Here is a 71,373-nt window from a genome sequence, read left to right as displayed (position 1 = left end):
TAACATATAAAACCATAAGATTTCCAAAACAGAGTATTGTGAGATGATCAATCGTGCATGGGTTGATATCTCTTTCGCCAGCTAGGTATACAAATATGATATGTATAAAAACAAACTACCCTCTTTTATTATGGAGTTTCTGACAAGTCCGAAATCAAGATATAATAGATATTTATGTAATTATCTAAGCTAACTAAATGTTATATCGAATAAAATTTAATTCAATAGAATACAAATACATATTCAAGAAACTTACGAGTACTTGGAAATAAATCAACATATATAGATATTAAAGAATGCTATTCGTACTTATCATATATTAAATATATATAATTTATTTATATTACATGCATATTAAAAATTATCTCACTCACCTGGAAAACAAAAGTAAAAGATAAACAAACGTAGAATTGAAGGTTACTGAAGATCATTAGGTGTAATGTTAACATAACTTATAACAAATATAAAAAATACTAAAAAACCGATGCATGCAAAAGTTAAAGACAATAACAAATAAAGAAAGAACATAGGAATTTTAATGTGCAAAATGAGCGGCATATGTGAACCCTTAGTTCAAAAGTTTTATTTTCTCTAAAATAATAATCTTTTAGGAGGTTTACAAAGTTTTAAATAGACCAAAAACCCTACCTCAATTAGAAAACAAAATAAAAAAACCAATTTTACAAAGAAAAGAAGCATGAAATCCGAAAATAGTAAGGAAAATCATAAAAACTGCCAAAATCAAGGCCTAGATGAGAGATTTTCAAAATCTAAAGATTTGACAGTCCAAGTAATGATTTCATGACTTCTTTAGGGAAAATGGCCTTCGGAACACTTGTAAAAATTTTAGCATAATCTAACGGTTAGATCAAAGGTTGTGATCTTTTTTAGCTGTTATTCTGGTTTGGTGCGACCAGATCTCCTTTTGGACTTAGACTTATCCAACTGGTCTACAAATGTATCTACTAGATTATCCATATAATTTTTTAGAGTAGATCTTTATCTAGTTGTTACAGATTCACATCTAACTTTCTAAAATCACATGTTAATACAAGCCCAACTACATCAAAAATGATTTCTTCCCATGTTATTGATATCAATTTTTTTTTTTTACTTTAGGGCATGTATGGAATTATAGTAGCGGTGACGATTCAAAATATTTTTTGTTTAAAAATACATTAAAATAAAGTTTTTTAGTTTTTTTAAAATTAAAATTTTTGAAAACCCAGTTTGTAGTGCATTTTCAAATACACCCTTAATCTATTTGTTGTCATTATTTTTTTTATGATTTAATTAAAATGCAAAATGACTTATTTCTTCTAGTCCGGTCAATTACTTTAGTCACAGGTTTTTTTTTTTTTTGTACATGTACATTTTTAAAAAATATATATATGAACACTGCCGCCTAGCGCGGTACACTGCTAGTCTTTCCTTAAACGTAAGGTTGGATTTACAAGCTCAAGAAGGAGACTGATATAAGACTCTTTGGAAGGTCCATGATTGGGAGATTGATATCAGTTTTCTTTTGTTGTGTTTTTTTTTTTTGAAGGATAAGTAAAAAAATTAAAAAATTGATTAAATTGATTAAATTATAAAAAATAACTAAAAAAATCAAATCGTAAAAAAAACTCGATTAAACCGATTAAAATTTTGAAAAAACCGACTGGTTTAGTTTGGTTTTATAAGCCTGAAACCGAAAAAATCAAATTGAACTGAATCCAAACTGAAAAAACAAACCAAAACCGAGCCAAACCATGTCAAACTAGTTTGAACCAGTTTTTATCTTAAAAAATCAAACCGAACTGAAATCGGTTGGTTTGAACTGATTTCAATTTTTTTCAAAAAAAATTTTAATTTGATTATTTTTTTTAATAAAAACCAAACTAAACTAAAAATAATCATGAACTTGTTTTTATTGCCAAATTGAACAAGACCAGCCCGAAAGTAGAAAAGTTGTTCGGTCATTGATCCCATTTTGTTATCGACTCCTTGTCGGTTTCACCGACACCATCAACAGTTTACTGGTCACTCACGTATTTAATGACCATCTCTTTTATCCCAAGTCATTGAAACACCCATCTCTCTCACACATACAAACACTCTCTCTCCCAATCATGGATCTGATCAAGCACACCCTTGTAGAAGTAAGAGGGCTAAAACTGCATGTGGCAGAGATTGGCACCGGTATTAGTCAAATACCAAATGTTTCCTCTCATATTGTAACTTAATTCTTCATGGCTGATCATGTTCATTTATTAACAGGTCCCAAGGTGGTGTTGTTCTTACATGGATTCCCTGAAATATGGTACACATGGAGGTACCAGATGAATGCTGTTGCAGCTGCTGGTTATAGAGCAATAGCTATTGATTTTAGGGGCTATGGGCTATCTGAACAGCCAGCTGAACCAGAGAAGGGGAACTTCATGGACCTTGTTGATGATGTTGTTGCCCTTCTTGATACACTTGGCATCAACAAGGTTATAATCAGAGTTTTTCTCTGGTTTTTAATGATGCGAACTTGGCATTTTTCTATTAACTGCATATTATAGGTCTCTTTTTGGCCTGTTTCCTAGGGAATCTTTTGTGGGGGTAATTGAGCAGAAATGCTTTTTTTTTAAAAAAAATTGCCTTGAGGATGATGCGCAAATTAACCATCATCTCAAATTCAGACCCCGCATGTTTATCTTGCCATGCTTATTAAAAATGGATTCTTCATTGTAAAGGTTTCTGTTAATTCTTTTTATTACTCACTTGATTGGTAATTTAGCACGAGTTATATGTGAAAATATCAAGAATAAATCAAGTTCAATAGCATCGCAGCAAATTTTAACATTAGAAAGGGCAAGTCCTGCAGACACACGCAGATATATATGAATAGAAAATGTGTTTTTCTCTAAATGTTGGATATCTGTTGCCGTTCATCATGAAGGCCTAGTAATTGCTCGCGAAGCGAAGTACTTGGAAGAAAAACAGAAAGTGAAAAAAAAAACCTCCTAAGAATCTCAATTAGCAACAAAGAGTCGAAAACCATAAAAAACTTCCAATTTTGATCTTATGTGCATATATACATAAATGTAATGCTTTGATGTTGGCACCAGGTTTTTCTTATTGGGAAGGATTTTGGATCTATAACAGCATATCTAGTCGCTGTTGTGCACCCTGAGAGGGTTTCAGGTCTTGTGTCCCTCGGTATTCCTTTCTTGCTACCAGGTCCTAATTGTATTCGAAATGATCTCATGCCATCAGGTTTCTACATAACAAGGTGGCAGGTACGATTCATTTATCTCCAGTATTCGATACTTGCCTTTCAGATCCTAGAGTGAGTTGTTGGTGATCATGATAAATACAACTTGCCGGTTTTCTCTAAATAAACACAGGAACCAGGTAGAGCTGAAGCAGATTTCGGACGCTTAGATGTCAAGACAGTGGTGAGAAACATATACATTCTCTTTTCTGGAACTGAACCACCAACAGCTAGAGATGACCAGGAAATCATGGACTTGGTTGACCCATCTACTCCTCTGCCACCGTGGTTCTCCGAAGAAGATCTTGCAGCTTATGCATCATTATACGAGAAGTCTGGATTTCGTTTTGCATTACAGGTTCCTTACAGGTAACCAGTAAAGTCGTTTAGGATGCTGTATTCTTATGTAAACCAAACTACGCTAAGAGGGATATGGCATGGAATTCATGCAGGTCTTTAGGCATAGATTGTGGAATTACCGATCCAAAAGTTACAGCACCGACTTTACTGATCAATGGCCAGAAGGACTATCTCCTAAAGTTTGCAGGTATGGAGGACTACACAAAAAGTGAGCAACTGAAGCATTTTGTGCCGGATTTGGACAACGTGTTCCTTGATGAAGGGAACCATTTTGTTCATGAGAATCTCCCGAAGCAGGTGAATGAGCTGATCATTAACTTCCTAAGCAAACATTGTGACTGAAGATTATATTCTATGACCATTTCAATTGTTACGATGGTTTCCAGCTGGGATATAAAGTGCCTTGCAACTTGTGGTTTGCTGATATGTTGTATAGAACTATGTTTGAAATAAGATTTTTTTCATCTTTAAGATCTGATTCTGTTTAATTTCCCATTTTTCCTATTTTTATTTGCAATGGGCAATTGTTGAATTAAACGAGAAGAAACAGAAATTAAAGATTACGAAGGATCTAAACCAATTTTAAAATGTCACGTCACCTGATAAAAAATTCTGAACTTTGTTAATCTCTTTTAATCTGATATAAAACAATGTACAAAATTGTTTAAAAATGAGCTAAAACTAACCTAGTAAATAAAACTTGATTAAAAAAATTCAAAAATAATTAAAAAAATAAATTGAAATAGCTTTTTCTAGATCCAATTTAAACATTATCCCGACCTTAACGGGAACTAACATGCTAATCTCTTCATATGGAGATGAGCTTATAAAATGCATGCCCTCCCTCATAAAATTTCAGTCCAGTTCAATTATAAAATGCCCTCATAATATTAAAAGCTATTACTATTTTTTGTTGAAAACATCATGTGACTCATTTGAGCTTTTCTTGAACTTGGATCTTTGATACATGATGTTACTTATACATTAATTTGTTCAAAAATATGATAAATTTATTTTGTCTGTCTTCGTCCACCCAACAAAACACACTTTTGTTACTTATACATTAATTTGTTCCTTAACAGTACTGAACAAACACAATCCTCTAAGAAAGTGATGAAAAAGAAAAAAACCCTTAACATTAATGTATCCTCTCGAATTGAAACTGAGCCACGAGTTGCTAGGGAGGAGATGGTGATTACACCAAGACAATTTTCGTTTTATTATGCAAAACGTTTTTCGAGATCCTAAAAATGGGATTATATTGAATAATAGGATGACTTGAATTGATGAAATAATTTAATTAAATAAATAAAATTAGAATACATGCTTCACACCCATAAAAACCTCCCATAATTTAATTAAAATAATACAGCCCTACAGCGAAACAGAGACATCAAATTAGTTATTTTCCAAATATTTTTCAACGTAGAAGTTAACCATTGTAATAGTAGGAATGATAGTTTTTTATTAATGAGTTTTTATCTTATCTTTTGTGCTCAAACTCTTCTAAGAAGTATATATACTCATAATTTTTAATTTTCTTCAAATCTGATATTATATTAAGAAAATCTTTTTTTCTTTTAGGTTTTTGTTTTTTGATCTTGATTCTGCATGTAAGTACTCTAGCGTGAGTAAATCTTGTCCGCCCGTCCTAATAATTAGACAGCTTCGATGTCTCTAAGGAGTTGTTGGGGTGTGTAAATGAATCGTCTTCATGTGGTGTATTTCCTCAGGAACCTTTTGTTGGATGGTTGAGTGCAGATCGATGCCATCTAGAAAACACATTCGGCCAATGTTCTGTAAAAGTTTTAATGATTCATCTCAATACTTGATGTTTTGCAACAATACTAGTTGTGTGATCATGTAGTATGTTTGACAGTATGGTTGCGGTTGTTTTTCAAATAACTTTTCATGCTGAAATGCATGCAAATAATGTTTTTTTATTTTTAAAAAATCATCTTTGATATCACCATATCAAAATGATTCAAAACATATAAAATTTTAACAAAAAAAAATTAAAAATATGGTTTACACCGCGTTCCCAAACGGTGTTAGATGACTTCGTGAACATCGGTTGAGCATAAACTGAAATGTAAGCTATAAACTTTGATTGAAAAACAAATTTCAAACCGAGAAGAAAACTCTAAAATCTAAGGTAAGAAAGAGTGTTTAAAATCTGGAAAAAAATAGTATAGAAAATTCTTTCTTCTCCTTCTCTTTATCGTTGATTTTAGAATCAAAACTAATAAAGAAATCATTTTTGTAATTACTAGAATTATTTATCACAATTACCAACTTTGATTAAACAATTTTCATTAAAGTTTTAATCTTAAAAGTGTACGAGATTCACTTTAGATTTGACTTCAAATATGTTCATTAAACATAGCTTAAAAAATTATTGTTATATGTGAATGAAAATGCCAACAATAAATCTATTTCATTTGTTTTATAGCAAACACAGAAGCACTCCGGAGAGCACTCGGACACAGGTATTTCTGAATTGAAAATGTTGTTTCCTCTTCATGTTGGATATCTTATTCAGTTAATCATTGCAGGCCCAGTGTTGTTTCCTCTGAACGTTAGAAAAACAAATAGCCAAAAACTGCCTTAAAAGAATCTTAATGCAACAAGCACAAACAAGAAGACAACCGAGTTACAAACAACTAGCATCAACATCAAGCAAAGTTATTAAACTTGATGGAGTGACCTAAATCACGATTGAGTTTCTTAATTTGACCAGATGAATCCAAAATATTATTGTTTAATTTATTTTTTTAAAAAAAACCCTTATAATAACTTTAGCTTGAAATTTTTTAAAAGTAAAATTAAGTTTTGAACAAATTAATCAAATTATATGGAACATGTTAGATGAACCGAATCACATCAAGTCAACTTTTACCTAAACCAAGAGCCACGGGGTTACTTACAATTTAATAACACTATCAAAAACGTTTCTGAAGGCAGTGTGGGGAACCATACAAGTTATAGCTATTCTTCACCCTTACAAGGTGTTAGGTGTCATATCATTAGGACTTCCCTGCTCGCTAGGAAGAAAATAAAATGCTCAATTGAATGCTGATCATGCCTGTTTCTTCTAATTAATGTCAGTAGCCAGGTAGAGCTCATGCAGATTTTTGGGCGAATTCTTTGATATTAAGACAGTGATAGAAAGAGTCTCTACATTCTCATAATCTGGAACTGAACCAACAGCAGCTGAAGAGTACCAAGTGATCATGGACTTGATTGATCTGTATACTTCTTCACCACCATCCTTCTATGAAGGTTTTTGCTGTTTATGTGGTGTCTGAGCCAGGGTGATTTGAAGCAGATTTTGGGCTCTTAGATTTTTGTGAGACAGTAACAAGAAGTAACATATAAATCCTATTCTTTGGCGCTGAGATAACATTTTGCTCCATTTTGTTAGGAGGAGAAGTACTAATATATTCAGTGGTTGCTAGAATAATTTCTGAAATACATTTTGCTCCATTCTATTTGGTTGATATCTAGTGATTTCCATTATTTCAGAACGCGAAATTTCTGCAGTAAAATGATCATATATACTTGGTATATGTAATTCGAGAATCTGTTATTAATATCATTTGATCACCCGTCCATTATGTAAAGCAAAAGTGGCTCTTTGCCTGATGGGAGATCAAACCCCACACTTGTAAAACCATAGTCTACTGTAAAATAATGCATGATTGTCGAGGCTGAAGGTGGACTTCTATCATTGCATTTTCATATACAACTCAAATGACAGCACTGAACTACCCTAGTATTCAACTCAACCACTGTGACCTAATATTCATAGAAAAATTTTAGAGTTCATAAGCAGGGAATCTAGCCTTGGATGGGTCGATCATATCTAGAAAAAGATAAGCCATACCTCCCATTCCTTCAAACATTGAGTAGGGGCTATCACCTCCATGCATCTCTCCGGCCGATATAAGTTTGTGAGCTCTATCCAGCAGAAAGCAAGTAAATGCTTTGGCCTTGTATAAGAACTCTATGTTGCCTGTTAGCTGGTACAGTGAGAGAAACACATACGCATTCCCACTGATGCCATGGCAAATTCCAACTCGCTTGAGCAGCCCGCGGTTCCACACTACCTCTGCAGCATTTATAGCTGCTTCCAGAAACTCTTTATCTCCAAAAACCTGAGCATTGCACATTTCAATTTTGTAAAAAGCTGCGGCAAAGTAGTTTCCAGAAGGACAAAGGGCTCCTACCTATAATTTTACATGATCTGGGAAAAAATATTGCTATCTAGTTAGTTTCAGTCTTTAAGTATCCAGCCTGATATGTGTGATCAGAGCTATCAAAAGAAGGAATAAGCTTTGCTACTACAGAAGTTACAGTTTCAAGTAAACCTATGTATACTGTTCCTACACAAAACATTCTTAACAAAAATTAAGGCTCCACTCGGTTGGAAAACCTACTCGGATTCAGACCAAAAATAAAGATCTAATTCAAAGATTTAACATTTATTTCATGTATTCAGCCATATCGGATACCTCAGAGATCAAGACATACACATGCAATAAATGCCATTGCCATTTGCCAATGAATTTGCAAATTTAATGCTATCATTAACATGACTAAAGGAGAAAGGTCAAAATCTGAATCATTCATAAATATCTAGTTCTTGCTCCAGTGGGGCTTAAATTAGCTTACAATGAACTAGATAACTGGAGAAATTTACCTTAACTGCCTTGACAAGTGTAAGAGCAATTCCAGGTGCTCCATGACACCAATGCACAAGAACATCCCTCTTGCGATCTTCTTCACTTGCAGAGTAGTTGCCGCTGGGAAAACAGTTATTGATCATGTATTTAAGGGTGCCCTTGACATCCTCAAACTCATCAGGTTTCAGCTCTACATCCAATAAAACATTCATAATACCTGCCAATCCATGGGCAGCACCCCAATACCTCTCACCATACCATTCATACATTAATGGGGAACCTCCTTTCTTCGCCAATGCTCTTCCATTTTTTATAATTTCATTCGCAACAGCGCGCTACAATAATTTTACCGTGAGACTATTACATCCTGCTTAACTAATTCAAAACCAAAGTAGCAAAATAGGTAATAGCAGAAATCTCACAATGGTTGTTGCGATGTCGCGGTCGCACAAATTAATTACCCTAGCTTCAAACACAACACACAAGATAGTATAGAGCAAGCAAGGGGTCGATCCCACGAGGAAGATTCAAGTCAGATTTTTATGCTAGATGATATGCAATTTGGGGGGGGGGGGTTGGACGTTATCTAGGCTAAAGCAAAAGAAAACAGAAAACTATCAAACTAAATTTAATAAAATCAGAAAATTATCAAGAGAACAAACCTTGGTCACAAGCACACATCCACCTACAGAAATCAGAACTGATCATGGAAACGAAACATCAATTTATATTCTGAATATTTATCTCTTCTTAACATTGGTTAGTTAACGGATCCGCCGTATAACTAGCCCTAACCATCAAACAACCACAGTGTCCGCACTAGTAATTTAATTCAATGGCAGCCTTAAGAACTAGATAAGTTGATTAATCAAGAAAACATAACTGTCCGCAGTCTATGTTTGATTTGATTGAATGTTCTCCCTAAGATTAATAACGTAGATCCGCCACAATTATTAAACTCAGTTGCTTCACAAGTTCATATACCACAACTCCGGTTTTGATATCAAACTTAACAATAGATTGTCTACAATAATAACTTAGAGTCCGCTCTAGCAATTAAAATAAACAATCATAGGAAAAATAAGCATAGGAGAACAAACATATTCATCATATAAACTGAAAAGAAAAGGTAAAATAAATCTCACAGTTCTTGAAATCCGAAGGTTTCCGTGTCCTTGCAACCAAGAAAAAGTGTTTAGCCTTGCATGTTTGTTGAACAACTAATCAAAAAGAAGAAAGAATGCATAATTTAGGGTTTCTTAGAGGAAGGGGGCGTTTTTCTCTCCTTGGCTCGCTGCTCCCCTTCTCTTCTCTCATTCTTTTTTATATCCTAGGAAACCCTAGGTCTCTATTTTACAAAATAGTCCTCCATTAAGTAGACTGTTTACATTTAAGTACTTCAATAACTATTTTCCTAAAAAGGAGAAATAGCCTTGCATGAAATCTTCAAGCTTTGATTTAGAGGAGCTAAATTGCTGAAATAAAAACTTGGATATCGGTTTAAATGCTTCGGAATGTCATTTGGACTCGTTTCTTCACGAAACCTGTTTGCTGGCAGAATTCAGATGTCATCTTTGAAAAATCATATCTCCCTCATATGACATCGTTTTTGGCTGGAATTTTGAGCGTTTATATAACTTTGAGTCATGAATCCAAAAAAATTGAGTTTGCATCAATTGGACTTCTGTAGCTCCAGATATTCAAGTTGGAATGGCCAAAGGTCAACACTGGCAGATTGCGAGATTTGACTTTGAAGGCTGCGATTTCCATGCTCTTCCTTATTTTATTTTCTTGCCTTAGATGTCCAGAAAGGTATGGATGTTACCTTTTTAATTCCACTGGAATCACTTCATTTCAACCTCTAGAGCTCACGCTCTGCACAAAACATCGACTGAAGGTCAAATCTGCCAATTATCTCCAATTTACTCCTTTTTGCATCTTTCATCCAAAAGTGCCTTCAAAACATAAAACAAAGAATATCAAGGCATTTTATATATAAAACATAGGCAAAACACTAGTTAAATGTGGGTGAAACTATTGAATAATATGGTTGCATCAAATACCCCCACACTTACCTCTTGCTCGTCCTCGAGAAAGGATAGGTAAAACCAAATTGAAGTTAAATTAAATGAAATCACTATGACTAATCTTCTAATCTCCCATCAATATCCAAGAATATATGCATTATAAACAAGAACACAATTAAGAAGGATAAAGAGTATAAATTTTCATGAATTTATTTACATACAAACTTCAAAACTTAATTAATCGTCGGGATTTAAATGAAATCTATGCCATGCCAAAGTGATAGGTCCTCTCATTGATATACACTCCAACACTCACGTGTTTAGGGCTTATGTGTTTAAATCTCTCAAATTCAATCAATGAATATGTTCTACTATAGGCTTGCTCTTCAATCTCATCTCCATTAATAACATATTACAAACAATGCATGAATCAAAAGGTCTTATTTTCTGGTTGTAATGGGGCTAAGGTAAAGGTGAGGTAAAAGAGAGTAAAAGAAAAAGGTTCAAACCAAAGAAAGTAGAGCATTCTGAAAAATGATATTTCAAACAAGATATTCCATCGAAGCACATAAATTTTCCATCTTTAATCACCAATGCTTAACTTCTTTTGATTTCAAGCTTTTTCAATATAAAATCTTAAGAACATAAAGGAACTCTTTTTTCTTTTTCTTTTTCTTTTTTCTTTTTTTTTTTTTTTTTTTTTTTTTACCTTTGGCAACTTTGCCCATCTTTTCATCAAACATCACTTCTTCTTTCTTTTCACATAATTTCCAACCATAATTCCATGAAATATCACTATTATATGCTCTACTAATCCTTGGCCAAGGGAAAAGGAAAACATATATAAAGTTAAGGCTTATACATGGATAAAGCAAAGAAAAGATAAACAAGCTCAAAAGGGGTTTACTAAGGATAATATGCTTTAGGTTGGCTTTTTGGCTCAAATGGTTAAAATTCCTAATGCCTTTATCATCTTCATGTATGTATGTAATATGAATGTAATCTCAACAAGATATGAAGCAAGTTCTAAAGATACATATCATTGAAAGAAGGCACAATCAAAGAATATAATGTTGAAGGCTCAAAAGCTTGCATTGGTATAACACTATAAAGTCAACATGGCATATTCTCAAAGTCAATCCCTAAACCAATTAAACCTTAAAACTTGCATGCACACTCCTTCATTCGATTTATATCTTCATCTATCTCAACTAATTCTCATACATAATACTCATATTCTCAAAAACCAATGGGAGTTCAAAAGATCAAACATAATTTTTTTTTATTTTGAAAAATAACAAAGAAAACCAAAATTAGAAAACCAACATTCTCCCAATACCCCCACACTTAAAACATAACATTGTCCTCAATGTTAAAATAAAAGAAAAGGAATATTGGAGAATGACAAAAATAAAGTAAAATGCGAAAAATAAAAGACAAGGGAAAAAGAAAGCAAATCTGTTTTTTTTTTGTGCTGGGTTGCCTCCCAGTAAGCGCTTTTGTTTTATGTCATTGGCTCGACATGTTGCATGCTTATTCTTCATAGATTGGTTCAGCTAACTCCGCAGAAGCGGTGAGTTCTGTCGTCCAACCTTCATAGAAAGGTTTCAAGCGATGCCCATTGACCTTGAGTACTTTGTTGGTTTCTAAACTTGTAATTTCAACTGCACCATAAGAAAAAACATTAGAAACAACAAATGGTCCAATCCAACGAGAGCGTAACTTTCCAGGAAAAAGTTTCAAACGCGAATGATAAAGAAGGACTTTGTCTCCAACATTAAACTCTTTTCTTGTAATCATTCGGTCATGGAGACTCTTAGTCTTTTCTTTGTAAATCCTAGCATTCTCATAAGCATCATTTCGTATTTCTTCCAATGTAATTCCAATCTTTTTGGGCACTAAAAGGATAGGCGCCACCCATTCATTGTCTATGATGGGGTGAATGACTCCTGCATCATGGGGAACAGTTTGCAAAGCTTGCAAAGTCAATGCTGATTCATGCATGTTTTGGGGAACACATATATACCTGTCCATCTCTTCTATCTTGGTAAAATCATAGCCATAGCTCAAAGCTACGCTTAATCCATCCTCACTATCAAAATCACAAACTTGCTGCACACACTTATCAACTTGGTCATAACATGTGATAGAATAAACATTGCTATAAGGATATGTCATTGCATCATGAAAATTAAATTCAATTTTTTCATCTCCTACCTCCATAGACAAGGTATCCTTACCACAATCAATCTTTGTGTTGGCAGTTTTCAAGAATGGTCTCCCAAACAATATAGGAGTGTTGGTTGATGAATCACAAGAATCATGTTCCATATCAAGAATATAAAAGTCACATGGAATAACCAAACTATCAATCTTGACTAGGACATCTTCTATCACACCAAGTGGGTAAACAAAACTACGATCCGCAAGTTGTATTACAATACTAGTTTTATTCAAAGGCTCTAGACTAAGAGAATCATAAACATGTTTAGGCATAACACTAATGGATGCACCTAAATCGCACAAAGCTCTTTTAAAACTAGCATTACCAATAACACATGGGATAGTAAACGCACCTGAGTCTTTTTGTTTCAAAGGCAGATTCTTTTGAACAACAGCAGATACAACTTCACCCATACTTACCGTTTCATGACCTTTCAGTTTGAAAGCTCTCTTGGTAGTACACATCTCCTTCAAGAATTTGGCATATTTGGGAATTTGCTTGATAGAATCAAGCAAAGGAATGTTGAGCTCTACTTTCTTGAAAACCTCTAAAATCTCTTTTTCTTTGTCCTCTTTCTTTGACCTAGAAGAACTCACAGGAAAAGGTGCAATTGTTTTAAAACTGGAATTCATTGAGTGAGGACTTATCTTTAGAGTGTTGGTCGTGGTTTCAATTTGTGGAGGAGAAGGATGTTTCTTTTTTGTACTCAATTCAGTTTCTATCTCTTCTTCTTCCTCCATCTCAATTTGTTTCGAACTTTTCTCTTCAAGTTCTTTCCCACTTCGCAGCATGATCGCACTAACATTCTCTTTTGGATTCAATGCTTGGGAGGGCAATTTTCCATTCATTTGTGCTTCCAATTTCCCCACACTTGAAGCTACTTGCCCCATTTGCTTCTCCAAGTTGTGAATACTTGACCTTGTTTCCTGTTGAAAAGACATGACATTTTGTTGCAAGGTCACAGTGTTAGAAGCCAAAGTTTTCATCATCTCACGAAGATCATCACTGGATGATGACCCCATAACATTGGAGTTTGTGAATGAAGGGGGTTGTCTTGCTTGATAATTCTGTTGGGGCTGAAATCCATGGGGATGGAATTGTCGGCCTTGATTGCCTTGTTGAGGCTGGTTCCCATACCGTAGGTTGGGATGATCTCTCCATCCAGGATTGTACGTGTGGGAAAAAGGATCATACTTATGCTGAGGTTGTCCATTGAATGCTCCATCAACTGCATTAGCTTGTTCAATGTAATCTTCTTGCATTGTTGGGCACATATCTGAAGCATGTCCTTGTAAGGAGCATATGCTACAAACTTTCACCTGCTGTACATTGCCACAAGCCAAAGAACGCACAAGAGAAGTAAGATCATTAACTTTATTCTCAAGGTTAGAAATACTTATCTCATTTACTCGTTTATTTGCAAAGTCTCCACGAGTGCCAAACTGTTTCGAGTTGGCTGCCATGTTTGAGATCAATTGGCGTGCAGCCTCGGGTGTCTTATCTACCAATGCCCCTCCACTTGCAGCATCAATAATACTACGGTCAGTAGGCATCAATCCTTCATAGAAATATTGAATGAGCAGCTGATCGGGTATTTGATGATGAGGGCATTGAATGCACAGTTGCTCAAATCTTTCCCAATACTCGGAAAGTGTCTCTCCATGAGATTGTCGAATCCCACATATTTCTTTCCTTATGTTGGCAACTCGAGATGCTGGGAAATACTTCTCAAGGAAGATCTTCTTCATGCCATTCCACGTTCCAATTGAACCTGGGAGAATGGAGAAAAACCATTTCTTTGCTGCCCCTTTTAAAGAGAAAGGGAAAGCTTTCAACTTAACCTGTTCTTCATCAACTCCATTCGGTTTCATGCCAACGCAAACCATATGGAATTCCTTGAGATGAGTATGAGGATCTTCTCCTGCAAGACCATTGAAAGTTGGTAGCAAATGTATAAAACCAGATTTAAGCTCAAAGTTTACATTATTGTCGATGTTTATGCACAATGGCTGATTTTCCACGTTAGGAGCAGCAAGCTCCTTGAGTGTTTGTTGTCGTGCAACAGCCATGGTGTTAAGGCGAGCTTCCTTTCGTAACCTGCGTAAAGTTTTTTTCTATTTCGAGACCCAAATGCACTTGAATTTGATTAGTAGAACGGGTTACTGGCATAAATCATCAAGAAAATTCAAAATAAACCAACCACACAAGAGATCGAAAACAATGCAAATTGTACGAAAATCCTACGGTAGAAAATAAAAACTGCCTAAAAACCCTAGAAAACAGCGGAATTTGGCCTCGATAGTGTGGGGCTAGTGGTTTACCACTAGTCCTGTTTAGAACGTCGTTTCCCTTCAGGAAACAAATGGCCGATACCTAATTCCACCAAAAAATCTGTTTTGAACAGTACCGCTGCCGTAATGAACAGTACCGCAGCAAACACAAATTCTGTTTTTTTTTTTTTTTTTTTTTTTCAGAAAAAGAAATAACAATCACAGCAAATAAAAATAATAGCACAAGAATCAACTAAAATTACTTCCCCGGCAACGGCGCCAAAATTTGTTGCGATGTCGCGGTCGCACAAATTAATTACCCTAGCTTCAAACACAACACACAAGATAGTATAGAGCAAGCAAGGGGTCGATCCCACGAGGAAGATTCAAGTCAGATTTTTATGCTAGATGATATGCAATTTGGGGGGGGGTTGGACGTTATCTAGGCTAAAGCAAAAGAAAACAGAAAACTATCAAACTAAATTTAATAAAATCAGAAAATTATCAAGAGAACAAACCTTGGTCACAAGCACACATCCACCTACAGAAATCAGAACTGATCATGGAAACGAAACATCAATTTATATTCTGAATATTTATCTCTTCTTAACATTGGTTAGTTAACGGATCCGCCGTATAACTAGCCCTAACCATCAAACAACCACAGTGTCCGCACTAGTAATTTAATTCAATGGCAGCCTTAAGAACTAGATAAGTTGATTAATCAAGAAAACATAACTGTCCGCAGTCTATGTTTGATTTGATTGAATGTTCTCCCTAAGATTAATAACGTAGATCCGCCACAATTATTAAACTCAGTTGCTTCACAAGTTCATATACCACAACTCCGGTTTTGATATCAAACTTAACAATAGATTGTCTACAATAATAACTTAGAGTCCGCTCTAGCAATTAAAATAAACAATCATAGGAAAAATAAGCATAGGAGAACAAACATATTCATCATATAAACTGAAAAGAAAAGGTAAAATAAATCTCACAGTTCTTGAAATCCGAAGGTTTCCGTGTCCTTGCAACCAAGAAAAAGTGTTTAGCCTTGCATGTTTGTTGAACAACTAATCAAAAAGAAGAAAGAATGCATAATTTAGGGTTTCTTAGAGGAAGGGGGCGTTTTTCTCTCCTTGGCTCGCTGCTCCCCTTCTCTTCTCTCATTCTTTTTTATATCCTAGGAAACCCTAGGTCTCTATTTTACAAAATAGTCCTCCATTAAGTAGACTGTTTACATTTAAGTACTTCAATAACTATTTTCCTAAAAAGGAGAAATAGCCTTGCATGAAATCTTCAAGCTTTGATTTAGAGGAGCTAAATTGCTGAAATAAAAACTTGGATATCGGTTTAAATGCTTCGGAATGTCATTTGGACTCGTTTCTTCACGAAACCTGTTTGCTGGCAGAATTCAGATGTCATCTTTGAAAAATCATATCTCCCTCATATGACATCGTTTTTGGCTGGAATTTTGAGTGTTTATATAACTTTGAGTCATGAATCCAAAAAAATTGAGTTTGCATCAATTGGACTTCTGTAGCTCCAGATATTCAAGTTGGAATGGCCAAAGGTCAACACTGGCAGATTGCGAGATTTGACTTTGAAGGCTGCGATTTCCATGCTCTTCCTTATTTTATTTTCTTGCCTTAGATGTCCAGAAAGGTATGGATGTTACCTTTTTAATTCCACTGGAATCACTTCATTTCAACCTCTAGAGCTCACGCTCTGCACAAAACATCGACTGAAGGTCAAATCTGCCAATTATCTCCAATTTACTCCTTTTTGCATCTTTCATCCAAAAGTGCCTTCAAAACATAAAACAAAGAATATCAAGGCATTTTATATATAAAACATAGGCAAAACACTAGTTAAATGTGGGTGAAACTATTGAATAATATGGTTGCATCAATGATCGTATCAGGGACAGTCCCCTGCCCCATGTGTTTATTTAGGAACAAACAAGCCCATAAGAATCCACTTCTTCCATATAACAACTCATCAGGGTGATTTCTCAACAGCTTAATCTGTTTCATAAACAATTAATAAATACTCACCGACAACCAATTTTCTTTTTACAAAATTATGAAAAATAACACAAAATAGAGCAAAAAGGCCACCTCTCCTAATTGACTCAGATAGTAACTCTGTAACGCTTCATCATTAGCATGCTTTGCTGCTACAGCCCCAAGGGCACAAACACCAGCTCGCCCACATATAAATGTCACATCCCTAGATTATAAAACACATTCAATAACATTACCAGATGTCCAAACCGAATCCACCCCTGTTTAGTAGCTTTAAATTTGCGTTTTACACAAGTTATAATCAAAACCCAAAATCATATCCAATTGGCTCATACCATAAATTTAATCACAAAAACAAACTATACAGTGAAACAACATGAGATCTTCACCAAGAAAGGGAGACTCTACCTTGAAGCCCGAGAAGCAGAATCACAAGCCTTAACAATCTCCAAACAGAGAAAGAGATCATTTTCATTACTAGTAACTTGATAGCTCTTATAAAGCAACAAAGCAGTGCCAAGATTTCCACTGTAAAGAGTAAAATCATGCGCAGCTTGCCCACCTAACCCCCATGTCTCCATCACTATCTGTAGAACACAAAAATCCCACTAAACACACACAGTGCCAACATTACCAAACAAAGAAAAAACAACCCAAGAAATGGAAACAAAAGAAAGCTAAGTTCTTGTTACTGTTTCTTTAAGATCCAAACCAGAACGTTGAACCTGCTTGGAAAGTGAAGTGTAGGGCATTGAGAGAAGCTTCATGAGAGAATCCTCATCTGTTACTTTATCTTCTTCTTGTATATCTTCTGATACAAATTTTGGCATTACGTTGGGAAAGAATCGATCAGCCATTGCTGCCTCTGGTTCTGAAGCAAGAATTTTTTTTTTCTTCTCTGTTTTAGGTTGTCGTCAAAGGTTTAGAGCTTAGTAGCTGCTACCTAGTACTGAGCGTTGGAAATTGGCTAATGTAAACGTGGCAGAAGCACCGTCTGCTTAAACTACTTTGTTAAATAGTGTAAATTGCATCATTGGCCCCTAAAGTCTTAGAGAATTGAAAGCAATTTAGACTCGCTACTTTCAAAACTCCAAAAACAAGCTTTTTCTTCTTTTTTTTAGTACTGTATAACCTTGATAAATTAATAATTTTCATTAAATAATATTTTTAGAGTACCGACTTGAAACCAAGATGGTAAATTAATAATTTGGTGAATTTATAAAATATATTTAAAAAGAAAATATATAGATCCCATTTTATATATAAATTAATAATCTTATTATATATATATATATATATATCAAAATTATATATACATGATTTTATAACATCTTTGTAAAATTGATTTAAATTATACTTAATTTTACAATGTTAAAAATAGTTTGTAATTGTACTTCCTCAGACATCTATTGTCGAAGCCGAGATTGCTATATTCATTACATCTATAACATTAATCTTCTCTGGATCAAGGATTCCAATTTCGTATGATCCTAATATGAATCTTTAATATTGTGTTGGGGTAGTAAGAAAAACAATTTAATTTTAGATGGGCGTGGCAGCTTCTCCGTCACATTTTTTCTCCTGAGTTTTTGGAAACTTGCAGCTTATCAAATCAGCTTCTTCATCTTCTTTTTTTTCTTTTCTGAAACAACTAGGCAAGAAAAGAGAAATGGGGGGAGGTCACGTCGAAGAAGATGAAGATTTCTTATGCTTTTCTTGGGGGGTTCGGTCTGTGGTTTTCTCCTAATCAAGATTGATTTGCATTTGTTGTTAAGGTATTGTAATTCCTTTTGTTGTGATTGATTTTAAGGTTGATTAAAAAGACACTTGATACTAGCATCTTCAGTTTGGAACTAAACACTTTCAAGCACAATCCACAGAGAAAAATGACACCAGATGTCTCTAGATTTGCCTTCTATATGTAAGTTTAACTATAGCACTTTTGCGATCCCTGTTTGGATATGGTTCGTGCTTTTTTTAGGTTAATTTTTGTTACCTTTCAATTTTAATGTTGCTTCTGAGGATTAGAGTTAGGTTTTTTTTTATGTGTTGTTCCATCTCCTTTGCTTTATTGGTGTTGCATCCCTCCCCTGCCTCTTCTGTAATGGGATTTTCTCCATCCACTTGCGGATGAGGTTGGATGCTTGGAATATGGTTTGCTTTCTTCCGTGCTTTTTTTTTTTATTATTTTAATGTTTGCTGGCTACGGGTTTAGGTTAATCTGTTCACTGTTGATCCATGATTTTCTCTTGGAAAATCTCAACCTCTTCAACTGCTTGCTTGAACCATGTTAAAGAGATTTTTATTTGGCCCAACCAGATCAAACCCAAAATGTCAGTTTGTGTTGGACTGTATATATTGAGAAGGCTTGGCCAATACAATAGTGATTGTTATTTCCTGACAGAAGTATAGATGAATTGTATGGAGTTGTAATTAATATGATTCGTTGTTATATGATTCATGGGTATAATGTGAAGGTGCATAATGATTTGAAGTAAGGACGAGATAGAAAATGATGTCACATTATTGGTGCTTCAATTAATGACTTTCAGTATTGTTATCCTCTAATTAGTATTAATAGCACTCATCTTTATGGTAAATACAAAGTTAAAATGTTGGTTGCAATTGCTTATGACATGAATAATAGAATTTATCCATTGTGTTTTTTTTTTTTTGTTATTGAATAAGAGACAAACAAACCTGGTTGCATTTCCCGAGATGTTCATGTAATCCGATGCAATATGCCTCTAATATCTGAAAAAAAATTGATTGGTATACAATATAATTTTATATTTATTAAATACTAGAATAGTTTTTTTTATGGATGATGACTACTAATTAGTTTTTAATATATGTATATAGATTAATTACTTGATACGAGAAGCTTGGAAAACAGCAACAATTATCTGTAAAGGTGTCGATAAGATGGGACATAATGTGGCCAACATCACCCTAAATTTATGTTGTGACGGACTTCAAGAGGTTGGGGAGGTACAATGTCTTGAAACAACATTAACAAAAGATGAGATTGTTTATTGTGAAAGTGTTAAGGATGTTGGTCCGTCCATGATAATCTCAAGTTCATACACGTACTAGGATGATATTAGTCCTCCTCAAACCTATATTGATATTTCAAATCCGACCTCGAATTGAACGGCCTGGAAAATTATTAGATATAATTATATGTTGTAATAATTATGAATAGATGTATAGTTAGTTTAATTTTTAATAAAATGTTATATTATCTTAATCATTAGTGTATATTTATTATTTGTGATTTAATATATTATATGTTGTTTATATAAATTATGTTTTAATAATAAAAAAACTGGTTATTTTTTTATTGTACAAATTATTGTTTTTTTTTTTTTAATTAAAAGCAAAATAAATTACTCCCAGATGTCTCTATTAAATAAGTCATAGATGACATATGAAAAAATAATCTTCCCAAGCTAAGATATCCCGAGTTGCAGCACCACTTTTGCTGCCTCGTGCTCCTTCTGAGGACTACAAGATACCACGGGGCATGATTGTGATGGTCAGTGTATGGGCTTTACAGAGGGATCCAAAGTTGTGGGAAGAGGATGAGAGCTTCGAGCTAGAGAGATCTAAAAATATACCAACTAGTGATGTTTGAATCTTTGCTATTGATATCGAGCATTGATATTAATATTGATGCATAGTGCGACTCAGTGAGCTAATTAAGATTACTTGGGATAAAATGAAAAATAAAACAAAAGTTGTCATCTGATAATTAGTGACCATAACTAAATTTTGAATGTTCTAAATAATATATATATATATATATATATATATATATATATATATATAACAAATTTTATTATTATATAATTAAATAAATAAAAGTATCTACGAGATCAAATATCTTCACAATATCCGTCCTATAATTTGAACCTTCACAGGTTCAAGGCATTTGCTTTAGATTTGTGATAATGTAAAAAAAAAAATTAAAAATTATTCTAATGTATTTTTAATAATATTAAAAATTAAAAAAAAATTATTTTAATATATTCTTAAATAAAAAACACTTTAAAAAACAATCTCTGTTTTACTTTAAATTACCCCATTAATAATTTCTTTGACCATCAATCTTGGTAAAAGGCAAAAGAAAATTTTAAGGGGTGTAACTTAATTTGTCAAATCTTGAATTTATTTTTTAGATGTTATCAATTCGAGAATCACTAAATAATTATATAATCATTAACTTTAAGATTTCAAATGATTAGTCATCTTCTGCCTCCCTGATCCCGATATCTATTTAAAAAACAAAAAGGCAAAGGAGAAGAGAACATCTGCTTTTTCTTCATGCCCCATGATTACGAGTGTTCGGGTAAGTTGGTATATTACTATATTTTAAAAAATATCGCTTATGTTCTGCACAATCAATCAAAATAAGTTCTACACTTTAAAAATTGGCTAAAGCAAGAGGGGATTGATTAGCTCCTGGAAAGCGAAACTTGACAACTATTCTCTTCTCTTGTCCCGACTTTGGAAATGAAAGATCCGAGTCTGGAAGAAGTCCCTTTCTAGACTTAAGACTAGCAAGTTGCGTAGACTTAAGACTTTTTTTTCCTGTTTGTTTTTATTTTTCCAAACGAAAGCGATTTTATCCAATAATACTTCGCTAGCATTGCCTGAAAATTCAGCGTCGGTGGCTTCTTTGACGACTGGTCAGACAATAGCTAAGAATATAAAAGGCAGACTCGCGCGTAGGTAATTTAATTTACCCAGAACAGCTTTGGTAAAAGAAACATTAAACACTACCAGTAGATTTTTAATTGAGAAAATTAGAGGTTACCAGTAGATTTTTACTTGTAGCTAAGAAATTTTTATTTTTATTTTTCAAGAAAATCATCAAATCATCAATTCATTATTATTTTATTTTTTAATTAAAATTTGCTTGTAAGATTATGAGAAGTTGTTATTAAAAAAAACAATGATTTTTATAAAAACATTTGTAAAAAAAAAGGTTTTTTTTAAAATATGTAGATACCTTTTGTTATTTTTATTTTAAATCAATTTAAATAAATATTTTAATCCTATAAAAAAATTTTTATGAAAAAAAGTTTTATAGTTATATAATTAAATAAAAAAATTAAAACTATCTCGGTAACGAGATTAAATATCTTCATATGTATGTATCTTTCAACTTTTAACTTTAGCTTTTATTTAATACTAACAACTCTTTTTATATTTTATTAAATCATATAATTTTTAATTTATTCTATTAAATACACCCATTAACCTTCAAATTTCCATTTAATGTTTTCATGACACATTCATGGTACATGTTTATTAATTTTTTTTTATATATTAAAAACTAATTTAAAATCATATCCACAATATAGCGCGATCGAGTTCGTAAAAAAAAAAAAAACAGCACTGCATATTAACATATAATTATGTTTTTTTTTCTTGGACAAAGTAGTTGATCCAAATAAGCTAGATACAGAAGAGGCATCACCAAGGGACGAAATAAGGGTTCTTTTTTCCTTGCCATCCCTAATCTTTTAAACTTCTAGTTCAAGCCCAATTGATTCAACTTGTTCTGGGAAAGGCATTTGAAGGCCAATGCTTTAATTTGGATGCAATTGAGGAAATGCCAAGAACTCATTAAAACAATGAAGTTTTTTTCCCCTTTCTATGCAGGTGATAACATCATCGATCTTATATATACTTCAATGCCCGCCCTAAGAAATCCCTATTTGAGCTTTTCCCCGTTACTCTACATCCCATGTCACGAACAAAAGAGGAAATAAAGAGCATGGTAGGGAGTCTTCTGGTGGTAACAGTGCTTGTTGCTGGTGTAACCTTTGCAGGTGCTATACAATTGCCACAATTAAGGGATAACAATAACTCTAGTGAATTCAACACCACTTATGAGAATCTTCTGTGTGGTTATTTATTTCTTGATGGGGGGGCTTTATCTACCTCTCTGGTGGCAGCTCTAATCCTTCTCTGGTCAAACTTTAATTATCCCAAATTTCAAATCCCTGCAGTTGAGTTCTCAATCTCCATGGTTTGTTCGGCAATTGTCATGATGTTCGGGGCATTCTTTTGTTCTGTGAGAATAGCATTGCTAGGATCCCATGGTGGGTTGTTAACAATCATCGTTGAAGTGGTGGCCGTTATGTTTTTCCATGCTCAGGCATTCCTTGTTTTTCCTTGGATTATCCCGCTATATTTCAACGAAGTTCTTCTACGGGTTCTCTTGCACTATTTCTACTACAGCCTTTTTTTAGTGTTTATCTACAGTAGCTGGTGGCTGCCTAATAAACTCTCTGATCTCAAGAGAAAGCACAACTTTAGTAAGATCAGAGGTCGGGATATTGGGATCGATAACATCTTGGATTGTGTCTGCCTACCGATTGTGCATGGTAATAATTTGAACTTGTAATAACTCTTGAGTTTCCGATTGAATGTATGCGCACTTCTAATTTATTTTTTTTCTTAAGCATGCATTTACGATACTCCTTTTGATGTTGTTGGATTGAGTAAAAAAAATTAAATCAAATATTCAAATTAAGATATTGTTATTTGTGGAAGTTGAGAATAATTGGGTGAATTATCTTATTGATTAGTTAAAATTTTCTATATATATTTATAGAGCAATATATAATAGTAATGATAGAGGTTACAACACAAGAATATGACTATATTATTTTTTTTATATAATATGCCTACAATATTTTTTATATAAATATATTAATATTTCTTCTTAACCTGAAAATGGAGGATCAATTTGAAGTTTATATTGAAAAGCAGTAAATAGAACAGTTGAAAACAGCTTAATAAAAATATTTGTAAATTGATCATGAGAAGGGATAAACAAATCTGAATTAAAACCCCTCACCCAGTTAAAATCTGAATTAATATTGGAGAATTAAAGATATCAACTTGGTTAAAATCAACAAACATCATCCCATCCCTGCTCTAATTTGAATCCATAAGGTTATTAATAGGTTCAAGGCATTTACTATAGATTTGACATCACCCTTCTTGAGTAGATTAAAAGAGAACTGCAGGATTTTTTCAAGGTAAAAGAACGTGCAATTTCAAAAAGGGTTTTGTTCCAAGAAATACAGCCAACACCACCCCACCATCAAAAGAAGAGAACACAATAATGCAGATTGTGTCCCACGTTGTCATTTGATGATAAGTTTTTTTGTCGTCTATACACTACCCCTACCATCAAAAGAAGAGAACACAATAATGCAGATAGTGTCCCACGTAGTCATTTGATGATAAGTTTTTTTGTTGTCTATACACCACCTCACCATCAACAGAAGAGAACGTACAATAATGCAGATTGTGTCCCACGTAGTCATTTGATGATAAGGAAGGTGTTGTGGAGCTAGTACATTGTGGAACTAGTGAGCAGATGGCAGATATATGACAAAGCCGTTGAAGCTTGAATCGTTTTTAAAGCTACGTAATATGCTGGGAGTTCAAAGCATGAAGTATGTAAACTGATTTGTTTCTTGCAAGTGCAGTTTAAGGGAGGATATGTTAGAGTTCTATTAATGCAAGTAGTATTTAATTTAAATAAACTCCTAGCTTTCAGAGCTATGACTAAATCATTCATTCAGTTACTACAGTTTTCGAGATGTGAAAACATGGTTTGTTTCTTTTTTATTGTGTTCCAGCTATAATAGCTATTTAAAGTCAAAGAATTTCTGTTTAATCAAGAATTATTCATGATCTATGCAATCTCGTAGTACTATAGGTCTTTGAATATATCACATACACCACCCCACCATCAACTGAAGAGAACACAATAATGCAGATTGTGTCCCACGTTGTCATTTGATGATTAGTTTTTTTTGTTGTCTATAGTTATTCCCATTGCGTTATAAACAGTATCTTATAAGAATTAATTGAACACTAATCCATGTGGTTTCTAAAAATTAATTCATGGGTAAACTCAGATCTTGATTTCTCTATTTTTTTCATTATACTCTACAAGAGGAAGGGTGAGAGGCATTTTGAAAGAAATATTATAGTAAATGGTGATAGCAAAAACAACCCAGGGATGATACAACGACGGCAGGAATAATTATAAATGAATACAAAACTAAGTAACAAAGAGTGACATTTAAAAAAAAAACAAAACAAAAGAGACTGAATATTATTATGCCGAAATCATATGGTTCAAATTATAATTTTCTTGATTGAAATAATTATATGGCTATATATGTGCGTACAATACCTATAATTAATATAATGTCTGTTAAAAGGTATAATATCAATGAAAAAAAATATAATACTGCTTTTAAAAAACTAATAAAAGATTCTACTCGTTCACCATTAATTAATAATTGCTTTTAGAATAAGTCTCCTGTCACTTTACACCATCAACTTTGCAATTAAATGCATACTTTACTGGCTCATATTCATTGAAACTAATAATACTCTAATCACCTGTTAGAGAACAAGAGGTAATAATTAATTGGTTTTTGGATTGAGATGCAACGTTACTTAATTTTTAATCAATTGGTTGTACGTGTTTTTGTTGAAAATATAAAAACAAACATTGTTTTTTTGTAATCGAGGGTTTCCAAGCTAACATACATGAATTTCGATTAATTTCTTAAGGTTTTAAGGTTAACGACTAAACAAATTTTTATTAGCTCTGTAATTAATTTATGATACTTGAATTGATAATTTTTAAAGAATTAACTAATATGTTCCTCTTTTCCTTTTCCTTGTCTAGATGCTGCTTTAACCATGGCCAAGGCTGCTCTCTCCTTCTGGTCTATTTAAATTAGAAGTCCAGCTGTCTGATATGTATAGCTGATTCAACCAACACCATATTTTCTTTTGCCATGTCTAGCGTAGCAATAAACATCCCGGGAGATCACATGGCAAATGCAATGATAGATAGTCAGTTATATGAGTGTGTGACGCAAGACAATATTGATCAGGAATTTAAAAGCCGTGTCGATCAACATTTAACAGAGAAGCCAGTGACACCCTGCGGGAATACACTACTTCACGTAGCTGTAAGCTATGGAAGTGACAATATTACATCTTATCTGGTTAAAGAGTTTCCTTCTCTAATCACCATGGCAAACAGCCAGAACGACACAGTCCTTCATCTTGCTGCCAGAGAAGGAAAGGCCAGTCATACAATTAAATCTCTTGTGGAATCGAATCCTAGCTTGATGAGGAAGACAAATACAAAGGGAAACACTCCTTTGCATGATGCAGTGATCACCGATAACAAAGAATTTGCCGAACTCCTAGTTTCCAGAGATCCAGAAGTGGCCTATTACAACAACAATAATGGCAAGTCTCCTTTATATCTGGCTGTTGAGAATGGCAATAAGAACGGGATACTTGATGATCTCTTGAAATTGGGAGCTTCAATTCCTAAAAATAGAAAAGACGGTGATTCCCCACCAGAAGGAAAGTCCCCTGTTCATGCTGCCATCAAGCAACGTAACAGAGGTGATCACAATTTCATTACTCACTAGAAAATGAATTACATACAAACAATTGTTGCAAAGCTATCATCTTTATACTCGTTTGAAACATTTTCTTTTGATTTTCAGATATTTTGGAGAAAATTGAAAAGGAAAGGCCAGAGCTATTACGTCTCGCCGTGGAAGAGTTGGGAAATTCACTGCATTATGCATCATCCATAGGTTTTCCGGAAGGAGTTCGATTCCTATTAACGAAGTTTCACGATGGTGCTTATGAAAAAAACCTTGAAGGCGACTATCCTATCCATCTAGCATGCAAAAGTCGCTCTGCTGATGCAGTGAAGGAATTTCTTGCTAAATTCCCATATCCAAAAGAATTCCTCAATAAGAAAGGGCAGAACATTCTTCATGTAGCGGCCAAATATGGAAATGGCAGTGTGGTTAGGTACATACTCAAACAGGACCAGAAGCTCGTCGCACCGCTGCTAAATGCGATAGATGAGGATGGAAACACACCTTTGCATTTGGCAGCAAGTTATGGCCGTTGCATGGCTACATTTCTTCTTGTGCGTGACAATCGCGTTAAAAGTTTCATTGTTAACAATGAAAATTGGACACCATATGAGTTGGCTGAAGAACTTTCCCAAAGAACTGAAGAGATATACATAAAAACAGATGAAATGGTATGCTATTAATTTGATCTCTATATATTTTAGGAGTATTACTGATTTAATATTTGGGTATCTGGGCTTCCTCTTTGTTGCCAGCGTGCCAAGGAACGAAAGGAGTTTGATTCAAAGAACAGTACCCCTGCGCACGAGATCAAGGTATTTATTATTTTAATTTCTTTTAGTTTTTATGGAATAAAAACGTAGCTAAAAAAATATTTATTTTTTTAAAAGATTATGATAGGTTGTTATTAAAAAAACAAAACAATTTTATAAAAAAATTAGTAAAAAAATGGAACATATTAATAAGGAAAATGGTTTGATTAAAAAAAATATAGATACCTTTTTTATTTTTATTTCAAATCAATTTAAATTATTTTTTTTATCCTATAGAATTTAAATTATTTATGAAAATCAATTTTTATTGTCTTGTAATTAATAAAAAAAATTAAAAGTATCTCGCAACATGAAATAAAAAATCTTCAATATATATATATATATATATATATATATATATATATATATTAGCTTCTGTTTCTGTGTTAATTAACACTATCAACTCTTTCTCTATATTTTATAGGAGTATATAATTTTCAATTTATTCTATATATTAAATACACGCATCAATTTCTAAGTTCCCATTTAAATTTATTTATGATGTTCATGATACATGCGCATTCTCTTTTATATTAACAATTAACTTAGAATCATACTCTTTGTACTTGGCTTGTATTCGCTAAATTGGTGAGCCCTAAAGCTGTACTTTAGCTTAATTATCTCATCTAATCTCAAATGAGTTTTTCTCAAACATGAACCAGTTTCATTCGCTTAGATTGTTGTCTAGCCATAGCACACAGAGAGAGCACTGCATTTTAACATATAATAATAATATTATTATTATTTTTTGGACAGGGCAAAGAAGTTGATTCAAATAAGATGGATACAAAAGAGGCATCACAAAAGGACGCAATAATGGTTGAGTATTTTCACTTGATATTAATATTGCCTTTCTTATTTCCTTTTTTTTTTCCTAATATTATTATTATTTTTGACAGGGAAAAGAAGTTGATACAAATAAGATGGATAAAAAAGAGCCACCACCAAAGGACGAAATAGTGGTTGGGTATTTTCACTTGGTATTATTGCTTCTCTTCTTTCCTTTTTTTTGTTTTTTCCCTTGCCATCCCTAATCTTTTAAACTTCTAGTTCAAGCCCAATTGATTTAACTTGTATACCATTATTTTAAAAAAATTCTAAATCATTCCAGAAAATTACTTGTTCTGGGAAAGGCATTTGAATTAGGTCAATATTGCTTTTGGATGCAATTGAGCAAGTGCCAAGAACTCATTAAACAATTAAGTTTTTGCCCCCGTGCTATATATGCAGTTGATAACATTATCGATCTTATTCATCAAAGCAAGCCCTAAGAAATCCCTCAAGGAGCTTTTCCCTGTTACTCGACTACCTATGTCACGAGCAAGAGAGGAAACAAAGACCATGATAGGGAATCTTCTAGTGGTAGCAGTGCTTGTTGCCGGCGTAACCTTTGCGGGTGTTATACAATTGCCACAATTAAGGGATGACAAGAACTCAAGTGATCATCGTCGTCATGAGAATCTTAACAGCACTACTTATACTGCCTCCCATTACAGCAGTTATGAGAGTCTTCTGCATCATTATTTGTTTTTCGATGTGGGGGCTTTATCTATCTCTCTGATGGCAGCTCTATTCCTTCTTTTGCCAAGCGTTAATCATCCCAAATTTCAAATCTCTGCAGTTGGGTTTTCAATTATCATGGTTTGTTTGGCTATTTTCATGATGTTCGGGGCATTCCTTTTTTCTGTGAAAATAGCATTAATAGGATACCATGGCTGGTTGTTAACAATCTTCATTACAGGGGTGGCCGTTGTTTTTCCTTCGATTATTCTGCTATTTGTCACCCAAGCTCTTCTAAAAGTGCCCTTGCATTATATCTACTACGGCCTTTTTTTACTGCTTATCTACATTAGGGGCTGGTGGCAGCCTAATAAACTCTCTGATCTCAAGAGAAAGAACAATCTTTAGTAAGGTCAGAGGTCGGGATATTGGGATCGATAACATCTTGGATTGTGTCTGTCTAGCGATTGTGCAAGGTAATAATTTGAACTTGTAATAATTAACTCTTGAGTTTCCAATTGAATGTATGCGCACTTTTTTTTTTTTTTTTTTTTTTTAAGCATGCATTTACTAGACTCCTTTTGTTGTTGTTGGATTGAGTAAAAAAAAATAATCAAATATTCAAATTAAGATATCAATGTTAATTAAAGATATCAACTTGGTTGGTCTTGACAGTATTAAAATGTGTTGGTGGGAGAAACCACTAGTGGTGGCTCTGATACCAATTGTTGGGGATTCCTGCTCCCCATGCGGAACGGTGGTGTTCATGATCATTGCTCAAAGGATACTAAGCACACTGACACAATATTTAACGTGGTTCGGCAAATCGCCTACATCCACGGGAGAGATCGATATTATTAGAGATAGAGAAAGAATACAACACACGGAGTAGGATCACATTCACTCAACTCCCATCTCACATTGCTACATAGGGTAGCAGCTGCATAAGGCAGCAGGGCTGCTGGTGGCAGCCCTTCTCTTTCTTTCTCTCTTCTTCTCTCTTTTGTTCTTGCTCTCTCTCTCTCATGTTGTGCTGCACTCTTGGTGTCTATTTATAGGCTTCAATGACAACTCCTCTTGCTCCTTTGTCAACAATGGTGGTTGCCAAACTTACCAAACTTTGACATTAGACAATGGTTGTTGGCTGCCACCAACAACCCACCATTGTAGCCTCCTTCTTTGACAATGTCAAGGGGCTGTAAATGCTGCACCAGCAGCCCTCTTTGACTCCCACATGGCAGCCATCTTCTTTGACAATGGCAGCCATATAATTGGCAATATTCCAACAATCACCCCCTTTGCCATTTATGTGGGTAATTGTCCTCTTGCCTCTTCTACACAATGGTATGGTCAAAACATAATTTTGACAACTTTCATTTTTGAGCAACAAATCAAACACCACTTTAAACCATAAGCTCTGATACCAATATTGGTGGGAGGAACCACTGGTGGTGGCTTTGAAACACTCAGAGGGGATAAAACACAAAGTTTTATTTCAAGAACACAAGCTTACAAAACACAAAATAAACTTACAACAAGCTTAACAATACACACCCTCTCTTTCTCTCTAGTGTTTCTCTCTATTCTCTCTACTCTCCCACTCCTAATAGCATAAGCTCAGCTTGCTATTTATACACGAATTCAAAACAAGATAATTCAACCTTTCCAAGTGTGAAGGCGGCTGTGGACGGTGGTGTGAAGGCGGCTGGCGGCTGGTCGGTCATAGCTGGTGGCTGGCTGGCCGGTGGTTACCTTCCTTGACCTTCTAGATTGAGTTTAGTATTCAACAAAATGGCCGTCCCAAAATCATTGACACGTTGAATTACGATAAAATCAACAAACATCATCCCATCCCATCCCTGCTCTAATTTGAATCAATAAGGTTCACAGGTTCAAGGCATTTGCTTTAGATTTGATATCACCCTTGTTGAGTAGATAAAAAGAGAACTTCAAAAAAGGTTTTGTTCTAAGAAATACAGCCAACACTAATAACCCCAGTACCATCAATAGCGAAGAGAACAATGTAATGCCGGAAGTGGATGTTTTATAAAAATTAATATAATATGTTTATACAGTTAAACAATATATTTATCTTGTTTTATTAATTAAAAATAAAATAATATTTTTAATTTAATTTATATATAATGTCTTTGTATTTAGGTTAAATAATATACTTTTAACATAAATCAATTACTCTTTTTCTTTCATGTTGGTATGTAGTTTGTGTTAATTGAAGTACTTTAACATATATAATATAAAAATTAATTTTAAAAAAAATAAATACTAATAATTAACAATTTAATTACAGCTTATCATCATCCTGATGGCATCCCAGTACAGATCCCTCAACGTCTCAAAATCCTTTTGTATGTTGTCAGCTTTACAAAGTTAATTTTAGAAACACCAAGGTTATTATCCTCTTTTCATTTTTCTCTTCATTCACCAATGTTACTATAAACTTTTGCATGAAATTCTTAAATCATGTCATAGAATAATGCAACCACTAAAATACTATCATGTTATCATATAATATTGGGAGTGTGGTAATAATTACTTTATAAAATATTTTTCATTTTATAATACATCAAAATAATATTTTTTAATTTTAAAAAAATTATTTTTGACATTAACACATCAAAATAATCTGAAAACACTCAAAATATTAACTTAAAACAAAAAAGAAATAATAATTTTTTTAAAATATATTTTTAAAACATAAAAAAAAACCTTCATAGAGCCCTCCCTCGACAACCTCTAGTCATACCAAAATTGTAGTTTATTTACCAAAAATAAATTCTTAAAAAGGTTATTTTTTTTAGCATCAAAAAAATTAATTTTAAATAGTTTAGTTATGCATATACTATAAGGAAAGGAAATGGTGTTTCCATATAAAAATTGCATAATTATAAATTTTGCTGATACTTTTACTATAAAGGTGGCAAAATTATAATTTGGTTTTTTTTAGAAAAGTCTTTTGTTAATATTTTTTTCTCTTTATACTTGATATTTTTATCATTTTATACTTGATTTATTTACCACTATTTGCTTTGTTATCTTCATTTTTTAGTAATTTATTTTTCTTTTTTTCTTTACACTTATTCACCGATAGGACATGCTTCTCAGTCTAATGCAGACAGGTTTCGGATTGGATGGGAAAGGAAGGGCAATCAAAAGAGAGACATAGTAAGTACACCAGAGATCAAAACCTTAGGGATAGACAAAAGATACATTTGATGTTCTTTGGATTAACAAGGGAATATATCCTGGAAGAAGAGATTGATGTCACCCTTGAAAACATAAAATTCCAGCATCCGGTCAACCGTGTCCTGCATTCAATACAACAGCAAAACTCCGTAAAACATATACAAGAACAATACTTGCATACCTCCAAGATTTCACTGTTATTGTACAAGTTTTGATCTTCAAGACCTTGTTTAGTTGATCCTGGGCTGATAAATTCTCGTTGCACAATCGCTCAACATAATTGCTGCTCCCAACGGTATCCAATATGAATGCTGCTCTCTTAATAACTTCCTCAGGGACGCCTGCATGAACAACGTCATCTGTAAATTGGAGTGATGCAGCCCCTTCATGAATGAATTTAATGCAATGATATAGCTCTTGTTCACGCAGGTAACTTTCGACAGAAGTCTGTCGTCCGGAGAACTACATTCTGTCACAGTACTGTCAGCGCAACATTTATCATAATCTATTAAAGATTCATGTAACAGACACCAACTGGTTTAGGGGTTACTTGACTTGAGTCAATCCTATAGGGAGCAGCTATACCTATCAAATGTTAGTCATGCTTGCAAACACGAACAAGTTATATCATCCTGCTGTTACTGAAAATCTCTGTATCATATCCATATTTATTTCTCCATATGTATCGTATCAACAAACACCCTTTCTGTCTATTGACATAGTTTTTTTTTTTTTTTAATTTCTTGTCTGTGTTAAATATCTAAGTTGTCCTTACACCTAAAAAGTTAATCAATCGCTACTTTTATTTTATTTATTTATGTTTATTATTACTACTCCAAACATGGAACCCTAATACCACCCTACTGAATATATAGAGGTTTTTTTCTTTGATTAGAGATCATTAGAATACGTCAATTTAACATCGAAAAAAAAATACAAAATAATATCTCAATTACTTTTTTATGAAAAAATAAATCAGAAAATGAAATTCAAATATTGTAATTTTAACAGCGTCTAAAAAAAATATAAACAAAATGGGATCATTGTTTAAGAACTTACCTAAAAGCATTTTAATGAGAAAAAAATTGTTAAAAGTATTCCAAGCCATAACAAACGGATTCAATGATAAATGGAATGTTACGATTAAGAGTGTATTTAATAATGCAGTATGTGATATTTTTGTAAATATATATTTTTAATTATGAGTACTCGACAAGTTTGTTTTGTTACGAGTGCTCCACAAGTTTGTTTAAATAGTTTACAAAGTCATAGTTTGTTATTATGACACTATCGTTGGACTTGATTTTAAATTTGAAAGTGTTATATATTTGTTTTTTAAATTATTTTTTATTTATAAATATATTAAAATTATTTATTTTAAATTATTTTAAACATAGCGCTTTAAAACAATTAAAAAAATTAAAAAAATTAATTTTTTTAAAATATATAATTTTTTTTTTAACAATGTATATTCAGGTTAATTTACACGTGCATCTTAACTAATATCTTGAGATCTTAAAATTAATAATAAAGTAAGTTTTTAGTAGTTTTGAGATTTTTAATTCTTAAATTAATAATTTTTACAAAATAAAAACAGACTTGATGAGGTGAACGTAATTAAATAATATAAGATAGAAACATGCTAATATAACATGTGTATTGAATTACTTGGTGCCTACGACATGTACCAATCACAAATGACCGTCAGATTTGACTTAGAAGCATGATACAATAAAGTAGGATAGTACTGAATTACTGGATTTGCTTTGTGCCTAGGGCATGTGCCAATCACAAATGGTATCTGGAGAAGTTGGGATATATATATAATTTTTTATTAAATAATAAATCATAGTAAGATAATAAATGAGTAGATATTGAAATCAATAATAATATAACATTTTCATCTCTACGCGAGTTGCAAGTCATGGTGTGCTATCATGATGCTCCATTTTTCTTCTATAAAATGCCTTTTTTTAGTTCATCATCACTCCAAATCTATCACCAGCAACAAAGTAAGCAAGCAACAATGGCCTTGTTAGACCAGAGTTTCTTTCATTACAGCCTCCTAGCTTACTACCTCCTAGGACTCCCTACCTTCATTGCCCTAAGGTTCTTTCAATTCCCATATGGCAAGCACAACCGTTTAGGATGGGGCCCTACAATTCCTCCACCTTCGGCTTGGTTTATCATGGAAAGCCCCTCCATTTTGCTCCCCCTTATCCTCTTTCCCTTGGGCCAACACTTCGCAAATCCGAAAGCTCTAGTTCTCATGTCTCCTTATCTCCTCCACTACTTCCACCGCACTTTCATCTACCCGCTTCGCATTTACCAAAGTACCTCTCACCAAAATACCAAAAACACTATTGGTTTCCCGTTGATTTTGGCCTTTAACGGATTTTTTACTCAAGCATTGAATACTTACATACAGGCTAGGTGGGTTTCTCATTATAAAAGTGATTATGATAGTGATGGAGGTTTGTTTTGGTGGAAATTTTTTGGTGGATTGGTGGTTTTTCTGTGGGGCATGAGGATTAATATGTGGGCTGATACGGCTTTGTTGGTTTTGAAGAGGGAAAGTGGTGGATATAAGGTGCCCAGAGGAGGGTGGTTTGAGCTGGTAACTTGTCCTAACTACTTTGGAGAGATTGTGGAGTGGCTTGGATGGGCAGTGATGACTTGGTCATGGGCTGGGTTTGGTTTTTTCCTCTATACATGTTCTAACTTGGTGCCTAGGGCATGTGCCAATCACAAATGGTATTTGCAGAAGTTTGGAGAGGATTATCCCAAGAATAGAAAAGCAGTGATCCCTTTCCTTGTTTAATTATTGATAGAATTGCGTAGAAGGAAGAATTTGAAGAAGAAGAAGAAGAAGAAGAAGATATTATTAGCTGTTATGTTAATATATATGTATGTATGTATGTATGAAAATTATAATTCAGTGATGTAATGTTTCTAGTATTCCAATACCTGAGGAGCTTTTAATTAATTTAACTCTTACAAAATATCAAAGGGGATCCTTGGACCGCCTTAACAGATCAGAACACAACGTTAACTGCCATAACGACCACCTAGAAAAACAGAGGGAAAGTCTCCAAATAATCTCCATTAATCCAAAAATATTAGAGAAACACAAAATTTTGCATCAAATCATCAACAATGGCATCCTCCTTTGGTTCATTCAACCCTGAAGGATATCAAAATGACCCCACAAAGCAGCATGTCCAACATGATTATGATGGCTGCATAGGTAATGACACATCATTCCCTGGGGCAACAGCACCATTGGCTCAAGAAAATTTCTCCAATGACAACAACATGCATTCTTCTGAGGTGTGTGGGTTTGGTATGCCTTCTCCAAGTCCTGAATTTGCCTCAACTTTTGAGTCTGAGGTGTTTGAGACTAATGGTGGTGATGGTGGGGGTGATGATGGTTTTTTTGTTTCTGATGGGCCTCTTCTGCCTGAACCAGATGAAATGTTTGAGACTAAAATCTTGTTCTTGAGACATTGCCAATTTACTGAATCCCAAGTTTTTAGTTAGAACTGAAAGGGGTTTGAACTATCAAATTAAGTCTTCTTTTTTTTCACTGAAGAATTGATTGGTATAGAAAGCTGTCATTCAAAGGTTTTTTGAATGTCTTCTAGTAAAACAGTTAGAGTTCATCTTTCCATCAGTTCTTTTATTGTTCCCTGATTTTGGTTGATATGAAGCAACGAGAGTACTAAAATCTCTTTGATTTTTACATGCTGCTAATTTTGCATTACACCATACTTGTATTGCACCATGGCCAATTCAAAATCGTAATGTGAAAGAGGGCTTCTAATTGTTATAGGTTCATCGGAATATTGGCGAAATCTTCCAGACTAATCTTTGTTTTTTCTTGATCATCTATACTGTATTTCTCTAATTGTCTTTTTGACATCTTAGAGATGTTTTCAGCCTTCTTTTACGATCCTTTGTGATGAAAATGAACTAGAACAGACTATAATTGCTGCAACAGATAGCTTTCTTTGATATGGTGAATTGTCAGTGCAGAGTTGCATGGTTTTTGTTTTGGCTGATCACATACATATATGAAGTGGAAGTTCAAAATCTTTTTATGTGCAGGGGATGATAAGCAAGGCATCGTATGGATAAAAATTTGACATCTTATGCTGATGAAGATTTCACGTACATATTTTGCAGGCAGAATGCCTCCGTCTAGAGGAAAAGGAGAAAAGAGAGAGGGAGATGAGAAATCAGATTATCAACGAAGCTGAAGAGTATATACGGGCTTTTTATGAGAAAAGGCAGCAGAATTGTGAAACTAACAAAGCTCAGAACAGAGAAAGAGAGAAGGTAAAATTTCTGTAAAGACACTTTTCCAATGTTTCCTCCCTATTTCTTTCGACGTGCAGATCCGCACTCAAGTTTTCTACATTCCTTCCAGCTTCATTATGAGGTTAAACATATGGATGTGCTTTTCTGCAGCTGTACTTGGCAAACCAAGAGAAGTTTCACAAAGAGGCAGATAAACATTACTTAAAAGCCATTGCTGAGATCATTCCTCGAGAGGTGCCAAGTATTGATAAAAGAAGGGGTAGAAAAGATGATGAAAAGAAACCTTCCATTGCTGTAATTCAGGGTCCAAAGCCTGGAAAACCCACCTCACATGATGCCTCCCCCTCCCACATCTGCCAAAGATGGAAAGGATGCGAAGGATGAAAAGAATGGGAAAGATGCCAAGGATGTGAAAGGTGAGAAAGATGGAAAGAGTGAAAATGAAGGGAAAGATGCCAAGAATGGAAAACCTCCTACACAAAGTGCTGCTACTGCAGCTGCAGCTGCAATTGTCGACGAAAACAAGCCTGCTTCACCTTCTAAAGACATTGCCATGAGCAGTTTATCAGATGACAGCTACTCTCCCATATTGTTAATTAATTTGAATAATCCAAATATAAATCTAAGTGTATCTATTAGTTGTACAGGATAGGATCTTATCTTCTGTTATCTCTATAACAGACGTGTACGTGTATTATATAACACTTGAAAGGGAATGGAACAGAGCGCTTGAGCTTTTCTCTCCTTCTCTGTGAAACTTCTATCATGGTATCAGAACCTCCTTTCATTCATTGAATAATTCTTCAGGTTATTTCCTTCTCTGTTTACAATGGCTACTCAAACCAATTCAACAAACAATCCAAATCTATCCAATCCAACCAAGCCAACAAATTCAACCATTCTCCACAGTAATGAATTTCAACTCATCACCATAAACACTTCTGCTCAAGCCCCACTTAAACTCAACTCCAGCAACTATATCTCTTGGAAACTTCAGTTCCAAACTCTTTTTATTGGATACGATCTTCTTGGCTATATTGACGGATCTAAACCCTATCCACCTGCTACTATATTGACAGACCAATCAAACATACCAAATCCTGCCTACCACATATAGATTCGTCAAGATCAGCTTATTCTCAATGTTCTCATTGGGTCACTTTCACCTACACTCATTCCATTTGTTGCAAGATCCACCACATCACAGGAAGCATGGACCATTCTAGCCAACACCTATGTCAAACCATCACGAGGACGTATTAAACAAGTCAAGGCTCTTTTCAAAAATTCCACTAAAGGTAATTTAAATATTACCGACTTTCTTCAATCAGTTAAAGCTCGTGCATATGAGCTTGCAATACTTGGTGCACCAATAGATGAGGAAGATCTTACTGAAAAGATTCTTGATGAGCTAGAAGAAGACTATAAAGAATTGGTCCTCGCTATTCAAGCTCGTGATAACTCTATCTCATTTGATGAGCTTCATGAGAAACTGTTAACATTTGAAGCCTCTCTACAAGGAAAAACACAGAAATCCAGTCACTTTCTAGTGACTGTGAATCCAACACATAGAACCAGCACAAACTAGCGACATCAAAACTCAATTCCTAACTGGCGTTCCAATTCTCATGGACAAACAGGTTGGCGCCCGTCACTCAATTCCCATCCACGTTCCCGTGATAGTCATCCATCATCACGTCCATACTTGGGCTATTGTCAGATATGCAGCACTCAAGGACACACAGCCAAGAGATGTCCATCATTCCAAGTGATTCCTATTCAATCATCCAACAAGGCCTCTGCACCACATTCCAGTCCTTCATCAACCCCTTGGCAGCCTCGGGCTCACTTTGCTGCTAATGTTGCCTCCCCCAATTCCACTTGGTTGCTTGACAGTGGTGCCTCTCATCATGTCATAGCAGACCTAAATAATTTATCTCTTCATGCTCCTTACACTGGATCTGATGATGTCATGATTGGAGATGGAACATGACTCTCCATCACTCACACTAGTTCAACTTCTCTTCTCACTAATAACTCTGCATTTCAACTAAATGATGTCCTTTGTGTACCTGATATCAAAACAAACTTAATCTCCATTTATCAGTTTTGTGTCACCAATAATGTCTCTGTTGAATTCTTACCAATGTATTTTCCGGTGAAGGATCTTCACACGGGGGCACCTCTTGTGCAGGGCATCTCTAAGGATGGTGTGTATGAGTGGCCGGCTATCAAGTCCTCCTCCTCCCCTCAAATTATCGCCTTCTCAAGTACCCAAACCACTTCCTCCAATTGGCATCATAGATTAGGCCATCCTGCCTTTCTTATATTAAAGCATGTTCTTTCTGAATTTCATTTACACGTATCATCTCCTCTGTCAAAAGAATTAGTATGTAATGCATGCTACTGCAATAAGAGTCACAAACTTCCCTTCTCAACCTCCTCCTTACAATCCTCTCATCCTCTAGAAATTATATTTTCTGATGTATGGACTTCTCTCATTCACTCATATGATGGATTCAAATATTACATCATTTTTGTCGATCATTTTACGAAATATATCTGGTTCTATCCATTACAAAAGAAATCTGATGTTAAGGATGTTTTTATACGTTTTAAAGCCATTGTGGAAAATCATTTCAAAACAAAAATTATCACACTGTATTCAGATAATGGGGGGGGGGAGAATACGTGGGTCTTTGAAATCTTCTAGCAATAAATGACATCTCTCATCTCACCACCCCTCCACATACACCTGAACACAATGGTTATTATGAAAGAAGACATCGTCATATAGTTGAGACGGGACTCACACTGCTTTCTTATGCCTCTCTCCCATTAATCTTTTGGTCTCAAGCATTTGCAACAGCAATATATTTAATTAACAGATTGCCCACCAAATCTCTTGGTCTTTTCTCACCGTATAAATCTATTTTTGGTACTGCTCCCAACTACTCCAAACTAAAGATTTTCGGGTGTCTTTGTTATCCTTGGCTTAGACCATATTCCTCTCATAAACTTGATCCTCGCTCTCAACCGTGTATTTTCCTTGGATATTCATCATCGCAACATGCTTACTTATGTTTTGACCCAACCTCCACAAAAATATTCATATCTTGTCATGTTAAATTTATTGAATCTGTCTTCCCTCACAAGTCACTACATCATCAGTTACCACGTCCTGACTCTACCACTATTGATTCTTGGATCCCTCCAATTCTTCATGTTTCAGTTCCTCATCCTACTTTATCGGTGCAACATACACCATCTGCTGAGTGCCCACCAAAGCTTCCACCGTGTGCTGCTTCCTCATCATCTTCCACCTCACCTGGTTTACAACCAATCCCTCCACCTCTGCCAACCCCATAACTAAACAACCCAACATCTGTACACCAAACTTTCCAGCCTGCTATACCCTATCGCATGACTACCTGCTCTCAAAACAACATCCACAAACCACAAAGAAAGCTTAACCTTCACACCCAATTTATCCCCACCTCTGTCACTGAACCTACAACTGTGACCCAAGCTCTCAAAAATCCTCATTGGCGTAAAGCCATGTCTGAAGAATATGATGCCCTGGTCAGCAATGGGACATGAGAACTTGTTCCACCGGCCTCTGCCTCTAACATTGTTGGTTGTAAATGGATTTTTCATATTAAACGACATTCTGATGATTCCATTGACAGGTTTAAAGCTTGACTTGTAGCCAAGGATTCCATCAAAGGCCTGGTGTTGACTACCATGAAACATTCAGTCCAGTCATCAAACTTGCCACTGTGAAACTCGTCCTTAGCATTGCTGTCAGTCGTGGGTGGCCTCTTCGCCAACTCGATGTCAATAATGCCTTTTTACAAGGTCATCTATCGGAAGATGTTTATATGTCCCAGCCTCCGGGTTTCATTGATTCTGATCATCCAACATTCATCTGCAAGCTTCGAAAAGCCATCTATGGCCTTAAACAAACACCAAGGGCGTGGTACCATGAGCTGCGCCAATTCCTCATGGCTGCGAGGTTTTAAAATTCATGTGCAGATAATTCACTCTTTGTCCTCAACACTGGTGCCACCAGTCTTTACCTTTTAGTTTACGTGGATGATATCATTCTCACCGGAAATCAACCTGCACTTGTTGATCAGTTCATTACTCGGCTTGCTCAACAATTTTCTCTCAAAGATCTCGGGTCTCTCACATATTTTCTTGGCATTGAAGTGGTTCCTCACAGACATGGTATTCTACTCTCTCAGCGACGGTATATTCAGGATCTTCTTGCTCGCACCAATATGACAGGTGCTAAGCTTGTTTCCACTCCGCTGCCTACTAGTCCTCCTATTAGTTTACACTTTGGAACGACTCTCTCTGATCCTACAGAATACCGCACAATCGTTGGCAGTTTGCAATACTTGTCCATGACACGTCCCGACATCACTTATGCAGTCAACAAGTTATCACAATATATGCATCAACCATCAACTGAGCATTGGGCTCTTGTTAAGCGCATCTTACGCTATTTATGTGGTACATTAGATGAAGGGATTATCATTTATTGTAATTCTTCAATCTCTCTTCATGCCTTCTCTAATGCAGACTGGGCTGGCGACAAAGATGACTACTCCTCAACCAGTGTATATATTGTGTACTTAGGCCGCAATCCTATCTCTTGGAACTCAAAGAAACAAAGGATTGTTGCACGTTCATCAACAGAAGCTGAGTATTGATCTATTACAGCTACCGCTGCTGAAATAAAATGGTTGTGTTCACTCTTGGCAGATCTTAGAATTAATTTACAACAGGCTCCTACAATCTATTGCGACAATATTGGAGCTACTCAGCTGTGTTCTAACCCAGTGTTCCACTCAAGAATGAAACATATTGCCATAGACTTTCACTTTATTCGGGATCAAGTCCAAACAGGTTCTCTACGTGTGGCTCATGTTTCTTCCAATGATCAACTTGTTGATGCACTTACAAAATCGCTGCCCCGCTTCAAGTTTCAAACTCTCAAAACCAAGATTGGCCTCTCTTGCCGAAGCCTATCTTGAGGGGGCATATCAGATGACAGCTACTCTCCCATATTGTTAGCTAATTTGAATAATTCAAATATAAATCTAAGTGTATCTATTAGTTGTACAAGATAGGATCTTATCTTCTGTTATCTCTATAACAGACGTGTACGTGTATTATATAACATTTGAAAGGGAATGGAACAGAGCGCTTGAGCTTTTCTCTCCTTCTCTGTGAAACTTCTATCACAGTTCACTTGACTCGTCAAAATTAGATGCTCTTGTTGCTGCGGTTGCTGAAGGTGAGCACGCTACTGAAATTGAACCAGCCACTGCTCGTGATGGCACCCGATAATTCTTTCTATCAATTCCTATTTTCCTTTTAAGCTCTCATTATGTTGAATGCGAACAAGCTCAGCTCTCTACAGATGTTATCGAGCTTGTGGCATGGACTGTGGAGAGTTTCTTCCTACCTACAGGATGTATTAGGCTTCATATGCAAACTGAGGTCAAAATACTTCTTATTCTTAAAAATAAATAAATAAATATAATTTCATCATTTTGTTGCTGGAGGCGCAAGTAATTTTTAATATTTTTTTTTATGAATGTCATTTTGAACTTCAAATTTTTAATCCCTCTAAACTTGATTTCTTATGGGCCAAGCATGCAGGCCCATGGACCATTATCTGATTAAAACGGGCCTTGACTACAGCTTACAAAGTTTCATCTAAGAATGAAAAAGCCTATGAATATTCATTGTAAGATTAAGATAGTCCTTGAATAAAATATCATGGATCATTGTAAGATTAAAATGGGCCAAGTGAGACAACAACCTACAAAGGAGGCTTTAGATATTTTAATTGGTCCCTTACTGGTAAGAAATATTTAATTAGGTCCTTCTATTAATATACTGTTGCGTTGTGTCCACCAAGCATTGAAATTCGTTGCAGAGGGAGTTTTAAATACCATCACCAGTGCGTTTTCAAAAATTTAATTTGTTGTTGTTAAAAATTAATTTGTTTTTATATGTTTTGGATTGTTTTAATATGCTGCTATCAAAAATAATTTTAAAAAAATAAAAAAAATTATTTTGATTCATTTCAACATGAATAATACTTGAAAAAACAATCGCAGCCATATTTCTAAACAGGTTCAAATTTTTGTTTTAATGTTGTTGCAATGATATAAACCGAAGATAGAGTAGTTTTGAAGTTTTTTTTTTTTATGTTGTAGTTTCTATTTTTTTTAATATATTAAAATAATATTTTTTTTAATTTTTAAAAATTTATTTCAACAAATAATGTAAAAATATAAAATAAATAATTTTTTTAAAATTTTTAAAAAACTTAGTTTGGAATCAATACCAAACAGCGCTCAGGGCTTAGGTGTTAGGTTTTTCCTCATACGAGCTATATCGTGTATTACCAAAACGACAGAGAGAGGTCTCAAAGAAGACCTGCGCTCAAAACATACATGGTACGGAGTACTTGATGGCCTCAAAGACTTACATGTGAGCTTGGTGTCCTGACTAATACTTTCACTGATTACTAATACTATTATTACTTTATTAATTATTAAATAAACTAAAATATGTGGTGAATACTGTGTAGGCACAGTTTTCACCTCTCATGTATTATTCATGGACTATATGGTTCTCTATTTTTTTCAATGGTTTGCTCTAAATTTTAAAAAAAAAAACTGAACTTTATTAAGTTTATGGTTAATGTTCACCCTATATATTTTACCATGAACAGTATTATGCACTTTATTTTTTTATTTAAAGTTTGTTATAAATTTAAAGAAAAAAATATTGAATCTTCTTGGTTTCATAGTTTAGGTCATAATTTTTTTAAGAATTGAATAAAAATTTAAAAGGAAAAAATATTAAACCCGATTGATTTTAAAATTTGAATCACATGTTTAACAAGTTAAGTTACAGTAATCGGGAAATATTTTTTTTTAATTTTTTTACTAGTATCTTTTTTTAATAATTTTTAAATTTATATTTCAATTAATATCTTTCATTAGTATTTGTTTTTGCTGATTTAATATTTTTTGGATGAAAATTGTTTTTTTTATGATGTTATATGTTTTTAATTTTTTAAATTTTTTAAAAGGTTAAATATAAATTTAAAAGAAAAACTTTATTCAATCTATATCTGAGGATCCACGCACACCCTTCATTAATCTCATTCTCAAGTTAAACAAAGCCTTGTGAAAATGATGACATGTTTTCTTCTTTTCTGTTTGCTACTTTCCCACACAGAAGCAAAATCTATACCTCATCCTCCTCCAGCTCCTTCTCCCCGTCATTTTCCGCTTGACTTATGGCCTAAGGACTCTCTCTTACCTAGACCTTGTCCTCCTCTACCTCCCGATCATTTTTGGCTTGTCCACACATGGCCTAAGGGCTTTTGCTCAAATTCCTCAGTACATTGTCCACAACCTAATAACCTCCCACTCGAGCTAACAATTCATGGCTGGTGGCCTGTCGACAGAAAAGATAGTACTTTGAATAACAATCGGCAAGTAGGGCCAATTAATTATCTGGTAACTCATTCTCATGTAATTTGTTGTTTTTAATATATAGTTTTTGTCTTAAGATTTGTGTGTTTTAGTGTTATAATCTTCCAACACATCTTTGATTTCATTTTGTGCAGTTCACTGGAGAAGCTGGTGAAGAGCTTTACACTGAAATGAAAAATAATTGGCCCAACCTGACATCCCCCAATGAGTACCGTTACGGGCACATAGCTTTCTGGGAAAAGGAGTGGGCTCGTCATGGCATTTGTTCCTGCTTCGAACCCCGACTGTACTTTGAAACAGCTTTGGCATTGAAGAGAACCATTAACGTATCTCAAGCTTTGAGAGCTAATGGGATAAAACCTGGGATTGAATACCCAAGACGGCGTTTCGTGAAAGCCTTGAGAAGAAAAATACCCCGTTTATCCTTTGCTATGAGATGCGGCGACAAGAATGGAGCCAAAATTCTCATCGAAATCAGGGTTTGCACCAACGAAACCCATGCAATTTCATGTTCTCAACGGTTGAATGACAACTGTGGGTCTTGTTACATAAAACTTGTATCCGAAATTGAACCATTTTAATATTTGTACTTGGACAGCAGCAGTTGTCAGAAAAAAAAAAGGTACGAAATGGTGCACTGGTTTATATTATATTAGATATTGTGTTCGATCATTAAGCAAGGATTGTATCGCATTACTATAAACAGCTTTCTTGAAAGAATATCTTATAATTTAAATTCAATTTATATTATTATATAATATATAAGTTTATATTATACTTAATTTTTATCAAATAAATAAAGATTATGAATTTCAAAATTATAACTACTTAATCATCAAAACTCTGATGTTATGTCAAACAAATATTTTAATTCAATAATCTAATTTATTAAAAGAAATTTCAAGATATAATTTATATTATTATTTAAAAATTACTAAATTTTTCATATCTCTTTAATTAAACTTATCGATGAAGGCATCTGTCCTAAATCAGATTGTTTTTGCTACTGCTAATTTTTACTAAAATTTTTGTACTTCTTCTTCATTCGTTATGCTGAATAAGTGCAGCTCTCTACAGACGTTATCGAGCTTGTGGCATGAGCTATGGAGAGTTTCTTCCTAGCTTTAGGATGTTTTTGCAAAAAAGAAATAGAAAAAAAGAATAAGCCAATCATGGTGGGCGGGCTAGGCATCTGATTTTTTTTTTTACTTTAGTTTCTATATTTTTTTAATTTAATTTAATTAAAATAAATTATTTAAATACATGTGTGGGATGTCCTATATACCCAATATGCCGGCTAATCAATTTGAATTACAATAATTTAATAAAAAAATTATGATAATTTTTTATATATATAAAATATCATTTATTTTTACTTAGTTTTCAAAAAAAATTATATAAAATAAATTATTTTCAAGTTAAAATAAATACTTATGATTATTCTTTTTAATTGCTTTACTTTGAATATATATTTTTATTATCGTTTAGTTAAATAGATATTTGATTTTAAAAAAATAAAATTATTATAATTTTCAATTTATTTTATTAAATATATACATTAATATTATTATTAACATTTAATGTTTTTGAATGTCAAAAAAACATGTTGGAACCTCTGTATATAAATAAACTGACATGGCCTACATTAAATTCCCTGCTCTGATTACACCATAAGCCTGACATGGAACGACTAATCATTCTTTAAACCAGGATTGGACATGGATTAGCAACGCCACCACGCTTCAACGGTGATTAAAAAAAAATCTCCAAGGATTCAGACTGGAAAAGCTATGATGATTTAGTAACCAATCTCTCTTGATTCGTTGCCAAGTCTATAATCTTAGCCAGGAGGTAATAAACAATAATTGAACTAAATACAAAACAATAAACAAGGTCCCATAAGAAAAAATGATCCTCAAATTATTAACAAATACACTAAAAAAAACTCGGATTAGTAATATTCATATAAAAAACCTTAAACTAGAAGAAGAAGAAGAAGAGAGGGAAGGAATAGCTGAATAGAAGCAAAAGCATTCAACATCTTTAAAGTATGAAAGTTATTGAAGCATGAAGGAGAGAATTGCAAGGAAAAGAATAAGTAGCCGCGGTGAGGAAAAAGAAAAATATAAAAACATTTTAGAATTACTTATATTTAGCAAGTTATACTGGTTATGTTGGGTTAAATGGATTTTAAATATTTAAATTGATCTATGATATGTATTTATTAAATTATTTGATAAATTATCATTTATAATATATATATTAATTAACTTTAATGAGTTGGTAGAGTTGAATAATTTAAATTTTACAGATGCCCATTATTTTTTAACAGCCTTAGTATTTCTAGTACAAATTCATCAATAATCCAAAGGGCATAAAAACTTACACAAAAGCATGGCGAACATATTACACGCTCTCTCCTTTGGAAAGGGCTACATTGATGATCTAAATTTAAAACACTTTCACACTACAAAAGTAGGAAAAAATATATTAAAAGACACAAATAAAAGTTAAAAGAAAGAAAGAAAGAGCACTGGTGGATGCCATTAATTGTGCAATCCAACGGCTAATTAATCTCTTCTAAAATAAAAAAACGCCAGTCAACGGCTACTTTTGCATCAACTGAACAAGAGGAACTTCAGAAAAATGGGCTTGTTTCTCGCACGTGGATTCACACCAAGAAAAGCTTGAAGCTTGAAGCTTTGCATTTTAATGGAAGAAATTGAGCCTAGAGGTGTAAGTAGCTTTTGGGACCCAATTTCTTGGAATCACATCTCTTGCAGACAGTGTTCTTCCTGTTGATAGTGTTGTTAACTTCACTGATAATGGTCCTTTCAAGGGTCCCCTAATAACACACCAATTTGCACCCCACAGGTGATTCATCTCTAGCCATTCTGTGCCACCCGCCTGCCAATACAAATGTAAAAACAGTGAGAAAATCGTCGAATTTCTATTTTGCATATTGAGATCTATAGCTTCATTCCTTCACCATTTAGGTCACCTTTTCAGACACTAGAATCCAGTTTTGTCCTTAGAGATTCTTTTTTTCAGATACTCGAATTTCAATGCCTCCCAATGGTCATTTTAAGAGTGGCCCATTTGTCACATGCAACGAGTCAAGAAAATAGCTGGATAGAAAGGATAAAAACAAAGCAGGAAACAAAGTGTGCTTTGGGGTCATTTGAGCACAAAGGCACCATTGGCAAGCATGGCTGGAAAAATAAAGCAAATGTGTGTGTATTTCTTTCTTTCTTTAACTACTTAAGAAAGTGCAAAGTTTACTTAATAAAGATGTGTTGATGTTGGACAATGCCATTTGATTATTGGAAATGTCTTCCCCTCAGCAAATTAAAGGTCTAAGATCATGAAAAGGGCACTACTTTGATGATCTAAAGTAGCACGTTTAGGCAGTTCTTTTTAGTTAAATGCGAGAGCGCACACTTTAGAAGATGTAAAGATGAGAGAATCTTTGCACTTTGTGAGTCAAGGAGTAAATGCAATCTCACTTTTGCTTCACAAAGTTGGAGGACATAACCAAGTTTTCCGGAGCCTATGAGCATGGTGCTTTTTTTTATTCTGCTTTGCAGCTTTACATCTGTATCTGGGTGTTAGAAGTCCAAAAAGTAATGCACAAAAATTGAAATTAAGGAAGGAGAAGGTTACTTCTCTGATATGCATGGATCCAACATCACCATCGCCATCTTCAAATTCCACTAGAAGGGATAGCCAATAATCTGTTGAACCTTCATTGACATGGAAGGCAATGTTCTTCCCAGGGTACTTGCATGGGGTCCTACAAAAATGGGTGATTTAGGTCATTTCGAGATTATTAAGGGCAGTGTCAAAATAAACAAGACAAAGCACAGACAGTTAAACAGTCGAGCTTAAACTGAAAGAGGGAACAGAAAGACCTGCTGCAAATAGCACACAGATAAAAACACGAGCCCTCCATACCTGCGATATATGACTGGGATTTCACCTCGGTTCCTGAGCTGACCATTCTCACCAGAAATAGCCATATGACCAAAGGCTGCACCACTGAGGTCAAAGTGGGTGTTACCATTTGAACAATACCCACCTGGACACTCATCTGTAACAATTATGGTCACTGCCCTTTCTGAGCATATGCTCTTGTCTAGGCACCTAACTTTGTAACATGCCCCACATCCTTCTCCATTCTTGAAGAGTATGGGGCTCACTGCACCAACTCTGGCTCTCAATGGCTTCACATCCACTAATGACCCGTACCCACACGCCCCTCCTGCACATTGATATAACCTGCTGTCACATGCCTTGGTGATGCAGATATTGGGTTCTGGGTGTGTTTGTTTCTGCGAAGGTATTGTTTTTTTGTTTTTTGAAAAAAATTGTTTGTTTTTAAATTAATTTTTTGTTATGTCTTTTTTATTTTAATATGTTGATGTTAAAAATAAATTTTAAAAAATAAAAATTTTAATATATTTCTAAATAAAAAATATATTAAAATATAATCATCCATCATACCAAACACTATTTAAGAATTTTAAAAACATAATGTCAAATTTGCTAAGCTTAGAATATGCCATATAGGTCCAGATTTTTTGTACTATAAATTGGGTAATGTGAACCAAACTAAACTCAAAAAATCAACTTGGTTTTATGCGATTGCAAGGAAAATAGTAGAAATTGAGCTTAGAAGAAGAGCATTTCTTCCAAAAAGCCAATTTATTGGCTTAATTGTGAACAAAGGGAAGACGCCGAAAATAATGAACTTTTAGACTAATGTGCTCTTCGTTATAAAAGAACACGTGGACGGTAAAGAGGACTTGTTCCATTAACTACCTTATGATGAGTTTGACCGAAAAAACCGAGAAAACGAGATCTAAAATTCTGACACTACTAAAAATATAGCACGAAAGAAAATTGCAAATGATAAAACTCATAGCGGGTATAGTAAGCTCTTACCGTTACTACCATCACCGTCAGGACTGCCGTACCAGGTGGCAGTGGCCGGTTTCCAGTGTAAGTCAGCCACATCATGGTGAGTTTGATATTGCTGTCCAAAAACTACTAAAAAACACTTCAAGAGCACCACAACATGTAACCCCAAGAGCTGCATTGTGGGCCAAAAGGTTCTCTCTAAGAAATACACGGCACCACCAATCACCACCCACCGCAACACCACCACCACCTCTACTTGACAATGTCACATTCACGGCGCAGAACGCAAGAAAAGTAGTCAAAGAACAGTCTTCTTACAACCTTTGACGACAGTTTTCTGGAAACAAAAACACTAAACTTGCTTACAATGTAGTGAAGTGCTGTTGCTCAATGGAGTTCTCTGTGTCAGGTTCTTATATAGAACAAATCTGAGGCTTCTTGTATTTTTTTTTTAATAACTTTTTTATGACAATGTGGTTTATTGGTTTTGGTGTTATTCACAGGTCTGCCACTTGGATTTTGGGTCCCATCGGCGGTTAAGGCGTTAAATTCAGATTTCAGCCTAACCGAATGTGTCGGCTGGAGAGAGATTGAGAAGTTTGATAGGGGTGTTTTGTAAATAGAGTTAATTTGTAAATATATATATACCCGAGTAAATACATATATAGACTATTTTAAATTTTCCTTAGTGATTAGTTTTTAAAATATAAATTTTATTAAATAGTAAATAACATTAAGTAACATACAAAAGAGCATGCATGGCAGTTTTTTTAAATAATTTATATATATTTTTTTATGTTTAATATTGAGGTTTGCATTTAAAAATATATTAAAATAATTAATTTTTAATTTTTAATATTACATATTAAAACTATTAGAAAATATTAAAAAAAATTATTTAATATTTTTTCAAGCACTCAAATATTTTTTAAATGTACTTGAATACACTTACAAATACAAAAATAAACTGTGATCGATCGATGTGATTTCTTTTGTCAAATAAAATTCTATCAAAATCTCAAGAAACATAAGAGTACTTGAGAAGAAATGGCTCAAGAGTTGCCAATAATTGAACTATTCGTAACCCATGTGGAGGCAAGATTTTGTCTAGCATTTGTACCTTATCTAATCAATAAATGGACCACCCAATTGGATTTTAGGATAGACCCAATAAAAGAGTTTTAATTATTTTTGTAATACTCCATGGTGTAAGACATGACTCGAATTCGGGCAACTAAATTAAATTCCAATTTATATAGTTACAAACATGCACGGCCTGCAAAATCATATTATTAATTTTTTTCATATCTACTAAGAGAAATCAGTTATGACATTATCTCCACCAATATAATATTGTTGCTAATTAACTCTAAAGGTTGTAGCTCAATTGGTCAATTCTTGAGTTTACTCTCTAAAATTTATCAGTTCGAGTTTCACAAATTTCAGGATCACTGGAGACTTACATAATTGTTAACTTTAAAACACGTGTGATTAATCAAAGTGAGCATAAATTAATCCGGATATTCACATTAATTTAAAAAATATACTGTGCTAATTAGTGGATTATGCAACAATAGTTAAAAAAAATCAATAGAAACAAAGGGCGTGGCCTTGTGGGTGACGAGAGAGGCAGCTTCCATCAAAATTAAAAAAAAAAATTATTTCTCTTTTGTTCGTTCTTTTGAGTAATGGGAATCTGTGACATGATCCAATGCCCAAAAATTCTGGAAGATGATGCTCGCTATGAGGGAAACTCCAAATTTTATCAAAAAAAAAAAAATTTTGGAAGAGTTTCATCTCCACAGATTTCAAAGAGGGATTTATATAAAAAAATGTTGTTTGTCCACAAGCTTGAACACCGCATGTGACAACTTGTTAGCAGGCTGATTTATAATCTATTTTAACAACATTCGTTAATTAGCAGATATTTTAATGTAGAATTTGGCAAAGAGTCTTATACAGCCACAATTCCTTCATCATTTTAATTATCTCTAGAAAAAACCCATGATTGTCAATAATTAGGGATTTATAAAACCATCATGCACATGATTTATTTTATAATTAATGAATGATGCATATGACTTAATCACTACAATTAAACAAAATGGGATGAAGGTGGAAAATATAATACATTAATTAGCAGTCATAATTAATATTAGATAAATAATTTATCCTCCTATATTTACATACAGGATATAGATGATGGCACAGGCCTAAATTCTCATGATAATATATTTAAACATAGATGATCCTGTCAGGAATAATTGGAAGTGGGCATCCAAACTCATGCATTATAAGGCCTTAAAAAAGTGCATCGAACAAATCAAGGGTTTCGTGCTCTTAAAAGACGATTGGTGAATAATCTTTTACTAAAAAAAAAAACCATTCTTTCACCCATTTTGTCACTCTCTCTTGAGGATCCTACATAAACAAAGCACATGGATTCCCTTATATATAAAGGAGAAGGGGAAAATAAATAAATTTGTGTGTGTGTGTGTGTCTCTCTCTCTCTCTCTCTCTCTCTCTCTCTCTCTCTCTCTCTCTCTCTATATATATATATATATATATATATATATATATGCATGGATGAGGAAAAAAAGAAGAAAAAACGTTCATGAATACAAGCTTAGCATTTGAAAAATTGTTCTTATAAGAGATAACATGACAAATATTTTTTTTTAATAGGTAATTAAGTTTTAAAAAATGATTGAATATTTAATTTATAGCGTGACCACATAATTGTGGCTCACGAGCCATGTTACAAAGTTTTAAAAGAAAAATAAACAATTAATCCTATTTTATTTTGCATGATCTGTTGTAGCCGAGTATACAGTTTGTTCAAATAAAATATTACTTCTAATAATAATAATAATAAATTTTTTTTTTGCAATTCATTACTTCTAATAAAAACCTGAGGAACCCATTGAGGCCTCAGCTAATATATGCAAAAATTGTACCATAAATTGTCTAGAAAATAGTATACAGTAAAACACACTAACACCCATGACAGCATGTTAATGGAGTGCTTCGAAGTTGACAGAAGATAGTAAGATTATCTTGGCGGTTGAGAAAAATCTCTTGTGAATCCTTTCAGCTCATAGCACAAACTGTCATTGATTAATATATTGTGACCAATTAGCACATTTAATATTGATATAGCAGCGGTGTCCCTGATACAAGTATCCAGGGAGGGCAAAAGGCTTGTGAAAGAAAAGCTTATTCTACTTTCTATATTTTGTTTCGGCTTTTCACTTGTGTTTTGGTTAAGTTGTAAAGGCTTTCTATGGGTTGTAAGAGCTCCATGCTAGGGTGTTTTTAGGTTAAAGTTGAAGTTTTTTTGATGAGTTGTTCGGCACATGACACTCTGACATGAACGCTCCATTATTAGTCTGTTCTTGGTCTTCATTTAGAATTAATGTAAAGATTTGTGATCAAACAAGAACATGGCTCTCGGATGATTAAGATGTGATTAAAAATATCTTTGATGCCCTGTCACACCTGCAAGTTCGTAAGCAGTAGTGGGAAATAGTGCTTAGGCTAAAGTCACGGGAAATAGTGCTAGCACATCAGTTTCCAACTCTTCTGGGAATTGTTTGACAACACCAGCAACATCATGCGGTGAATGCTATTAAACAAGAAGGAATTCATCAATTGAAAGTGAGTTTTTGTTACATTCAATGGTGTTATGCTACAAGGTTGGGTACAAAAGTAGACAAAATCCCATATGTACTGACTGCACATCCAAAAACAACTGCTAAGAAGCCCTTTTTCCATCTTGAAACCTTTAGCACTTGTACAAGCTCTGGCCTTGTGGAAAGCTATCACCTGTTAGCCTGATTCATCTGATCTCGGAGGAGGAAAGAACACAAACCATTAATAAAAAAAGGTAATACAGAGATTGCTGATAAAATTTCAGGCCATTCATTTTTTAAAACTTCTTCATGCATGTGTCTAAACATTTAATAACAGAAAAAGAATGACTTGACACCAAAGGATAAGACATTTGAAAATAAAAAATATATATACAATACTGAATGGCGTTCCCAAAGAAGGAATTGTGTGTGTGTGTGTGTGTGTGTGTGTGTGTGTTTGTGTATTATTTCAAGATAATTATGCAGCCACCTGATCAATAATGAGCAGCCAGCAGCTGTGTTATGTTTAACTAACTGATGATTATCAAATTGTAAGCAGAAGTTTCACGGTCAGGAATCCACGTGATTTTGAGGAGAAAATTAATACCTAGAAGTTGACCCAAAAAATAAGGGAAACAAGGAAAATAGTAGCTTAAATATTCTTCTTAACTAATATATATATATTTTTTATTATCTGGAAACAATTTGTTATTAAACTCATCAACTGGACCCAAAAAAAAAAGAGGTAGAGATGAAAAGGGTCTGAAAGCAAATTTGAAGGAAACTTGATGGAGCAGATGAAGTTTATATATATAACAGAGGTCAGCCAGTACACACGATCGGGGTTTTGTTTAACCACAAACACTGCTTGAATTACTAGTCACGAGACAGTAGAGTTTTGGCAGGATAATTATGAATTTATAGCCAATATATGCTAAAAATTAAATGAACTTTGCTGAGATGAGTTTCTTATTTGCAATGCAGACTAATGACCATCCTAGTTTCTTATTTGCAATTAAGTTGGAGGAACAAAAGGACTGTGAATGGGGAGAATGGTACATAAAGGAGGTTGACAATAGTGAGAATATGAATGCTGGACTAATAAGTTATCCCTACCTTCTCGGTAACCCTTATACTACATGCATTATTTCTGGATCCCATGACAGGGTTACCAACAACATAGGGAGGTGGATGAACAGCATCCTTCAGAAGTGGAGCCCTATCTGAAGCATAATCATCATCAATGTCATAAGATGGATGGGGCCCAACAGCCTTGAGTACCATTGCTACTAGAAAAGACAGTCCCTGCAAATTCAAAGGCATTGGTGATTCACAAATTGATTACGACAAAAAGACTTCCAAACGAAACTTCCATCTTAAGTCCTATGTGAATACAGAGAAAAATAACAAACCAAGACTTGCAAACCCTAAAGTGTATCCACCTGTTAAATTTTCATTTTTAACATGGAAAACAATATTGCTGCTTAATTTAAAAACTTGAGTCATCCAGGGAATTGTTAAAACAGAGTACAGTGAGATACCAATCAAACACATGAACCAAGAGGAAGCACATCACTATGCAATTTGATCAAGCCGATGGACTCTTGGAATAGCTAACAGTGGTTTTGTACACAGGGGACTGATTGATGGTCTATAATTAATTTATCTGCAACCTGACATGTAAATGGAATCATTTGTAATGCTCAAATGAGTTAATTATCACACCTCACTCTCACCACCTTGTCAATGAGATGCAGGGAAAATGAGAGAGAGGGAGAGGGAGAGAGACACCTGAAGAAACACAATTGATAAGCCTATCCATTTGCACAGCTCAAAGTTTGATCTAACAAAACCTTTGAACTGATCAAAACTCCCACTTGGGTCTTTTGGGAAGTCCTGGTGCCAAGTCAGATAAAATAGAACGATAAACATATAAATCGTCAGTAAGGATTTGTGGTAACTTGTAATCTAAAAACCATAAGATGAGAATCATAATGAGTTTTTGGTCAAAGAACATGCCTCTTCCCAGTCACGGTTTAAAAATATATCAGCAGTAACTCCAGCTTCCAGCATGAGGAGTAAGAATATAAATAACATATACTGAATCCTGGTTAAGGTCAAAATTGGCCAAAAAAGTCATGCATTCTAAGAAACTAAAGCTCCATGGAACTAAAACTCATATTTCTCAAGAAGTAATGAAAAATCATAAAAACAGAACTGGTTTTTCTGGGTTCATAATATTATTCACCACAGGTAAAATTAAATCTAAGAGGGAGTTCAATTAATGTCAAACTGAAATTAAGATGCTGATCAAATGCTAAAATGTAATATATGGGACTATAAACCAATATTTATTAGCATAATCAAATTAGGAGAATAATAAACCAGGGAATATAGATACTCATTTAATTGATTCGATAAGAGGATACTAGATAAAGGCAGCAACCATTTGCAGTTTCAGCAGCAATATGACCAAAGCATGTGATCACGGACAAAGTGACACCTAGGCCAAGAAATGTGTAAATGAACCTGCAATTTATGGATATATTGCTTTAAGGACATCAACAACCACACACCATTCATATACCGAGTATGAGTTAATAAGGTCTAATTAGCTGACCACCGACAATTACTTTAAAATCAAAAGCGAAAACAGCCCTTGTATCTCTCATTTTAACTATCATCACAAATTAATAATCCATTGCCAACCAAAATCAATTATTATATTTCCATTCAAAGAAACAGCTCCATCAACAACACAATTTTGTCATTTTTAATAGTCATATAATACAAATCAGAGCATGGACTTAACTTTAGAATTACAAAATTTGTAAGAACTCTATAAAAGCCATGAAAAGAAAGCTCTTCTTGATTGTCCATAACATAGTGGGAAAAGTAGTGAAAAAAAATTTGCAGTATCAATTTGGCAATTAAGAAATAAGAACCTCCACTATAATGAGTACTTAACTAAAGAGATGCAAGTTTCCTGCTATAACAAGCAAAATAGGATGACCAAAATCTTCCAAATTTCAATACCATCCTTTTCATTGGTTGTCAGCAACTCAATGAAAATGTAAAAAGCAAATAGAAAAGGTACATGAATGACAATCCAAAAGGTTGTAAAGATATTTGACCCACTTGAAAAGATCAGCACCCATCCTCCATTAACTAGAAGCAAACTTCCTTTTCAAATTTAATACACATATGCACTTCAAAAATCGGGGGAGTAAAGAAGCTGCAAATATTAACAGAATTCTGCCTTGATGATGTTTCACTCACAACTCACAAGCAAAACCGATGAGCCCCCCCCTCTCCAGAAGTTCACCAATAATAAAAGAAAATCAAAGCCAGGCTCCTCTCTTTCCAAACAACAGAAATTCAGTCCTCAACTTTCTAAAGCTCCCCTTTTTTCCAGCCTTCCCTCCACCCAAACAGTATTTAATTAACACAAAATCGACCAATCAAACATACAAGTAAGGCTAACATAAAATAACAACACCCGTCAAAACATCAAACAAACCAATCCTAAAATTCAAATCCTTTTTTCCAATTCTAACACTAACCCATGAACCAAAAAAATATAAAACCAAAAACCCACAGACCAATTTTTTTAAAAAAAGAAACATGAAAGAAAAGCTTACCATGGAGTAAAGTCGTCATCATCTTAAAAAAATGGAAAACCACCCATTTCTCTTTCCCACACTCTAATAAGCCAAATTGAATACAACACCATTGCTATCAAACAATTCACTAACTTCAATATTGACTGAATGCAACTCCTCATTACACTCACCATTTTTCCTTTCCTTTATTCAATTACAGCTAAAACCCCAAAACAAACTGACTAATTTCACCAAATTAAAAAAGAAAATAAGAAAGCCCCGAGATTTTTTAAATCTCGGGGGCTTCAAATACTTGATAAATCAAATAATTTTCGTTTTTTTTTTTTTTTTTTGTGTCTTTAAGGTTTTAATTTCGATCGTTGTTGCTAAAGTTTCTTTCCGTGTCTTAAGGAGTCGTTTGCTAAAAATCTCGCAATGTATTACGAATATATAAACACATCTTACTGTTGTGTTCGCAAAGTTGCTGTGGTGTAGTGGTTATCACGTTAGTTTTACACACTAAAGGTCCCCAGTTCGATCCTGTGCAGCAACATTTTAAAATGTTTTCCTCCTTTACACAATCTAATTTTTTGTGGCGTAAAAAGTACAAGACTTTCTTCTTATAAAGCCATGTATACAAGACTTTCTTATTTTGCCAAAATGAGGGGTTTGTAAGAGTTTGATTTGTATTGCAGAATTTAATCCGCAATTTCTTATTTTCTTTTGTGTCTTTCACTTAATTTTGTTAAAATTAGAGGTTTGTAAGAGTTTGATTTGTGTTTCCGAATTTAGTCCATGTTATTTTTATGCTTAACTTGGTTTAAAATAATCGGAATAAGTATAGGAACTGCCTTGTCATGATATGACAGGTCTAAAAACAATCCAAACAACTTGTAAAAAATATAGTTTAACTTTAACTTTTTTAAGAAATATCTTTTTTAATATTGAGACACTGACATATTAAATCAACTCAGGTTTCACGACTTAACCTGTCAAACCTGCAACCTGAATCATGGATTCCATTGGATTTAACAACATTTTTTTTGCGACTATTTTTTTATTTAATGATACGATAATAAAAATAAATATTTACAAAATTAAGCACTAATCAAATATCAAAATGTTTATTTGAGGCTGTAATAACCTTATAAAAAAACAGAAATAAATTATTAAGATCAATTCAAAATTAATATAATATTAAAGGATAAAATTAAATAAAAAAACCAGAAAGAATTTAATCAAAAGATAGAAATAAAAAATATCTCCTTCACTATTTATATTTACATGAACAATATTTATATTTACCTAAAGAAAGTTCTTTTAGTAGAGTTAGTAATATGATTATAAAAAACCAAAGAAAACAAAAAAAACAATGACTAATAAAAAAATTAACACTTGCCAATATTATAAAAAATACTCTTTAAATATTCTTAAAAAGTCTCAATAATCTTATTCGATAACAAAATAAAAATTAAATGAGTATGAAATAACCTCATAAAAAATAAAAAAATGAAGCTCAATTATTAGCAAATCAAATGCTAAATGACGAATTGAAAAAAAAATCATTTTTAAAAAGGATAAAAATCTTGACTCTATTTAGCATGACAAACTCATGACCTGCTTGTGAGGTTGAAATAACCCTATATAAATTTTTTTTGAATAAAACAAGTTAACTCTCAAGCAAACTAAATAATGAAAGATGAAACTGAACATAAATCAATAAAAAATGTCAAGAAAAACCCAAGTAAACCTGGATTAACTCGACTAACCTGTGGCTCGAGATATGAGATTTGGATAAGCCATAGAAAAAAGTGAAAAAAATCACGAAGCTAAAGGTCTGATAACCTAATATCGAATGATGAAATTAAAAAAATATTATTTTAAAAAAAAAGAACCTAAGAAAACATCAAAGGTGATGCTTCGATTGATATATATATATGCAAAAGGAAAAATCATTATTTGATGAGTTGGCCGCTACTAGTCGACAAATCTCTCTTGAAGATTTCAATTTATATGTGTTTTGTGGTCTTCGTGGTGAGTTCAAAGACTTGGTAACCAGCTTTACGACCAAGACAAAACCTCTTTCGTATGCAGATATCCATAGCCATCTCCTTACTCATGAGTTCCTTCATAAGACCTCCCTTTAATTCATGGCTGTCAATCCTCCTTTGCTGCCCACGCCACCTCTGCCACCATCAGCGAATGTTGCCTAGTATCAATCCTCTGCCACCTATAACAACAATCCAATTTCAGTCGTAACAGAGGATGTTTTCATAGCAGCTGGCGTTCCAATAGCAACCACAATAACCACCAATACAAGTATGATTTTCATGGCTTTTAGGGGTCTACTAACAATGACTAGAAGCAGGGCAACTGACAATAAAACAGAAGGAATACTGGTCCTTCACAGTTGTCCCCTAACTGCTCCTTCACAGTTGTCTCCTAACTGCTCCTTTGAGAATCATGTCAAGTGTCAGCTCTACTTCTTTTTTGGCCATACAACCCCTCAATGCTCTCAGCTTCGTAGCCATGGACAACAGTCAACCACCAATCTTGTTCTTGGTAATGGCTCTTCTCCTAACATTGTGGATTGGTTCCCGAACAGTAAAGTGAATCAACACGTTACATTTGATCTTGCGACTTTGATTGGGTTTGAACCTTATATTAGTAATGATCATTTACATGTTGGTGATGATAAATGCCTTTTCATATCCAATATTAGACATACCATGTTACATACCCCAAAACACACTTTTACCTTATCTATTGTTCTTCATGTGCCTCATATTACAAAACCTTTATTTTCTGTTCAGAAATTTTATCGTGATTATAATGCCTATTTTGAATTTCATGCTTCTATGTTTTATGTAAAAGATCTCACCACCAAGGCAATACTCTTTTCTGGTCAGAGTAACAATGGTCTCTATGTTCTGTTTAAGTCTTTTACCATGCAATCCCTTAAGCTTACTGGTCTTCTTGCGTCTCTACATTTGCTGATATCTCGCATCGTCGATTGAGTCATCCTACTTCCCGTGTTTTTAATTTTTTAGTTTCCAAAAAATAAAATAGCTTGTACCTCTAGATGTTCTCTTGTTCAATATCAACCTTATCCATTAGGCAAGTCGTCATGTCTGTTGTTGAAACCTACGAGTCACAAAACTACTGCTCCACTTGATTTAATCTTTAGTGATGTTTGGAGCCTTGCTCCTATTTTTTCCTCTGATGGTTTTCATTACTTTTTTATTTTTGTCGATGCAACATATATGGTATTATCCTCTTATTGTGAAATCTGATGTATTTTTTACTTTCCATCTTTTTCAAGTTCTTGTTGAGCGTCAGTTTTCATGAAAAATTAAATATGTTCAAACTGATTGGGGTGATGAATATCACAAGTTAAACAGTTTCTTTCAAACTATCAGTATCCATCACCATTTAATTTGTCGTCATTCTCATGAGCAAAATGGCACTGTTGAATGTCACCACTGATAGATATATTGTCAAAACTGGCCTTAACCTCATAGGATAATGTAATGTCCTATTACAGTTTTGGGATTATACGTTTGAATCATTGGTGTATCTTATCAATTGTATGCCTATTCTTGTTCTTCAAAATCAATCCCTATTTAAGTGTCTATTTAATCGTACTTTTGATTATGATTTCTTGCGTACCTTTAGGTATCTTTGCTTTCTATTTTTGCGTTCATATCATGCTCATAAGTTGGATTTTCATTCATCTCCATGTGTGTTCTTTGGTTATAGCTCCTCTTGTAAAACCCGAGAATAAACCTTTACAAAAAATAGTATAGATGGTTAAATGTGTGGAGAAAATCAATAAATTAAATTCCTAAATGGGGGATTTAAAAAAAAGAAAAGAGGTATAACTCAATTGTAAGAAAATAGGAAAGAATAGGCCAAAGTATAATTAAAAAAGAATGGGACTATAAATACCCCATTCTCTCCTCCATATGGGTGGACATTTGAGACAAAAAAAGGAGGGAAGATTTCAGATTTTTCCTTCACCAAATTTGAGAGAAAAACACCTAAATTGTTAAATCTACACAAGTTTTAGATTACTAGGTAGAGAAAACATCTTTTGGCAAAAAATTAACAAGAAATAAAGTGAAGAAATTATGAAGGAAAAAAAGGAGAGGGGTCGACTACATGCAAGGAGGGAGGAGTTAAAAATCTTCAATCAAATTAGAATTGAAATCCAAATTTCCTCCACGTAAGGAGCCCTTAACCAATTATGAAAACCAAATTAAATTCAGTTAAGAATTGTGCACCAATTTTGAAGTTTGAAAATTAGGGTTATTGAGTGAAATTTAGGGGTATTATAGAAATGATTGAAATTAAGTTAATTAAAGTATTATAAGTTGCCTTAAACATGAAACCATGCAAAAATACTAAAGAAAAATCAATCGTAAAAAAGACAAGAGTGGCCGGCCATTGAGGGTTGAATGGGCCGGAGGAAAAGAAATTCTGAATTTTGCTTGATAAAAACCTTGTGCTATGTTGCTACAATGTGAACAATGATTAAATGAGATAAATAAATGCATGGAAAGAGGAAGGGTGTCGCACGTATACGGCGTCACAACAATCGTCCACCCTCAAGTGTATGTAAGTCTATCTAGCAACTATGGAAAGACAAGAAATTCTTGTCTTTTATTAGTGGAAAATTGAAATGGGAGTCGCCACCTAGTATTTTGGTCACTAGTCTCAGAGATCGGGTACGAAGACTGGTTGCGTAAAAGGAAGGTATTAGCACCCAACTACGCCCTACCTAAGGTAAGCTGCATTATTTTGTTGCTGATAAAATCTAAGGTCTTGTTTGTGGTTTCTAATTGTCGGTCTGTCTACGGTTTAAGAAAAGTCCTCATCTGTAAGGAGATCCTTATATTATCAGGTAAAAACCTAACTGTTCTATGTCGTCAAAAGAAATACCTTTTAATATCAGGAATACGTTTTACATATAAATTCATAATCCTTGATACTAAAACAAAACAAAATATTTTTTTGAAAATTTTAAAATATTGGCTGTAACAACTCGGCTTTTCAAGCCCAAAACAACAATAATTTTTTTTTTTTACTTGACACACATCGTGTCGGTAATCGGCGAACATGCTCCCTTCACATCATCAATATATAATCCATACATCAACAACAATCAACATTTCATTTAAAAATGAATCTTACATAAACTCATAATATTATGTTTGCATGATTAGAAGTTCGCATTTAAAATATACATGCATAGTCATGAGTTTGTATTATATCCTACAAATAGTCATCACGAATTTAATCTAAAAGGATCTAATAATAGTTATACATTCAGTACATTGATTCATATAAAATACATCATGATTTAGAATGCAACTACATGATTCCTTGCAAAAGTAGGTTCCCGTGTATCGGGTTTCCTAGGCACCTTGTTGGTATGACGTCTCTATTGCAGTACAAAACATTTACAAGAATGCAATTACTTAATAATAATAACAATAAGAAAATGGTCTGGCAGTTTAATGAAGCATTAACATTATCTCATGTTTGAAGCGTGACATTTTTAGTTCCTTTATGTTCTTGGTATACACAACTTGCAGTACATATATATGCACCAATTCTTGCAATCAACTATAATCTTAAATTTGGCCATTCTTTTAAGATATCATTTGTCGAGGTTAACTATTCACTCACCCCGACCATCCCCTTCGAATTCCATCAGCCAAAACTAATCAACTGTTTGTCCCAGTCATCCCTTCGGTTGCCATTAGCCGAAGCTAATCATTCATTTATTCTGGTCATCTATTCGGATGCTATTAGCCGAAACTAATCAATCATTTGTCCTGGTCATCCCTTCGGATGCCATTAGCTGAAGCTAATCATTCATTTGTCCCGGTCATCCATTCAAATGCCATTAGCCGAAACTAATTATTTGTTTGTCCCGGTCATCCCTTCGGATGCCATTAGCCGAAGCTAATCAATCATTTGTCCCAGTCATCCATTCGGATGCCATTAGCCGAAGCTAATCAATCATTTGTCAACATTTAAGCATTTGACAATCCGATATCTGAATTAACACAATACAACAACGTTCATGATAAGGTATTTCATTGTTCAAGGTCATCTCTTCAGATGCTATTAGCTGAAGCTAATCAAACATTTGTCAACATTTAAGCATTTGACAGTCTGGTATCTGAATTAACACAATACAGTAACATTCATGATAAAGTATTTTCATTATTCAACATTATTTAAAAGGAAGGTGAAAGTCACCTACCTGCAGTAGAAGCTCTACTCGTGCTCCCCTGTTGCTACTGTTGCACCACATCGGTGGTCCCTCCTGTAGTCACAGACTTATCTAATAAATTTTTCTCATTCAAGGATATGTTTTATAATAATCATATCAATAGCTAATAAATCTTTCTTTCAATCATTTCTTTCTTTATATCTTACGTTTTTCTCATTACACCCATTAATGTTGTCATCCTTTATCCAACTATAGTTATCATTCCTTCAGGCTGATATTATAGAGAATCCATATTCATCCATTACTTATATGTTACTTTCTTATACATGTTCATTTCCTCATAATAACATATATATATATATATATATATATATATATATATATATATATATATATATATATATATATATATTCAGAGTTAGTATCTCAATGTGCAAGTGTTCGTATGACTCAATTCTTTTATATAGTATTCACATGAAAGTCCACTGTTACTGTCTAACTTTAAACTGTTATTGTCCAATTTCCAACAGTTACTGTCTGGCTTTGAACTGTTACTGTTTGACTTTGAACTGTTATTGTCTGACTTTCCAACTTTACTGTTTGACTTTTCCAACTATTACTGTCTGACTTTAAACTGTTACTTTCTGACTTTGAACTGTTACTGTCCAATTTCCAACTGTTACTGTCTGACTTGGAAATGTTACTGTCTAGACATTTGAACTGTTACTGTCTAATTTTGAACTATTACTGTCTACACATTGAACTGTTACTGTCCAACTTTGAACTGTCTAGACATTAAACTATTACTATCCAACTGTTACTGTCTAGACATTGAACTGTTACTGTCTGAATACTCATCAAATTTTTAACTATATCTAGACTTATAGAACTCTATTTCAAGCGAGATTAGTCTCGTTGGAAAGCTAATACACGAGGCTACAAGTTCTTTGAAGGAAGGAGAACTCAGTTCTGCCTTTAAGATAGTCAAAATTGCTCATCAACAAACACTACCCTACAGGGTCTGTCAAGACCCAATCTCGGTTTATGACCCATAGCTGGGGTTCTACAGCTCCATATTGAGCAAGACCAATTTCTTAGTTAGCAACATCCAAAACTACAATTACTATGAAGAAACTTGATCCTAATTCTCTCATCCTTCTACTCGAATTCTCTCTAAAAGTTAGGAGACGAATCTGTCTAGATTCATCAACCTTTCCATTTACACACAACATCCACAATTTAACTTTTTCTCTATCATCTCAACCCCTGGCCATATCACATATCATTTAAAACTGTAAAAAAAAGAATATCTTTATAAGAGCTAATTTATCTTATTTATTTCAATCTTCCTTCTTAACGTCAAAATAAAACATTCTTGTCGATTTTACAAACTTTCCGAACAATATTCTTGTAAACACAATCCTTGACACAGTTTCTATCAACCATAAATAGCAAACGAATAATATTCCAAACAATTTATACTGTCAAGTTATAATGCATTATTATGAGTATAACATATCCAAATATTAACTTAATCAAATGGTGAAATTTCCAGAAATATGGGTTTAACCAAACTGACCTCAAACTTGCAAACCTACTGTACGAGATACACAACTTCTATACCGAATGTTTGTTTCATATCTCCACCGTTCAGAATCTAGACAAAAATCAGGAAGAACAACATATCCAAGTTATAGCCTAATCCAATGGTGGCCGAAGGAGAAAACAGACAGCAATGAAGACTGTCCAGAAATGTATTTTCCTAGATATTTTCCTCCCTCGTTATCTCTCAAACGGGGACTGATATAGAAAATCCCTACGGTGAAAATGTACATGACATGGATGAGAACAACATATCCGAATATCGTGTTGATCCAACGGTGGAAGGTGGAGTTATAGCTGTCGGTTGATTTACCATCAATATATCTTCTCTCCAGCCTCTCTCTAAACTCTCTCTTACTCTTGCCAGTCCCTTCAAGAGAGAAAATAGAATGATATTTATAGTTCTAACATCTTGTTAATTGCACATTTATCCCCACCCCTTTTTATCATTTATACATAAACTCTCAATCTTCTGTTATTTGAATATTGACCTCTCTTGATCTTATATTTTCATTTTGCCCTCACAAATGTTTTTCTTTTCAATGATTTAGTACTATATTCACTTTTCATTTCATTAATTTCACTATTTTTATCTTGATTTAGGTTTCTTTAATTTAATTTAACCCATTTTACTATTGGTTAAATTTCTCATCTTTTAAATACCAGAAAAATTATAACCGGGGGTTTACATTGGCCAAGTTCTCGTGACTTCAATAAACTGGTTATTAAAGCCGAAATGCATGCTAAAACATGTTTTTGAAGTTTTCTTTATTGTATAAAAATACAATATGATTTTTTAGCTTTGAGAGATTTGGCCGTATGCATGAAACAAAAATATTTTTTTTTATGTTTTGACGAAAACTGGGTATTTTAATACTGGGTTTGTATCTTTACGGTATAAAAATACAAACCAATATTAAGCAAACTTTAGTAGGAAAAAAGCACAGAAAAATTACAATTTTCAAAAAGAATTTTTATTTGAATTGGCCCGGACCCAACTATTCGGGTTGGGCCTAGCATAAACAGTGGCTCTCCATTGTTCACATGCTACATGAACAGTGGAGGTTGGGGGCGAGACGAAGCTGGAGAAGAAAAGGAAGAGGAGAAGGGTTGACCTGTGGTGGCTGCTGTCATTGGCAGAGCTGCTGTAGGTGACAGGTAGTGGCGCTGGTGGTTCGCGATGGTTCTTCTCCCTTTGCCTCTCTGTTTTTTTTTGTATGTAAACCTCCCTTGTTTTTTCTTTCTTTTTTCTTTTTTCTTTCGGTCCCTCCGACCTCTCCTTCTTCTTTTTTTTTTCCTTCGGTCTTCAGAGCCTCTCCTCTGTATTTATAGGAAAAACAGGGGAGAGAAAGGCAGGGGCGGCCACTGTGCAACCGCCCCAAAAGCTGTTAGAGGGGCATGTCCCCTCTGTTTTTTCCACACCGTGGTCGGCCACGGGTCAGAGCTTAGGCAAGGGGGGGCTTTGGGTTGGCATCTTTTTGAGTTTTAGGAGAGAGAGGGAGAGGGGAAGGCTACTACTTCTTCTTCCCCTGCCTCACGTGTCCAGGGGAAGAAGAAGACCCACAATGCCGTTCAAAACGACACCATTTCAGGCTTTTTTTTAATGAACAGTGGATGAAACAACACCGTTTTGGACAAAACCCGCTGTTTTATTTAAAAGGAAATGGTAGCAAAATCGTGTTGAAGTCCAAATCAGTCTTCAATTTGTAATTTGTTCAATCAAGTCCTAAATTACAATTTTGATTTTAAAAATCAATTCAATTGTATACTTGCCAAATTCAATCATCACTCCTGAAGTTGGCCGCCTTTTTCACTTTAGTCCTTGGTCTCTGATTTATGCAATTTGACTCTCATTTGATCATTAAATTTCTAATTTCTTTAATTTGGCCCCTGATTCCGTCAATTACAACCCCTCTATTTACGTGCCTTTTCTAATTTGGTTCTTGGTTTCAGATTTCTTCAATTAAGTCCCTAATTGGCCATCAAACTTTAATATTTATGCAATTAAGTCCCTGATTTGACCAAATCAACTCTAAAACATTATAATTTAACTCTAGAACTTTAATTTCTCCCAATTAAAGCCCAAATTGACTTCAAAATCAATTTTTCTTGCAATCAAACCCTCCACAAATTCAATTAAACCTTCAATAAAATTTAATTGAGTCCATAAACATCTGATTTTGGACTTTTCTTTCTCAAATTGAATTTTCTTTGTCAACAAGGCTCTCATCAGTCAACGATATACTGTCAAATTTCAATCCTTGTATTTTTGAACCTCCTCAACCAATTTTAGGTCATTTTCTAGGCGTTCTGGCATCCTCTTTTCACTACTATTATTTTTTTATTTTTCTTCCGAATATATTTATGATTTTTTTGGCATTTTCTTCTTTTTTGTTCGGGGACTAAAAAATGGGTTACAACAAAGGGAACCCATGGTAGGAGGAGTTTTTGGGATGTCATATGTTAATGATGAATGAATTAGGGGTGGTAAGAAGTTTACTAATAGGGGAAGCATGATAACTTGATAGTAGAAAACTTCGTGAATCAAATGCATGTGTTATGTGAGGTGGAAACGAATTTATTAACCACAGATATAGCCTATGGTTTTTCTTAGGAGGAGTTACAAAATATAGGAAAAACGTAGAAATAGTTTTCTTAAGAGAAGAAGGGAAATAAGGATAATTGAAAGTTCATCTAAAACCATTAACAAAAACTGGACAGAGTCATCACATCGATTCCAGAAAGGATTCGAACCTAGAAATAATAAAATTCAGGGATGGTTTCTTCATAGAAGTTATAGCCTAGGATGTTAGCCTTCCAATGAAACTGACCTTAGTGGCATTAGGGGTAGAATTTGGTTTCCTTCACTTCAGAAAATGTGTAGTGATGTGTCTTAGGGTTCAAAAGGAAATAAGCCATATTCAAAACCAAATTTGTGATGATAGTTATGATTTAATAAAGAATAATGATTTTAAGGGGTGTAATGGGAAACACAAATGTAAAGGAAGCAATTGTTAAAAAGAAGTCAACATTGTCGTTATTATTATTATTATCATTATTATGAAAAATGTAACTTAAGTAAGAAATGATGTGGTATACTTGTGGAATCAGGAGGGACCGTAAGAGAGGTATAACAACAATAAGGGAGTGCGAGCTAAGGTTCTATACCTATACTTTCTTAAAGAACAATAATTTTGGTAATCTGTTCAATTCTTGGATTTTATATCTATGGGTGAAGCCATAAAGAGAAAAGATAAGGTGAAATCAGTGAGAAATGAAAGTAGACTTTATTAATTGATTTGATTAAAAACATGAGCTATATTAATGGACTTCATTGATGATTGCTTCTTGAATTTGATTAGCCGGTCTCGAGCACAGGAGGCTAATGATGTTAGTAAAGTTTACTAACATTGACATGATCATTCCAGAAAATAAGAGATACTGAACTTGATTAACTATTCGAGTTAAGAATAGTTAATGATATTGACAGGTGACGTTGATATCGACAATCACATGAAACTTGATTAGCTGATGTGGAAGCTAATGATGTCAAGAATCTTTGACATCAACATTCCCATAAATACTCCAAGGTGTTATGGAAAATTGATTAACTATTTTGGGTTGGAAATAGTTAATGACATTAATTGGTCGCGTTTATGTCGACATTTACAATGAACTTGATTAGTCCCGGTAAGGGCGACTAATGACACTAATGAGATTCATTAGTGTCGCATTACCTTCCAAGTTTTGGGAAGAAATGTTATGATTGCATTATCAATGAAGAATGATTGAGGGTGTTAATGAAATGGGGATCGACATTTTGAAAGAAGTAGTTCTCCGACCTTAAAAATGTGGATATTGGTTAAAATTTATGTAATGAAAAAAAAAGGAAGGAAATGTTTAGTGATTCCTAGAATAATAAATTCAGAAGTATTAGATGGAAATTATGTAAACCCCCATATATAAAAAAAAAACATAGGATCGAAGTAATAAGGTCTCGATGAGTAATGGAGATTCAGTATGAAATAAATGAATAAATAGTAGGAATGATAATAAATGTGTCATGTGAGAGAGAGAATAATATCCATAAACAAATTTAAAGGTATCTTTGAAGTTGAAATGAGAGTCATGATTTTTAGTTTAAAACTCATAACGTTGGCGAAACCAGTGACGAGTTTCATTAGATAAAAGAATAAGAAAAAATGAGAAGATATGTAAACCCTAATAAAAAAAAACTTATTTCAAAAAATTAGTGATAAATGTGGTAATATTGAATTTATTGAGCATAAATTAAGGGGAAATGTCATGAGAATCTAAGTAAATAAAGTAATGCATGAAATTCAAATTTTAGCGCAAAAAACACTGTTTTTCTTGTTTTATGGTATTAATAATATATCTCAATCCGACCGTTAGATTGAGCTGAAATTTTATATAGAATCTCCAGACTTATTGGTTTATCTTGGGTTATAATTTCATGTTAATCGGTGTTTAGGAAGGCTCTATAAGAGTACTCAAAATCGGGTAAATTGAAGAAAATGACACAAGGGGCAACAATAAGGGCATTTTGGTAATTTTATATAAAACAATATCCCCCTCTCCTCCTTTAAACACAACTCACGTTCTCTGCAAAAGGATAAAATAGGAGGGAGACCATTTGTCTCCCATTTTCTTCATCTCCTTTCCATTTCTTCAAGTTAAATCAAAAGGGAGTGTTCTTGGGAGGATTATATCCAAGAAAACAAATCAAGTGACCATACTTAAAAGAGTTATAAAGCTTGAGAAAAACAAAGAGTAGGAGCTGGAACTTGAAAGAGGAGGACATCAGTTTTGTAGATTTTTGCAAGAATTCATTGAAATAAGTTAAAGTAGCAAAGGTAAGCAACATACCCTTTTGTAATTTTGTTTTTCTCTCTTGTTCCTGCATGAGAAGAAAAAAACCTCCAAGTTTAAAATTCTAGGGTTCATGTAAATATTTTGAGGGAATAGTTGTTCTTGTGAATTTCGAGATTAATTGCATGATAATGGCTTTATTTGCAGAAAAAAAAATAGAAGGAATAAGTTGATTTGAAACTATGGGTTTTGGGATGGCAATAGGTTAAGAACTTTGGCAGCCATATCTTGGCTTTCCACCGTTGCATTAGGTTGTTTTTTGGATATGTTGTTATGCTCAATGTCACCTACTTTCTGACCGGAGGGATTGTCAATAACAGACTTCGTTTGAGGGCTATCGCCAGAGGAACATTTTTGGAAAATCACCCTTCAAGACAACCTCGTTTGTCAGTCGTTATATCATCTTTTCACTGTTGGATTGGTATGGCTTTTGGATATGTTGTTTGTCTAGATGTTGTATAAATTCTGAACGATTAAGATCGTAAACAAACACTCTTACTAGAAATTGTACTTCCCAAACAGTAGGTCTCCAATTTCCAGGTTAGTTTAGTATTGTTCTAATATAGGAAGATTTAACCGTTGGATGTATGTTAATGTTGGATATGTTATTCTAATGATGATGATGTATAATTGCACTGTTTGGATTTATTGAATTCTAAATTTACAGAATTATATTTTAAATTTGGTTTGAGAAATATTAAATGAGAATATGATGTTCAACATAAAAAGTATGTTTTGGGACTAAGGATAATTGAAGTGTTTGAGAATTGATTGTGTTGTGTTTGAGTCATGTTTGATGTGTTGATAAGTGATGGTATAGTTAAATTCTATAAAAAATAGTGGTGGATTAATACTTTGGTTGTATTGGAATGAGAAACATGATATGGGAAAGTAGGTTGGAATGAATTGAAACTAACTTTGAAAAATTAACCTCTATTGTGGCTGGCCATGTTAGTTAAATAGGTGTTGGAATGTTTGGTAAGTTACGTGTCTTGATGAAGAAATGAATGGGAAATCATGGTAAGGGATGTTGTAAATTGAATTATGATATAAAGAATCATTTTGAGTATGCTTTGGAGAAAAAAACAAAATGGCATGTTTAGTCATTGCTGGAATTTAAGTTAAATTACATTGTTTGGTGATAGGTTAAATGTCTTGGGACATTAGAAAAATATCGGTAACGAAAAGTCATGTCCTTTGGATATTGAAAATCATTAATGAAGAATTGAATTAATTGGACTTTTAATGTTAGTGTAAATATATGTAATGTAAATGAATAAATGACAAGTAAGAAAATAAGATACATCCATGGAAATTGTTTACAGAAGTATTTGATTTTGAGAATTTATGAATATTATGAATAAATCGGGAAGATTCAAATATTGATTTAGGATGTTATATTGAAATGTAGGAGAAACATTCACTCAACTTCTCAGGAGCTCGTATAGTAGGAGCTTAAGGAGGGACTGTAGGAGGGGCACAATAACAACAAGGAAGCATGAGTCGAGCTTCTGCAGCTGGTAGGTGTTCTATACCTACAGTTTTTACGTAGCGTTAATTTACTAACTTATTAAATTTTTGGTCCTTGCATCTATGGGTGAAACTACAAAGAGAAAGTATAAAGTGAAATAAATGAGAAATTAAAATGGATTTGAGTACTTGATTGGGTTAAGAATATGAATTACATTAATAGACTTCGTTGATGATCGTTCCTCAAACTTGATTAGCGGGTCCCGAATACGGAGGCTAATGATGTTAGTAAGGCTTACAAACATCGGCATAATCATTCCTGAAAATAAGGGATATTGAACTTGATTAACTATTCGGGTGAGAATAGTTAATGATATCGGCTGGCGCTGTCGATATCGGCAATCACATGAAACTTGATTAGCCAGTTCCGAATGTGGAGGCTAATGATGTTAGTTAAGTTTACTAATGTCGGCATAATCATCCCTGGAAATGAGAGATACTGAACTTGATTAACTATTCGAGTGAGAATAGTTAATGATATCGATCGGTGGTGTCGATATCGGCAATCACACGAAACTTGATTAGCTATTCTTGAAGTGAAAGCTAATGATGTCAAGAATCTTGACATTAACATTTCCAGAAAAATTCCAAGGTATTATGAAAAGAAAAATCTGATTGGCTATATCGGGTTAGAAATAGTCAATGATATCAATCAGTGGCATTGATTTTGGCATTTACAATAAACTTGATTAGTCGGTTTTGATATCCTGATATGGGCGACTAATGACACTAATGAAAATTCATTAGTGTCGGCATTCCCTTCCAAGTTTTGGGGGAGAGGTATTATAATGATATTTCTGATAGAGAATAATTAAAAGTGTTAATGGAATGGGGATTAACGTCTTGATAGGATTATTCATTCGGCCTTGAAGATGCAAATATTGATTAAAAATTGTGGAATAAGATGGGCGAAGGAACTAGTTACCCGGTAATGGGCTAGTGGCATCAGTTTTTTTCTAATGACCGGAATATGCAACTTGAGTTAAACTTACTTGTGTGGTGTTAATATTGTTAGGATGACTAACTTGTCAGATTATAAATGGAATGTTGGATGATACTTTACTGTTAAACAAAAAGGGTAAATTGTGTTTATGTTATGTATTATTGAAGGAATAAATAAAAGAAAAAAATAAATAAAATTGATGAAGAACTAATCCTTGTGAAGGATGGAGGCAAATATCGTATCGCTTAGGACGTGAGAATAGAAGTTCATTAACCATGGTAAGTGATTCGTCACCTTAATTTATAATTATTATTTTTCCCTAAATAACTATGTTGTTTCTTTAATTG

General features: G+C 33.9%; 7 protein-coding genes, 1 non-coding gene and 2 pseudogenes across 9 annotated transcripts; 6 read left to right on the top strand and 4 right to left on the bottom strand.

Moving 5' to 3' along the window:
• Positions 1-2,036: 2,036 nt before the first annotated feature.
• LOC133669598 (uncharacterized) lies at positions 2,037-4,080 on the top strand. The gene is made up of 5 exons (XM_062089798.1): positions 2,037-2,184; positions 2,263-2,477; positions 3,099-3,269; positions 3,378-3,613; positions 3,697-4,080. Exons 1-5 carry the CDS (start codon positions 2,115-2,117, stop codon positions 3,944-3,946), a joined length of 942 nt encoding a protein of 313 aa, XP_061945782.1. The 5' UTR covers positions 2,037-2,114; the 3' UTR covers positions 3,947-4,080.
• A 3,225-nt stretch (positions 4,081-7,305) lies between these two features.
• LOC133669384 (lanC-like protein GCL2) lies at positions 7,306-8,714 on the bottom strand. The gene is made up of 2 exons (XM_062089490.1): positions 8,307-8,714; positions 7,306-7,761 (listed from the first exon to the last, which is right to left on the bottom strand). Exons 1-2 carry the CDS (start codon positions 8,556-8,558, stop codon positions 7,423-7,425), a joined length of 591 nt encoding a protein of 196 aa, XP_061945474.1. The 5' UTR covers positions 8,559-8,714; the 3' UTR covers positions 7,306-7,422.
• Positions 8,715-16,669: 7,955 nt separating this feature from the next.
• LOC133669383 (lanC-like protein GCL2) lies at positions 16,670-17,830 on the bottom strand. The gene is made up of 4 exons (XM_062089489.1): positions 17,533-17,830; positions 17,249-17,427; positions 16,934-17,045; positions 16,670-16,840 (listed from the first exon to the last, which is right to left on the bottom strand). Exons 1-4 carry the CDS (start codon positions 17,695-17,697, stop codon positions 16,685-16,687), a joined length of 612 nt encoding a protein of 203 aa, XP_061945473.1. The 5' UTR covers positions 17,698-17,830; the 3' UTR covers positions 16,670-16,684.
• A 7,404-nt stretch (positions 17,831-25,234) lies between these two features.
• LOC133669134 (protein ACCELERATED CELL DEATH 6-like) lies at positions 25,235-29,149 on the top strand. 2 transcript variants are annotated; one of them, XM_062089162.1, is made up of 7 exons: positions 25,235-25,299; positions 25,575-26,311; positions 26,416-26,969; positions 27,054-27,113; positions 27,867-27,929; positions 28,010-28,072; positions 28,341-29,149. In XM_062089162.1, the coding sequence occupies exons 2-7, from the start codon at positions 25,687-25,689 to the stop codon at positions 29,016-29,018; spliced, it is 2,043 nt and encodes a 680-aa protein (XP_061945146.1). In that variant the 5' UTR covers positions 25,235-25,299; positions 25,575-25,686; the 3' UTR covers positions 29,019-29,149. The 2 variants fall into 2 exon arrangements, with proteins under 2 accessions (XP_061945146.1, XP_061945145.1); XM_062089161.1 differs by having other exon boundaries at positions 25,237-25,299; positions 28,010-28,090.
• A 4,591-nt stretch (positions 29,150-33,740) lies between these two features.
• LOC133669097 (steroid 5-alpha-reductase DET2-like) lies at positions 33,741-34,780 on the top strand. The gene has a single exon (XM_062089118.1). It carries the CDS (start codon positions 33,778-33,780, stop codon positions 34,633-34,635), a length of 858 nt encoding a protein of 285 aa, XP_061945102.1. The 5' UTR covers positions 33,741-33,777; the 3' UTR covers positions 34,636-34,780.
• Positions 34,781-34,970: 190 nt separating this feature from the next.
• On the top strand, positions 34,971-41,673 carry LOC133669031 (clathrin light chain 1-like; annotated as a pseudogene).
• Positions 41,674-43,342: 1,669 nt separating this feature from the next.
• Positions 43,343-44,383, top strand: LOC133668993 (ribonuclease 1-like). Its single transcript, XM_062089011.1, has 2 exons — positions 43,343-43,687; positions 43,798-44,383. Exons 1-2 carry the CDS (start codon positions 43,358-43,360, stop codon positions 44,242-44,244), a joined length of 777 nt encoding a protein of 258 aa, XP_061944995.1. The 5' UTR covers positions 43,343-43,357; the 3' UTR covers positions 44,245-44,383.
• A 1,620-nt stretch (positions 44,384-46,003) lies between these two features.
• LOC133669503 (expansin-B3-like) lies at positions 46,004-48,980 on the bottom strand. The gene is made up of 5 exons (XM_062089672.1): positions 48,857-48,980; positions 48,608-48,778; positions 47,618-47,924; positions 47,327-47,456; positions 46,004-46,570 (listed from the first exon to the last, which is right to left on the bottom strand). Exons 2-5 carry the CDS (start codon positions 48,759-48,761, stop codon positions 46,373-46,375), a joined length of 789 nt encoding a protein of 262 aa, XP_061945656.1. The 5' UTR covers positions 48,762-48,778; positions 48,857-48,980; the 3' UTR covers positions 46,004-46,372.
• Positions 48,981-52,211: 3,231 nt separating this feature from the next.
• On the bottom strand, positions 52,212-56,179 carry LOC133669521 (tetraspanin-19-like; annotated as a pseudogene).
• Positions 56,180-56,297: 118 nt separating this feature from the next.
• On the top strand, positions 56,298-56,370 carry TRNAV-UAC (transfer RNA valine (anticodon UAC)). Its single transcript has one exon. It is a non-coding gene; the product is annotated as a tRNA-Val (tRNA).
• Positions 56,371-71,373: the final 15,003 nt, after the last annotated feature.

The sequence above is a fragment of the Populus nigra genome, chromosome 12 (assembly GCF_951802175.1).
Source record: "Populus nigra chromosome 12, ddPopNigr1.1, whole genome shotgun sequence".
NCBI classification, from domain to species: Eukaryota; Viridiplantae; Streptophyta; class Magnoliopsida; order Malpighiales; family Salicaceae; genus Populus; species Populus nigra.
Note: the sequence above shows the minus strand (reverse complement) of the source record. Positions and strands in the feature narration are given on the sequence as shown.

What these genes read in the sequence shown, in the direction of transcription:
- LOC133669503 (XM_062089672.1), bottom strand. Translation starts at nt 48,761, where the DNA reads ATGCAGCTCTTGGGGTTACATGTTGTGGTGCTCTTGAAGTGTTTTTTA. An exon ending in TGACGGTGATGGTAGTAACG is followed by an intron (nt 47,925 to 48,607) that starts GTAAGAGCTTAC and finishes ATCAATGTGCAG; the next exon opens with GAGGGGCGTGTGGGTACGGG. An exon ending in GATCCATGCATATCAGAGAA is followed by an intron (nt 46,571 to 47,326) that starts GTAACCTTCTCC and finishes TTGTATTGGCAG; the next exon opens with GCGGGTGGCACAGAATGGCT.
- LOC133669598 (XM_062089798.1), top strand. Translation starts at nt 2,115, where the DNA reads ATGGATCTGATCAAGCACACCCTTGTAGAAGTAAGAGGGCTAAAACTG. An exon ending in ATACACTTGGCATCAACAAG is followed by an intron (nt 2,478 to 3,098) that starts GTTATAATCAGA and finishes TGTTGGCACCAG; the next exon opens with GTTTTTCTTATTGGGAAGGA. An exon ending in TCTACATAACAAGGTGGCAG is followed by an intron (nt 3,270 to 3,377) that starts GTACGATTCATT and finishes AAATAAACACAG; the next exon opens with GAACCAGGTAGAGCTGAAGC.
- LOC133669134 (XM_062089161.1), top strand. Translation starts at nt 25,687, where the DNA reads ATGTCTAGCGTAGCAATAAACATCCCGGGAGATCACATGGCAAATGCA. An exon ending in ACATAAAAACAGATGAAATG is followed by an intron (nt 26,970 to 27,053) that starts GTATGCTATTAA and finishes CTTTGTTGCCAG; the next exon opens with CGTGCCAAGGAACGAAAGGA. An exon ending in CCCCTGCGCACGAGATCAAG is followed by an intron (nt 27,114 to 27,866) that starts GTATTTATTATT and finishes TTTTTTGGACAG; the next exon opens with GGCAAAGAAGTTGATTCAAA.
- LOC133669383 (XM_062089489.1), bottom strand. Translation starts at nt 17,697, where the DNA reads ATGGCTGATCGATTCTTTCCCAACGTAATGCCAAAATTTGTATCAGAA. An exon ending in GTTTGGATCTTAAAGAAACA is followed by an intron (nt 17,428 to 17,532) that starts GTAACAAGAACT and finishes TGTGTTCTACAG; the next exon opens with ATAGTGATGGAGACATGGGG. An exon ending in TCTGCTTCTCGGGCTTCAAG is followed by an intron (nt 17,046 to 17,248) that starts GTAGAGTCTCCC and finishes TTTATAATCTAG; the next exon opens with GGATGTGACATTTATATGTG.
- LOC133669097 (XM_062089118.1), top strand. Translation starts at nt 33,778, where the DNA reads ATGCCTTTTTTTAGTTCATCATCACTCCAAATCTATCACCAGCAACAA.
- LOC133668993 (XM_062089011.1), top strand. Translation starts at nt 43,358, where the DNA reads ATGATGACATGTTTTCTTCTTTTCTGTTTGCTACTTTCCCACACAGAA. An exon ending in TAGGGCCAATTAATTATCTG is followed by an intron (nt 43,688 to 43,797) that starts GTAACTCATTCT and finishes CATTTTGTGCAG; the next exon opens with TTCACTGGAGAAGCTGGTGA.
- LOC133669384 (XM_062089490.1), bottom strand. Translation starts at nt 8,558, where the DNA reads ATGTATGAATGGTATGGTGAGAGGTATTGGGGTGCTGCCCATGGATTG. An exon ending in CACTTGTCAAGGCAGTTAAG is followed by an intron (nt 7,762 to 8,306) that starts GTAAATTTCTCC and finishes TGCAATGCTCAG; the next exon opens with GTTTTTGGAGATAAAGAGTT.